Below are 72,089 nucleotides of genomic sequence, written 5' to 3'. Positions count from 1 at the left end.
CAAGGTTCTGTGCTGGGTCCCCAGTTGTTTACATTGTACATTAATGATTTAGACGAGGGGATTAAATGTAGTATCTCCAAATTTGCGGATGACACTAAGTTGGGTGGCAGTGTGAGCTGCGAGGAGGATGCTATGAGGCTGCAGAGTGACTTGGATAGGTTAGGTGAGTGGTCAAATGCATGGCAGATGAAGTGTAATGTGGATAAATGTGAGGTTATCCACTTTGGTGGTAAAAACAGAGAGACAGACTATTATCTGAATGGTGACAGATTAGGAAAAGGGGAGGTGCAACGAGACCTGGGTGTCATGGTACATCAGTCATTGAAGGTTGGCATGCAGGTACAGCAGGCAGTTAAGAAAGCAAATGGCATGTTGGCTTTTTTAGCGAGGGGATTTGAGTACAGGGGCAGGGAGGTGTTACTAAGTTGTACAGGGCCTTGGTGAGGCCACACCTGGAGTATTGTGTCCAGTTTTGGTCTCCTAACTTGAGGAAGGACATTCTTGCTATTGAGGGAGTGCAGCGAAGGTTCACCAGACTGATTCCCGGGATGGCGGGACTGACCTATCAAGAAAGACTGGATCAACTGGGCTTGTATTCACTGGAGTTCAGAAGAATGAGAGGGGACCTCATAGAAACGTTTAAAATTCTGACGGGTTTAGACAGGTTAGATGCAGGAACAATGTTCCCAATGTTGGGGAAGTCCAGAAGCAGGGGTCACAGTCTAAGGATAAGGGGTAAGCCATTTAGGACCGAGATTAGGAGAAACTTCTTCACCCAGAGAGTGGTGAACCTGTGGAATTCTCTACCACAGGAAGTTGTTGAGGCCAATTCACTAAATATATTCAAAAGGGAGTTAGATGAAGTCCTTACGACTCGGGGGATCAAGGGGTATGGCGAGAAAGCAGGAATGGGGTACTGAAGTTTCATGTTCAGCCATGAACTCATTGAATGGCGGTGCAGGTTAGAAGGGCCGAATGGCCTACTCCTGCACCTATTTTCTATGTTTCTCTGACTCCAGGGGGTAAGCCCTCTGGTGGTTAGAACTGGTATTTACAGGTTTACATACATAACAATTCAGATATTAATTTGACTTCGTGTTTTTGCCACCAAAGTGGACAACCTCACATTTATCCACATTATACTGCATCTGCCATGCATTTGCCCACTCACCTAACTTTTCCAAGTCATCCTGCAGCCTCTTGGCATCCTCCTCACAGCTCACACTGCCACCCAGCTTAGTGTCATCTGCAAACTTGGAGATATTACTTTCAATTCCTTCGTCTAAATCATTGATGTATATTGTAAATAGCTGGGGTCCCAGCACTGAACCCTGCGGTACCCCACTAGTCACTGCCTGCCATTCTGAAAATGACCCGTTTATTACCACTCTCTGCTTCCTGTCTGCCAACCAGTTCTCTATCCACGTCAATACATTACCCCCAATACAATGTGCCTTAATTTTGCACGCTAATCTCTTGTGTGGGACCTTGTCAAAAGCCTTTTGAAATCCAAATACATCACATCCACCAGTTCTCCCTTGTCCACTCTACTAGTTACATCCTCAAAAAACTCTAGAAGATTTGTCAAGCATGATTTCCCTTTCATAAATCCATGCTGACTTGGACCAATCCTGTCACTGCTTTCCAGATGCGCTGCTATTATATGTTTAATAATTGATTCCAGCGTTTTCCCCACCACTGATGTCAGGCTAACCGGTCTATAAATTCCTGTTTTCTCTCTCCCTCCTTTTAAAAAAGTGATGTTACATTAGCTACCCTCCAAACCACAGGAACTGATCCAAAATCCATGGAATGTCGGAAGATGACCACCAATGCATTTACTATTTCTAGGACCACTTCCTTAAGTACTCTGGGATGCAGACTATCAGGTTATGGGGAGCGGGCAGGGAAGTGGAGCTGATTCCACGATTAGATCAGATCTTATTGAATGGTGGAGCAGGCTCGAGGGGCCAAACGGCCTACTCCTGCTGCTATTTCTTGTGTTCTTATGTTCTATCTATTCTGTCTCGGCCACTCATAATTTTATACATCTCAATAATGTCTCCCCTCTGCCTCCTCTGTTCCAAAGCAACATAACCCCAGCCTATCCAATCTTTTATCATAGCTAAATTTCTCCAGTCCAAATATCATCCTGATAAATCTCCACTGTACACTCTCCAGTTCTATTCAGTCCAAGTACAACCTCCCTGCTCCTGTATTCTATGCCTCGGCTAATAAAGGCACGTATTCCATATGCCTTCTTAACCACCTTATCTATCTGGTCTGCTACCTTCAGGGATCTGTGGACCTGCACTCCCAGGTCCCTCTGTTCCTCGACACTTCTCAGTGTCCTACCATTTAATGTGTATTCTCTTACATTGTTAAACCTTCCAAAATGCATTACCTCACACTTCTCTGGATTGAATTCCATTTGCCAGTCTTCTGCCTAACTGACCAGCTCATTGATATCTTCCTGCAGCCTACAGCTTTCTTCTTCATTATCAACCACACTGCCTTTGTGTCCGTCATGTAAACCATTGTAATGTTTCAGTGATGTTCAAGGCGGCAGAATTTGCAGAGCAAAGAAATCTCGGGGTGGCGCTGGGCGAGGTTGTGGGGCTGGAGGACGTTAGAGATAAGTGGGGTGAAGCCATAGAGGGATTTGTAGACAAGGCTGAGAATTTTCAAATCGCGGCATTGCTTAACTGGTAGCCAATGTAGGTCAGTGAACACAGAGGGTGATGGGTGAGCGGGACTCGGTGCGAGTTGGGACACAGGGCAGCCGAGTTTTGGATGTTGTAGTTAGACCAGCAAGAATGGTGTGGAAGGGACAGAAGCAAGTCCAATGCTAAGAAATGTTGAAGTGATGCACTTTGGGAGGGGTAGTATGGAAATTCAGTGGGTGAGAAATTCGTCGGTGCCCCAGTTGGGGCGGTAAGAGCCGGACTATATCCTATAGTTTGTGTTTGCAGTCACAAAATTCACCTACTGCGCCCCGAATATGGGGCAAAGTGCGCAGGGAGGCATTCCACTCTTCTGTTAGGGCGCTAGGCTGAGCAACTGAGAAGCACTGGCATGGCCTGGGTGTGCAGAATGGCCTGTTCCTTTGCTGTATATCCTAATAACCCTCTGTAATGTTTCTTCAAAGTGACATCAGAGAATGTGAGACTGGTGAATTCAGTCGACCGTTGCTCTGGAAGAGTGGAGATTAATTACAATCGACAATGGGGCACCGTGTGCGATGACCATTGGGACATGTTGGATGCCAGAGTTGTCTGCAATGAGCTGCGCTGTGGGGCTGCCCTCGCAGTGAGAAGCAGCGCTCATTTCGGTGCAGGGATCGGCAAAATTTGGATGGATGATGTGAGGTGCGTGGGAACAGAGTCTTCACTGAGGTCCTGTTCGTTCAGAGGATGGGGGATGACCGACTGTGGTCACCAGGAAGATGCAGGTGTAATCTGCAACCCAGGTAAGGTAACATGCAGCTACACCAATCACTAATGAGAGCAAATGGTATGTTGGCCTTTATCACACGAGGATTTGAGTATCAGAGTGAAGACGTTTACTGCAGTTATATTGGGCCCTAGTGAGACAGCACCTGGAGCATTGCATTCAGTTGTTATCCCCTTACCTAAGGAAGGATATATTTTCCATTGAGGGAGTGCAATGAAAGTTCACCAGACTGATTCATGGGATGGGGGAATTGTCCTATGAGGAGAGATTGAGTAGACTAGGCTTGTATTCTCTAGAGTTTAGAAGAATGAGAGGTGATAATATAAGAACATAAGAAATATGAGCAGGAGTAGACCATTCGGCCCCTCAAGCCTGCTCTGCCATTCAATAAGATCACGGCTGATCTTCTACCCCAACTCCACTTTCCCGCCCAATCCCCATATCCCATCATTCCCCTAGACTCAAAATCTGTGTCTCTCAGCTGTGAATATATTCAAAGATTCAGCATCCACAGCCCGCTGGGGCAGAGAATTCCAAAGGTCCACCACCCTCAGAGTGAAGAAGTTGCTCCTCATCGCTGTCTTAAGTGGCCTACCATTTATCCTGAGACTGTATCCATCAGTTCTAGGCAATCTATTCAGGGGAAACAACTTCTCAGTATCCATCCTGTCAATCCCCTTCAGAATCTCATTGAAACAGACAACATTCTGACAGGGCTTGACAGGGTAGATGCAGGGAGGGTTTTCTCCCCGGGCTGGGGAGTCCAGAACCAGGGCTCACAGTCTCAGGATAAGGGGTTGGCCATTTAGGACTGAGATGTGGAGTGATGTCTTCACTCTGAGGGTGGAGATTTTAGTATTCTCTCCCCCAGAGAGCTGTGGAGGCTAAGTCGTTGAACATATTCACAACCGAGATCGCTAGATTTTTAGATATACAGCGAATCAAGCGTTATGTGGATTGGGCAGGAAAGTAGAGTTGGGGTAGAAGATCAGCCATGATCTTCTGGAATGGTGGAGCAGGCTCGAGAGGCCGAATGGCAAAGTCCTGCTCATATTTCTTATGTTCTTAGCAACATGGAAACATAGACATTTATAGCGCAGAAGGAGGCCATTTAGGCCCATCGTATCCACGCTGGCCGACAAAGAGACACATGTCCCTCGGCCAGCAGTCCTAAAGGTTACATATAAACTTTTGAACAATGTACAATGGTGGACAGGTAAAGAGCATCCGGCCCAACCAGTCCGCCCCACACAACTGTGACACCCCATGCACCGTAACATTTTACACTCCACCCCACCTGGAGCCATGCGATCTTCGGGGAGATGCAAAAAAACAAATAAAATGCTCGGCCAATAGGGGAAAAAAATCTGGGAAAATCCTCTCTGACCCATCCAGGCGATCGAAACGAGTCCAGGAGATCACGCTGTCCGTATTAGATTTACTGAAGTACTGAACATTGTATCTGTGCCAGCCAACAAGAGGTTATGCTATCTAATCCCACTTACCAGCTCTAATCCTGCTCCAGGAAGCACCTTTAAAATGTGGTGAGGGTTTCTGCATCTACCACCTTTCCAGACCCCCACAACCCTCTGCATGAAGAAGCTTCCCCTCAAATCCCCTCTAAACCTTCCTATACCCCCTCGCAATTGACCCCTCCACCAAGGGAAATAGGCCCTTGCTAGCCACTATATCCAGGGCCCTCAACTTTTTATACACCTCAATGAGGTCTCCCCTCAACCTCCTCTGTTCCAATGAGAACAAACCCAGCCTATCCAATCTGTCCTCATAACTAAGATTCTCTATTCCAGGCAGCATCCTAGTAAATCTCCTCTGCACCCTCTCTAGTGCAATCACGTCCTTCCTATAATATGGCGACCAGAACTGCACGCAGTACTCCAGCTGTGGCCTAACCAATGTATTATACAATTTAAGCATAACCTCCCTGCTCTTGTATTCTATGCCTCAGCCAATAAAGGCAAGCATTCCGTATGTCTTCTTAACCACCTTATCCACCCAGCCTGCTACTTTCAGGGATCTGTGTTCAAGCACACCAAGGTCAGTTTATTCACCTACACTGCTAATTGGCCTACCGTTTAATGTGTATACCCTTTCTTTTATTAGACCTGAAATTGCAGAACAATTAAATAAATACTTTGGTTCTGTCTTCACGAAAGGGAAAAAAATAACATCCCAGAAATGCTAAGGAACCAAAGGTCGAGTTAGCAAAAGAAATTAAAGGAAATGATTAATAAGAAGCTAGTGCTGTAGAAACCAATGGGACTGAAGGCCGATAAATCCCCAGGGCCTGGTAATCTGCATCCCAGAGTACTAAAGGAGGTAGCCATGGAAATAGTGGATGCATTGGTTGTCATCTTCCAAAATTCTATAGATTATGGAACAGTTCCTGCAGATTGGGGGATGGAAAATGTAACCCCATTATTTAAAAAAGGAGGGCGAGAGAAAACAGGGAACGACAGAGCGGTTAGCCTGACATCAGTAGTAGGGAAAATGCTGGAGTCTATTATAAAGGATGTGATAACGGCACAATTAGATAATATCAATGGGATTAAACAAAGTCAACATGGACTTTTTTGAGGATGTAACTTATAGAATAGATAAGGGAGAACCAGTGGATGTAGTCTATTTGGATTTTCAGAAGGCCTTTGATAAAGTCCCACATAAGAGGTCAGTGTGCAAAATTAAAACACATAGGATTGGGGGTTATGTATTGGCATGGATTGAAAATTACTTAACTGACAGGAAACAGAGAGTGGGAATAAACAGGTCTGTTTCGGGGTGGCAGGCAGTGACTAGTGGGGTACCACAGGGATCAGTGCTGGGGCTCCAGCTATTCACAATATATATACAAATGATTTGGATGAGGGAACCAAATGTAATATTTCCAAGTTTGCTGATGACAGAAAACTAGGTTGGATTGTGAGTTGTGAGGAGGATGCAAAGACACTGCAAGGTGATTTAGATCGGTTGAGTGAGTGGGCAAACACATGGCAGATGTAGTATAACATGGATAAATGTGAAGTTATCCACTTTGGTAGGAAAAACATAAGAACAATGTATTATTTAAATGGTGATAGTTTGGGAAGTGTGGATGTACAGAGGGACCTGGGTGTCCTTGTACACCAGTCATTGGAAGCAACCATGGTGCAGCAAGCAGTTAGGGGCAAATGGTATGTTGGCCTTCATTGCAAGAGGGTTTGAGTACAGGAGCAAGGATGTCTTACTCCAGTTATACAGGGCCTTGGTGAGACCGCACCTCGAGTACTGTGTGCAGTGTCGGTCTCCTTACCTAAGGAAGGATATACTGACCATAGAAGGAGTGCAGCGAAAGTTCACCAGACTGATTCCTGGGATGGAAAGACTGTCGTACGAGGAGAGATTGGGTCGACTGGGCCTGTATTCACTGGAGTTTAGAAGAATGAGAGGGGATCTCATTGAAACGTATAAAATTATGACGGGGTTGGACAGACTGGATGTGGGGAGGATGTTTTCCCGGGGCTGGGAAGTCCAGAACAAGGGGTCACAGTCTCAGGATACGGGGTAGGAAATTTGCATAAGAACATAAGAATTAGGAACAGGAGTAGGCCATCTAGCCCCTCGAGCCTGCTCCGCCATTCAACAAGATCATGGCAGATCTGGCCGTCGATTCAACTCCACTTACCCGCCCGCTCTCCATAACCCTTAATTCCTTATTGGTTAAAATTCTATCTATCTGTGACTTGAATACATTCAATGAGCTAGCCTCAACTGCTTCCTTGGGCAGAGAATTCCACAGATTCACAACCCTCTGGGAGAAGAAATTCCTTCTCAACTCAGTTTTAAATTGGCTCCCCTGTATTTTGAGTCTGTGCCCCCTAGTTCTAGTCTCCCCGACCAGTGGAAACAACCTCTCTGCCTCTATCTTGAATATCCCTTTCATTATTTTAAATGTTTCACCCCTCATCCTTCTGAACTCCAACGAGTAAAGACCCAGTCTACTCACTATATCATCATAAGGTAACCCCCTCATCTCCGGAATCAGCCTCGTGAATCGTCTCTGTACCCCCTCCAAAGCTAGTATATCCTTCCTTAAGTAAGGTGACCAAAACTGCACGCAGTACTCCAGGTGCGGCCTCACCAATACCCTGTACAGTTGCAGCAGGACCTCCCTGCTTTTGTACTCCATTCCTCTCGCAATGAAGGCCAACATTCCATTCACCTTCCTGATTACCTGCTGCACCTGCAAACTAACTTTTTGGGATTCATGCACAAGGACCCCCCAGGTCCCTCTGCACCTCAGCATGTTGTAATTTCTCCCCATTCAAATAATATTCCCTTTTACTGTTTTTTTTTCCCCAAGGTGGATGACCTCACACTTTCCGACATTGTGTTCCATCTGCCAAACCTTAGCCCATTCGTTTAACCTATCTAAATCTCTTTGCAGCCTCTCTGTGTCCTCTACCCCACCCTTTCCCACTAATCTTTGTGTCATCTGCAAATTTTGTTACACTACACTCTGTCCCCTCTTCCAGGTCATCTACGTATATTGTAAACAGTTGTGGTCCCAGCACCGATCCCTGTGGCACACCACTAACCACCGATTTCCAACCGGAAAAGGAGCCATTTATCCCGACTCTCTGCTTTCTGTTAGCCAGCCAATTCTCTATCCATGCTAATACATTTCCTCTGACTCCGCATATCTCTATCTTCTGCAGTAACCTTTTGTGTGGCACCTTATCGAATGCCTTTTCAAAATCTAAATACACCACATCCATCGGTACACCTCTATCCACCATGCTCGTTATATCCTCAAAGAATTCCAGTAAATTAGTTAAACATGATTTCCCCTTCATGAATCCATGCTGCGTCTGCTTGATTGCACTATTCCTCTCTAGATGTCTTCCTTAATGATAGCTTCAAGCATTTTCCCCACTGCAGATGTTAAACTAACCGGCCTATAGTTACCTGCCTTTTGTCTGCCCCCTTTTTTAAACAGAGGCATTACATTAGCTGCTTTCCAATCAGTTGGTACCTCCGCAGAGTCCAGAGAATTTTGGTAGATTATAACGAATGCATCTGCTATAACTTCCGTCGTCTCTTTTAATACCCTGGGATGCATTTCATCAGGACCAGGGGACTTGTCTACCTTGAGTCCCATTAGCCTGTCCAGCACTACCCCCATAGTGATAGTGATTGTCTCAAGGTCCTCCCTTCCCACATTCCTGTGACCAGCAATTTTTGGCATGGTTTTTGTGGCTTCCACTGTGAAGACCGAAGCAAAATAATTGTTTAAGTTCTCGGCCATTTCCACATTTCCCATTATTAAATCCCCCTTCTCATCATCTAAGGGACCAACATTTACTTTAGTCACTCTTTTCCATTTTATATATCTGTAAAAGCTCTTACTATCTGTTTTTATGTTTTGCGCAAGTTTACCTTCGTAATCTATCTTTCCTTTCTTTACTGCTTTCTTAGTCATTCTTTGCTGTCGTTTAAAATCTTCCCAATCTTCTAGTTTCCCACTAACCTTGGCCACCTTATACGCATTGGTCTTTGATTTGATACTCTCCTTTATTTCCTTGGTTATCCACGGCTGGTTATCCCTTCTCTTACCGCCCTTCTTTTTCACTGGAATATATTTTTGTTGAGCACTATGAAAGAGCTCCTTAAAAGTCCTCCACTGTTCCTCAATTGTGCCACCGTTTAGTCTGTGTTTCCAGTCTACTTTAGCCAACTCTGCCCTCATCCCACTGTAGTCCCCTTTGTTTAAGCATAGTACGCTCGTTTGAGACACTACTTCCTCACCCTCAATCTGTATTACAAATTTAACCATACTGTGATCACTCATTCCGAGAGGATCTTTTACGAGGACATCGTTTATTATTCCTGCCTCATTACACAGGACCAGATCTAAGATAGCTTGCTGTTCTAAGAAACAATCCCGTAATCATTCTATGAATTCTTCCTCCAGGCTACCCCGTGCGATTTGATTTGACCAATCGATATGTAGGTTACAATCCCCCATGATTACTGCCGTTCCTTTTTCACATGCCTCCATTATTCCCTTGATTATAGCCCGCCCCACCGTGAAGTTATTATTTGGGGGCCTATAAACTACGTCCACCAGTGACTTTTTCCCCTTACTATCTCTAATCTCTACCCACAATGATTCAACATTTTGTTCATTAGAGCCAATATCATCTCTCACAACTGCCCTGATATCATCCTTTGTTAACAGAGCAACCCCACCTCCTTTCCCTTCTTATGTATCCTTCCGAATTTAGGACTGAGATGAGGAGAAATGTTCTCACTCAGAGGGTGGTGAACCTGTGGAATTCTCTACCACAGAAGGCTGTGGAGGCCAAGTCACTGAATATATTTAAGAGGGACATAGATAGGTTTCTGGACACAAAAGGCATCAAGGGGTATGGGGAGAAAGCGGGAATATGGTTTGAAGATAGAGGATCAGCCATGACCATATTGAATTATGGTGCAGGCTCGAAGGGCCGATGGCCCAATACTGCTCCTAATTTCTATGTTTCTATGGTCTCCTCAAGTCCATTGCCTCAAACTTCTTCGAATTAAATTCAATTTTCAAAGTTCTTCCCACCAGACCATTAGATTGATATCCTCCTGCAGTCTATGTCTTTCCTTTTCATTATTAACCACACGTCCAATTTTAGTCTCATCTGCAAACTTCTTAATCATACCCCCTATATTCAAGTCTAGATCATTGATGTATACCACAAAGAGCAAGGGACCCAGAACTGAGCCCTCCGGAACCACACTATAATCAGCCATCCAGTCACAAAAACACCCAATAACCATTACCCTTTGCTTCCGACCACTAAGCCAATTTTGGATCCAACTTGCCACTTTGCCCTGGATCCCATGGACTTTTACCTTCATGCCCAGTCTGGCATATGGGAACTTTATCAAAAGCTTTGCTAAAGTCCATATACACTACATCGTAAGCACTGCCCTCATCGACCCTCTTGGTTACCTCCTCAAAAATTCAATCAAGTTAATCAAACACGATCTTCCATTAACAAGTGCATGCTGACTGTCCCTGATTGATGCTTGCCTTTCTAAATTAAGAGTTATCCTGTCCTTCGGGATTTTTTCCCAATAATTTTCCCACCACTGAGGTTAGGCTGACAGGCCTGTAATTACTCGGCCTATCACTTACTCCCTGAACAAGGGTACTACATTAGCAGTCCTCTAGTCCTCCCTGCTTCAATCCAAAGTGGACTGGAAAATGATGGTCAAGGCCTCTGCTGTTTCCTCTTTTGCTTCGCTCAACAGTCTGGGGATTTATCCACTTTCAACGCTGCTAAACCCCTTAATACTTCCTCTCTCACTATGTTTATTTCAAGCAGAATATCACACTCGTCCTCTTTAGCAGTGTTTGCATTGCCCCTTACCTCTGTGAAAACAGACAAAATGTATTCATTAAGAACACTACCCACCTCTTCTGCCTCCTCACACAGACCCTCATGGTCACTAATAGGCCCAACCCTTTCTTTAGTTATCCTCTTGCCCTTAATATATTTATAGAACATCTTTGGCTTTTCCTTGATTTTACTGGCCAGGAATTTTTCATGCTCTCTCTTAGCATTCCGAATATCAATTTAATTCCACCTCTGAAATGTCTAAATTGCTCCACAGATTCTACAATATTTAGCCAACATGGCAGGGGACGGATCTCGATGTGGTTTTGGGGAATGAAGCTGGGCAGGTGGAATGGGGATCAGTGGGAGAGCACTTAGGTGCCAGTGACAATAATTCAGTCAGATTCAAGTTAGTTATGGATAAGGAAAAGGATAAACCAGCAATAAAAGTCCCAAATTGGGGAAAGACTAACTTTGTCAAGTTAAAAACTGATTTGGCCACAGTGGACAGGAAACAGCTACTTGAAAGTAAATCCGTGTCGGAGGAGGAGATCCGGAAGGCTCAGGCCAAATATGTGCCCTTAAAGAAAAAGGGTGGGAATAACAATTCTAAAGCCCTCTGGATGTCTAGGAACTTATAGGAGGGAAGCTTACAGGAGGGAAGTATGTTGTCCCTCTGTAGAACTGTAATATTTAAACATATGATATAAGAACATTAGAATATAAGAATTAGGAACAGGAGTAGGCCATCTAGCCCCTCGAGCCTGCTCCGCCATTCAACAAGATCATGGCTGATCTGGCCGTGGACTCGGCTCCACTTACCCGCCCGCTCCCCGTAACCCTTAATTCCCTTATTGGTTAAAAATCTATCTATCTGTGATTTGAATACATTCAATGAGCTCGCCTCAACTGCTTCCTTGGGCAGAGAATTCCACAGATTCACAACCCTCTGGGAGAAGAAATTCCTTCTCAACTCGGTTTTAAATTGGCTCCCCCGTATTTTGAGGCTGTGCCCCCTAGTTCTAGTCACCCCGACCAGTGGAAACAACCTCTCTGCCTCTACCTTGTCTATCCCTTTCATTATTTTAAATGTTTCGATAAGATCACGCCTCATCCTTCTGAACTCCAACGAGTAAAGACCCAGTCTACTCAATCTATCATGATAAGTCAATGTTCCTTGAATTTTGGAGATTGTATTCTTACATGTAAATATTGTATAAGGTGCAGGCATAGCGGCTGCGAATTTTTCCTGAAATACATTCAAGAGAACTTTTTTATTCAATATGTAACAAGCCCGCAGCCGCTATACCGCACCTTATATAACCTATCCATGTAAGAACACAATCTCCAAAATTCAAGGAACATTGACTTATCATATGTTTAAATATTACAGTTCTACAGAGGGACGACATACTTGAATTTATTTGGTTGAGTTAAGGAGCAGAAATGAAATGTTGCATTGCTGGGTGTGTGTATATATCGCCACAAATAGAGAGAAGGAGTTACAGCAACAAAAACTTCTATTTATATAACGCTATTAACGGAGTTAAACGTCCGAAGGTGCTTCACAGCAGTGTAATATGACAAAAAAATGGACAGCAAGCCACATCAGAAACCAGTGCAGAGGAACAAATGCATCTGGAAAGAGTAGGGAGAGGTGGAGAGGTGGAGAGGTGGAGAGGTGGAGAGGTGGAGAGGTGGAGAGGTGGAGAGGTGGAGAGATGGAGAGGTGGAGAGGTGGAGAGGTGGAGAGGTGGAGAGGTGGAGAGGTGGAGAGGTGGAGAGCAAGGGCCCAGGCAGCTGAAGGCATGGTCACCAAAGTTTAAATGATTACATGATGCTCAAGAGTGCAGAATAAGAGGAGCGCAGATATCTAATAAGAACATAACAACATAAGAAAAATGAGCAGGAGTCAGCCATACGGCCCCAAGAGCCTGCTCCGCCATTTAATAAGATCATGGCTGATCCGATCATGGACTCGCGTCCACTTCCCCGCCCGCTCCCCATAACACCCTTATCCACTTATCGCTCAAGAAACTGTCTATTTCTGACTTAAATATATTCAATGTCCCAGCCTCCACAGCTCTCTGAGCAGCAAATTCCACAGATTTACAACCCTCAGAGAGAAGAAATTCCTCCTCATCTCAGTTTTAAATGGGCGGCCCATTATTCTAAGACCATGCCCCCTAGTTCTAGTCTCCCCGATCAGTGGAAACATCCTCTCTGCAACCACCTTGTCAAGCCCCCTCATAATCTTATACGTTTCGATAAGATCACCTCTCATTCTTCTGAACCCCAATGAGTAGAGGCCCAACCTTCTCAACCTTTCCTCATAAGTCAACCCCCTCATCCCCAGAATCAACCGAGTGAACCTTCTCTGAACAGCCTCCAAGCAAGTCTATACTTCCTTAAATATGGAAACCAAAACTGCATGCAGTATTCCAGGTGTGGCCTCACCAATACCCTGTATAACTGTAGCAAGAGTTCCCTGCTTTAATACTCCATCCCCTTTTGCAATAAAGGCCAAGTTAACATTGGCCTTCCTGATCACTTACTGTACCTGCATACTATCCTTTCAGAAAAAACATAGAAAGATAGAAAATAGGTGCAGGAGTAGGACATTCGGCCCTTCGAGCCTGCACCACCATTCAATAAGATCATGGCTGATCATTCACCTCAGTACCCCTTTCCTGCTTTCTCTCCATACCCCTTGATTCCTTTAGCCGTAAGGGCCATATCTAACTCCCTCTTGAACATATCCAATGAACTGGCATCAACAACTCTCTGCAGGGAATTCCACAGGTTAACAACTCTCTGAGTGAAGAAGTTTCTCCTCATCTCAGTCCTAAATGGCCTACCCCTTATCCTTAGACTATGTCCCCTGGTTCTGGACTTCCCCAACAAACATCGGGAACATTCTTCCTGCATCTAACCTGTTCCGTCCCATTAGAATCTGAAATGTTTCTATGAGATCCTCTCTCATCTTTCTAAACTCCAGTGTATAAAGGCCCAGTTGATCCAGTCTCTCCTCATATGTCAGTCCAGCCATCCCTGGAATCAATCTGGTGAACCTTCGCTGCACTCCCTCAATAGCAAGAAAGTCCTTCCTCAGATTTGGAGACTAAAACTGAACACAATATTCCAGGTGAGGCCTCACCAATGCCCTGTACAACTGCAGTAAGGCCTCCCTGCTCCTATATTCAAAACCCCTAGCTATGAAGACCAACACGTCATTTGCCTTCACCACCAACTGTACATGCATGCCAACTTTCAGTGACTGATGAACCCTGACACCCAGGTCCCGTTGCACCTCCCCTTTTCCTAATCTGCTGCCATTCAGATAATATTCTGCCTTTGTGTTTTTGCCCCAAAGTGGATAACCTCACATTTATCCACATTATACTGCACCTGCCATGTATTTGTCCACTCACCTAACCTGTCCAAGTCACCCTGCAGCCTCTTAGCATCCTCCTCACAGCTCACACCACCACCCAGTTTAGTGTCATCTTGTGTTTCATGTACAAGTACCCTCAGGTCCTGCTGTACTGCGGCACTTTGCAATTTTTCTCCATTTAAATAACAACTTGCTCTTTAATTTTTTGTGCCAAAGTGTATGACCTCAAACCTTTCAACATTATACTCCATCTGCCAAATTTTTGCCCACTCACTTCGCCTGTCTATGTACTTTTGCAGATTTTTTGTGTCCTCCTCACACATTTTTCCTCCCATCTTTGTATCGTCAGCAAACTTGGCTACGTTACACTCAGTCCCTTCTTCCAAGTCATTAATGTAGATTGTAGAGTGTTGGTGTCCCAGCACTGATCCCTGGGGCACCCCACTAGTTACTGATTTCCAAACCAAGAATGACCCATTTATCCCGACTCCCTGTTTTCTGTTAGTTCGCCAATCCTCTGTCCATGCTAATATATTACCCCCAACCCCGTGAACTTTTATCTTGTGCAGTAACCTTTTGTGTGGCACCTTGTCAAATGCCTTCTGGAAATCCAAATACACCACATCCACTGGTTCCCCTTTATCCACCCTGTTCATTACATCCTCAAAGAATTCCAGCAAATTTGTCAAACACGACGTCCCCTTCATAAATCCATGCTGACTCTGCCTGACCGAATTTTGCTTTTCCAAATATCCTGCTACTGCTTTTTAATAATTTACTCAAACATTTTTCCAATGACAGATGTTAGGCTAACTGGTCTATAGTTTCCTGCTTTTTATCTGCCTCCTTTTTTAAATAGTGGCGTTACATTTGCAGTTTTCCAATCTGCTGGGACAATCCCCAGAATCCAGGGAATTTTGGTAAATTACAACCAATGCACCCACAATCCCTGCAGCCACTTCTCATAAGACCCGAGGATGCAAGCCATCAGGTCCAGGGGATTTATCTGCCTTTAGTGCCATTATCTTACTGAGTAGCACCTCCTTAGTGATAGTAATTGTGTTAAGTTCCTCCCACCCATAGCCACTTTACTATCCACTGTCGGAATATTGTTAGTGTCCTCGACCGTAAAGACTGATACAAAATATTTGCTCAGAGTTTCTGCCATCTTCATGTTCCTCATCACTAGTTCCCCGGTCTCGTCCTCTAAGGGAACAACATTTACTTTAGCCACTCTTTTCCTTTTTATATACCTATAGAAACTCTTGCTAACAGTTTTTATTTTGTGCTAGTTTACTTTCATAGTCTATCTTCCCTTTCTTAATCATTTTTTTAATCGTTCTTTGTTGGCTTTTAAAAGCTTCCCAATTTAGACTTCATCTTCCCATGGCAGATGAAGTATAATGTGGATAAATGTGAGGTTATCCACTTTGGTGGTAAAAACAGAGAGATAGACTATTATCTGAATGGTGACAGATTAGGAAAAGGGGAGGTGCAACGAGACCTGGGTGTCATGGTACATCAGTCATTGAAGGTTGGCATGCAGGTACAGCAGGCGGTTAAGAAGGTAAATGGCATGTTGGCCTTCATAGCGAGGGGATTTGAGTACAGGGGCAGGGAGGTGTTGCTACAGTTGTACAGGGCCTTGGTGAGGCCACACCTGGAGTATTGTGTACAGTTTTGGTCTCCAAACTTGAGGAAGGACGTTCTTGCTATTGAGGGAGTGCAGACTGAGTCCCGGAATGGCGGGACTGACATATCAAGAAAGACTGGATCAACTGGGCTTGTATTGACTGGAGTTCAGAAGAATGAGAGAGGATCTCATAGAAACATATAAAATTCTGACGGGTTTAGACAGGTTAGATGCAGGAAGAATGATCCCAATGTTGGGGAAGTCCAGAACCAGGGGTCACAGTCTAAGGATAAGGGGTAAGCCATTTAGGACCAAGATGAGGAGAAACTTCTTCACCCAGAGAGTGGTGAACCTGTGGAATTCTCTACCACATAAAGCTGTAGAGGCCAATTCACTAAATATATTCAAAAAGGAGTTAGATGTAGTCCTTACTACTAGGGGGATCAAGGGGTATGGCGAGAAAGCAGGAATGGGGTACTGAAGTTGCATGTTCAGCCATGAACTCATTGAATGGTGGTGCAGGCTAGAAGGGCCGAATGGTCTACTCCTGCACCTATTTTCTATGTTTCTATGTTTCTGTCCACCCAATAGTTTTGGCCACTTTGTATGCCCTTGTTTTTAATTGGATACCATCCTTTATTTCTTTAGTTAGCCACGGATGGCTATTTTATTCTCTGCACCCTTTCCTCCTCACTGGAATATATTTTTCTTGAGAATTGTGAACTATCTCCTTAATAGTACACCACTGTTCATCAACAGTCCTTTTATCTATTTTCCCAGTCCATGTTACCTAACTCTGCCCTCATACCTTCATAGTCTCCTTTATTTAAGCTTAGTACGCTGGTTAGAGATCCATCTTTCTCACCCTCCATCTGAATTTGAAGTTCAGTCATGCTATGATGACTCACTCCTCGGGATCCTTCACTAGGAGATTGTTTATTAATCCTGTCTCATTGCACAGGACCAGATCTAAGATAACCTTCCCCTTGGTTGATTCCGTTACATACTGCTGAAGAAACCCGTCCCGTATGCACTCTATGAACTTCTCCTCAATCAATATGGAGGTTAAATTCAACCATAATTATTGCCGTTCCCTTTAATAAGCACACACCATTTCCTGAGTTATACTCTGACCAACAGAGTTGTTATTGTTAGGAGACTGGTGGGCTTACTATAGACTACGCCCACCAGTGACTTTTCCCCCTATTGTTCCTTATCTCCACCCGAACTGTTTCAACACCCTCATCATTTTAGCCAATATCATTTCTTACTATTGGGGCAGGGGGGGCGTGGGGGAAGAGGTTGTGGGGTTGGAGGAGATTACAGTGATAGGATGGGCGAGAGCCATGGAGGGATTTGAAAAGAAGGATTAGAATTTTGAAATCGAGGCATTACTTCACTGGGAGCCCAAGTATGTCAGCGAGCAGAAAATTGATGAGTGAGTGGGAGTTGGTGTGAATTAGTTCATGGGCAGCTGAGTTTTGGATCACCTCTAGTTTGCGTAGTGTAGAAAAAAGGTCAGCCAGGATTACATTGGAATAGTCGAGTCTAGAGGTAACAAAGGCTTCGATGCGGACTTCGATAGTCAAAGGCTCAGAGACTGCAAAGGAATAGAGATGGTGTAAGTGAGTGGGAAAACAAATCGCTGTTGGAGTAAAATGTGGGAAAATATGAGGATATCCACTTTTATAGATGAGGTGAAGGCGGCAAATGGTATGTTGGCCTTCATAGCGAGTGGATTTGAGTATAGGAGCAGGGAGGTCTTACTGCAGTTGTACAGGGCCTTGGTGAGGCCACACCTGGAGTATTGTGTTCAGTTTGGTCTCCTAATCTGAGGAAGGACATTCTTGCTATTGAGGGAGTGCAGCGAAGGTTCACCAGACTGATTCCCGGGATGGCAGGACTGACAAATGAAGAAAGATTGGATCAACTGGGCCTTTATACACTGGAATTTAGAAGAATGAGAGGGGATCGCATCGAAACATATAAAATTCTGACGGGATTGGACAGGTTAGATGCAGGAAAAATGTTCCCAATGTTGGGGAAGTCCAGAACCAGGGGTCACAGTCTAAGGATAAGGGGTAAGCCATTTAGGACCGAGATGAGGAGAAACTTCTTCACTCAGAGAATTGTGAACCTGTGGAATTCTCTACCACAGAAATTTATTGAGGCCAGTTCATTAGATATATTCAAAAGGGAGTTAGATGTGGCCCTTACGATTAAAGAGATCCAGGGGTATGGAAAGAAAGCAGGAATGGGGTACTAAAGTTACATGATCAGCCATGATCTTATTGAATGGTGGTGCAGGCTCGAAGGGCCGAATGACCTACTCCTGCACCTATTTTCGATGTGTCTATGTTTCTATGTCTATAGAAAAAATAGAAAATCAAAATATTATTAAAATGGAGAGTGACTACAGAATGCTGAGCACAGAGGGATCTGGGGTTCCCTATACATGAAACACTGCAAGTGGTCTGTTTCCTTTATTGTTAGGGGGATAGAGTATAAAAGTAGGGCAGTCCTGCTACAACTGTACAGGGCATTGGTGGCACCCACACCTAGAGTACTGCGTACCATATTGGTCCACTATTTAAGGGGGATATACTTGCATTGGAGGAGGTTCAGAGAAGGTTCACTAGGTTTTGAGATGAATGGGTTATCTTATGAGAAAAGGTTGAGAAGGTTGGGCCTGTATTCATTGGAATTTCGAAGAAAGAGGTGATCTTATTGAAACAGCTGTGGAGGCTGGGAAAATGTTATATATTCAAGGCTGAGATAGCGAGATTATTGAACTCTAGGGTAATTGAGGGATATGGGGAGTGGGCGGGGAAGTGGATTGAGGCCGAGATCAGATCAGCCACAATCCTATTGAATGGCGGAGCAGGCTCGAGGGGTCAAATGGCCGACTCCTGCTCCTATTTCTTGTGTTCTTCTAGACTAGAGTATCATTACTATGTCGTCTCATTTCAGACACTTTGTTTCGACCCACAATCGACTCAGAATCCAGATTATCCTGTACACGTGACGGAAATACATTCCGCATCACCTGCACAGCACCGAACGGTTACACAGGGGGTCAAATTGAACTAGCAAAAGGTTCCACCTCCATAAAAGCCAATACGCTCTCAACAAACCAGCATTCAGTCACTTATCTGATGAGAGACATAACATCCAGCACCGAAGGAAGGTACACTTGTCGGTACAAGATTCAACTGTCTGGATTGTCACGTCTGTTCACATCCAGTGACATGCTGCCGATACGTGTAACAAGTGCGTGAGAGTTACTGGGTTTCTATTCATTGCTGTATTGTTGCTAGTATTGCTGGATCTTGGAAAAAGGCCAGGGTTTAGGGATATAGGGAGGAGATGGGTGCGAGGTGTTGAGGGACATGGGGAGAAGATGGGTAGGTGGGGTTGGGGGATATGGGGAGAAGGTGGGTAGGTGGGGTTGGGGATATAGGGAGAAGGTGGGTAGGTGGGGTTGGGGGATATGGGGAGAAGGTGGGTAGGTGGGGTTGGGGGATATGGGGAGAAGGTGGTTGGTGGGGTTGGGGGATATGGGGAGAAGGTGGGTAGGTGGGTTGGGGATATGGGGAGAAGGTGGGTAGGTGGGGATGGGGGATATGGGGAGAAGGTGGGTAGGTGGGGTTGGGGGATATGGGGAGGGGTTGGGGATATGGGGAGAAGGTGGGTAGGTGGGTTGGGGATATGGGGAGAAGGTGGGTAGGTGGGGATATGGGGAGAAGGTGGGTAGGTGGGGTTGGGGAATATGGGGAGAAGGTGGGTAGGGTTGGGGGATATAGGGAGAAGGTGGGTAGGTGGGGTTGGGGGATACGGGGAGAAGGTGGGTAGGTGGGGTTGGGGGATATAGGGAGAAGGTGGGTAGGTGGGGTTGAGGATATGGGGAGAAGGTGGGTAGGTGGGGTTTGAGGATATGGGGAGAAGGTGGGTAGGTGGGGTTGGGAAATATGGGGAGAAGGTGGGTGGGTAGGGTTGGGGCATATGGGGAGAAGGTGGGTAGGTGGGGTTGAGGATATGGGGAGAAGGTGGGTAGGTGGGGTTGGGGGATATGGGGAGAAGGTGGGTAGGTGGGGTTGGGGGATATGGGGAGAAGGTGGGTAGGTGGGGTTGGGGCATATGGGGAGAAGGTGGGTAGGTGGGGTTGAGGATATGGGGAGAAGGTGGGTAGGTGGGGTTGGGGATATGGGGAGAAGGTGGGTAGGTGGGGTTGGGGGATATGGGGAGGAGGTGGGTAGGTGGCGTTGGGAGATATGGGGAGAAGGTGGGTAGGTGGGGTTGGGGGATATGGGGAGAAGGTGGGGTTGGGGGATATGGGGAGAAGGTGGGTAGGTGGGGTTGGGGGATATGGGGAGAAGGTGGGTAGGTGGGGTTGGGGGATATGGGGAGAAGGTGGGTAGGTGGGGTTGGGGGATATGGGGAGAAGGTGGGTCGGTGGGGTTGGGGGATATGGGGAGAAGGTGTGTAGGTGGGGTTGGGGGATACGGGGAGAAGGTGGGTAGGTGGGGTTGGGGGATACGGGGAGAAGGTGGGTAGGTGGGGTTGGGGGATATGGGGAGAAGGTGGGTAGGTGGGGTTGGGGATATGGGGAGTAGGTGGGGTTGGGGGATATGGGGAGAAGGTGGGTAGGGTTGGGGGTTATGGGGAGAAGGTGGGTCGGTGGGGTTGGGGGATATGGGGAGAAGGTGGGTAGGTGGGGTTGAATGATAAGACTGAGATGAGGAGGAATTTATTCAGAGTGTTGTGGATCTTGAATTCTCTGCCCAGAGTGCTGAAAATGCTGAGTCTTTGAATGTTTTCATGGCTGAGATGGTTGATCTTTGGACGCTAACCGAATCGAGAGATCTGGACATTGTGCTGGGAGATGGCGATAAGGTCCATGGTCAGCCATGATCTTCTTGAATGATGGAGTGGGCTCGAGGGGCCGCATGGCCTATACCTACCCATAAGAAATAGGATCTTAAAAGGGTGAATTGATGCATTTTGGGAAGGAGAATGAGGAGATTTAATAGAAACTAATGGCACATATTTACACGGGGGTGCAGGAACTGAAAGATCTTGGGGTTCAAATACTGAAGTCTGTCAAGGGACGGTAATATTAATGATAAATAAACAAGATTCGCTGGCTTTAGAAAACGAGATATTTTGCAGAGTACAAAAGCAAGGAATTCATACTGAATCTTTCGACATCACTGGTTAGACCCAGCTGAAACTTCACGACCAATTCATGGCTCTGCTCCTTAGGTAGGATAATAAGGAGGGGCTAAAGTAATTCAGTTACAAGGACAGCTTCATAGAATCATAGAATGGTTGCAGGAGAGAAGGAGGCCATTGGGACCATCGAGCCGGCGCTGGCTCTCTGCTAGATCACCTCAGCTTGTCGCATACCCCTGCACTTTAACTATAGTCCTTCAATTTTATTTCCCTTCAGGTAATTATCCAATTCCCTGATGAAAGCCATGATTGAGTCTCCTGCCACCGTCCTTTCAGGCAGTGCATTTCAGATCCTATTCACTCACTGCGTAAACACGTTTGCCCTTGTATCGTCTTTGGTTCTTCTCCCAGATAAATGACGGACCAGGCTCGAGGGGACTTCTCCTACTTCTGTTTCTAAAACATTTTAAATGAGGTACAGAATCCAGTACAACAGGATTTCGAGTCTTTCTCAGCACATCATTCTGGGGTTGCTGTTGGAAACAGTGCATGCACACAGTTGCACAGTGGAGTAGACTGGGATCTCAGGAATGCACAGTTACGTTGCAACATCACAAGGCCCTTCACCGGAGTGCTATAAGACAAAATCAAATACATTTGATACCGATCCACGAAAAAAAAAATTAGGACAAGTGGAAAAAAAGCTGGGTCAGAGAAGTAGGTTCTAAGGAGCGTCTTGAAGGAAGAAAGACAGATAAAGAGGTGGAGATGTTTACAAAGAGAGTTTGAGAGCATGGGACCCAGGCAGCCGATGGAACGGTCACCAATGGTTGAGTGATTATAATCAGGGATGCTCACAACGACCGGATTATCTCGGGGGCCGTGGGGATGGAGGAGAGTACAGAGATCAGGGCGAGGCCATGGAGGGATCGGAAAACAAGGATAATGGTATTGAAATCAAGGCGTTGCTTAACCAGGAGCCAATGTAGGTCAGCGCGCACAGGGGGCGATGGGTAATCAGGACATGATGTGAGTTAGGACACTGGGCAGCCGAGTTCTGGATGACCTCAATTTTACATCCAGTAGAATGTCGGAGGCCAGCCAGGAGTGCGTGGATATGGTTGAGCCTGGAAATAAAACATGCACGGAAGAGGGTTTCAGCAACGGATGGGATGAGGCAAGGGGCAGAGACGGGCGATGTTCTGGAGATGGAAATAGATGGTTTAGGTTACCAGGAATTGTCCCATTTTCACATTGTGTAGAATTCTTGGACATTTGGAGCTGACATTTTGGATTTAATCGTTTCAGATCCCCCGCCTCAGCCCACGATCTCCAGGAGCCCACACTACCCAGTGTATGTGTCAGGGGAATCAGTCACCATTCAGTGCACCGTTCCACACCGTGTCTCAGTCGGTCGGTTTCAGTTGCTCAAAGACTCGAGCCCCGTCATAGACAGCACCAGAAACCAACCATCCCTCACCTATCCCATTAGCAATGTCACCACCAGCAGTCAGGGGAGCTACACATGTTTCTACCAGACACAGGTGTCCGGTCGTTGGATCAATTCCTCCACAAGTCGTCCCACTGAAATAATTCTCTCAGGTGAGTGAGACACACTGCAGTCCTGTGATACAGAATGCACAATAGGACACGGAAATATTTCCTTCATTAACCCTGGCATTGTATACAAGAACAGGGAGATTATGCTGGAACTGTACAAAACACTAGTTAGGGTACAGCTGGATACTGCATGCTGTTCTGGTGACCTATTGCAGGAAAGATATGATTGCACCCACTCTAATACAGAGGAGATTTACCACAATGTTGCATGGATTGCAGAATTTTAGTTATGAGGAACTATTGGATAGGCTGAGTTTGTTTTCTTTGGAACAGCGGAGACTGAGGGGAGACCTTATTGAGGTGTGGAAAATTATGAGTGGCCCACATAGAATGGATAGGATGGGCCTATTTCACTTAGCAGAGGAGTCAATAACCGGGGGCATAGATTTAAACTAATTGGTAGAAGGCTGAGGGGAATTTGAGGAAACATTTTTTCACCCAGAAGGTACTCACTACCTGAAAAGGTGAGGGATGCAGACAAGCTTCCACATTTAAAGGTTACTCGGATGTCCACTTGAAATGCCGTAACCTACAGGATTTTGGACCAAGAGCTATTATATGGGATTAGGTTGCATGACTCGTTGTCGGCCGGCATGGAATGAACTCCTATAATTTTCCATGATTCTAAACTTACACTTCCGAAAACTGTTGTGAAATGTCTGGAAGGAGATGGAAGGTGGTTATGTGGAGAGGGAATTCACTCTGTGACAGGGAGCAGAGGGTAGGGGTGGAGGGAAGGTTTGCAGACCAGGGGTAGTTTGCAGTGCTGTTCCCCAATGGTCAGGTGCCTACTGTTCCTTAATATTTCCAATCCTCTCTTGCTACAGGTGTGGAACTGGAGGACTGCTAACATTGTACGTTGTTTAAAAAGGGAGAAAGGGATAGACTGAATTACAGGCTAGGCAGCCTAACCTCGGCTGTGGGAAAATTATTGTAAAACATCTGAGAGACAGGATAAATCTTCATTCAGAAAGACAAGGATTAATCAAGGACAGTCAGCATGGATTTGTCAAGGGAAGGTCGTGTCTGACTAACTTGATTGAGTTTATCGAAGAGGTAACCAGGAGGGTCAATGAGGGCAGAGTGTATGATGCAGTGTATATGGATTTTAGCAAAGCTTTTCATAAGGTCCCACATGGCAGACTGGTCATTAAAGTGATAGCCCATGGGATCCAGGGCAAAGTGGCAAGTTGGATCCAAAATTGGCTCGAAGGCAGGAAGCAAAGTGTAATGGTTGATGGGTGTTTTTGTGACTTGAAGGATGTATCCAGTGGGGTTCCGCAGGGCTCAGTACTGGGTCCCTTGCTTTTCATGGTTTACATCAATAACTTGGACTTAAAAGTTGAGGGTATGAATAAGAGGTTTGCAGATGAAACTAAGATAGGCTGTGTGGTTGATAATGAAGAAGAAAGCTGTGGACTGCAGGAAGATATCGATGAACTGGTCAGGTGGGCAGAACAGTGGCAAATGGAATTCAATCTGGAGAAGTGTGAGGTAATGCATCTGGGGAGGGCCAACAAGGAAAGGGAATACACATTAAATGGTAGGACACTGAGAAGTGTCGAGGAACAGAGGGACCTGGGAGTGCAGGTCCACAGATCCCTGAAGGTAGCTGGCCAGGTAGATAAGGTGGTTAAGAAGGCATATGTAAAATTTGCCTTTGTTAGTCGAGGCATAGAATACAAGAGCAAGGACGTTATGCTTCACCTGTATAAAACACTGGTTGGGCCACAGCTGGAGTACTGCGTGCACGTCTAGTCACCACATTACAGGAAATCTGTGGTTGCACTGGAAAGAATGCAGAGGAGATTTACAAGAATGTTGCCTGGATGGGAACATTTTGGCTATGACGGAAATTTGGAGATGCTGCATCTGTTTTAGTTGGAACAGAGGAGGCTCAGGAAAGACCTGATTGAGCTGCATAAAATGATGAGGGACCTGGATAGAGTGGATAGGAAGGACAGGTTATCCTTGGCAGAGGGGTCAAGAACCAGGGGGTATATATTTAAAGTAATTCGGGGGAGGTTTATAGGAAATATGAGGCAAATTTCTTAAGCAAGAGAGTGGTGGCGGTTTGGAACTCGCTGCCTGAAAGGGTGGTAGATGCACTAACCCACACGACATATAAAAATACTTCCATGTGCACTTAAAATGTTGTGACTTACAGGGCTACGGATCCAGAGCTGGAAAGTGGGATTACGTTGGGTAGCTCTTGGTCGGCCGGCACAGACACAATGGGCCAAAATGGCCGCCTTCCGTGCTGTAAATTTCTCTGATTCTATGTATCGTCATAAAAAGAAATTGGGGCAGACTAACAAAAGCTTGATCTAAGATATATGTTTTAACGAGCGTCTTCAAGCAGAAAAGATGGCAGAGAGGAGGAGAGGTTTAGGCAAGGTGCTCCAGAGTTTGGGGCCCAGGCAATTGGCCTCCAACGGTTGAGCATATAATCAGGGATGCTCAGTAGGGAAAAATTAGAGGAGCGCAGACATAGAAACATAGAAAATAGGTGCAGGAGTAGGCTATTCGGCCCTTCGAGCATGCACCACCATTCAATAAGATCATGGCTGATCATTCCCTCAGTATCCCTTTCCTGCTTTCTCTCCATACCCCTTGATCCCTTTAGCCGTAAGGGCCACATCTAACTCCCTCTTGAATATATTTAGTGAACTGGCCTCAACATCTTTCTGTGGTAGAGAATTCCACAGGTTAACCATTCTCTGGGTGAAGAAGTTTCTCCTTATCTCGGTCCTAGATGACTTACCTTTATCCTAAGACTGTGAGCCCTGGTTCTGGACTTCCCCAACATCGGGAACATTCTTGCTGCATCTAACCTGTCGAGTCCCGTCAGAATTTTATACGTTTCTATGAGATCCCCTCTCATTCATCTAAATTCCAGTGAGTATAAGCCTAGTCGATCCAGTCTTTCTTCATATGTCAGTCCTGCCATCCCGGGAATCAGTCTGGTGAACCTTCGCTGCCCTCCCTCAATAGCAAGAACATCCTTCCTCAGATTAGGAGACCAAAACTGAACACAATATTCCAGGTGTGGCCTCACCAAGACCCTGTAGAACTGCAGTAAGACCTCCCTGCTCCTATACTCAAATCCTCTCGCTATGAAGGCCAACATGCCATTTGCCGCCTTCACCGCCTGCTGTACCTGCATGCCAACCTTCAATGACTGATGTACCATGACACCCAGGTCTCGCTGCTCCTCCCCTTTTCCTAATCTGTCACCATTCAGTTAATAATCTACCTTCCTGTTTTTGCCACCAAAGTGGATAATCTCATATTTATCTACATTATACTGCTGCCATGCATTTGCCCACTCACCTCACCTGTCCAAGTCACCCTGCAGCCTTTTAGCATCCTCCTCACAGCTCACACTGCCACCCAGTTTAGTGTCACCTGCAAACCTGGGGATATTACACTCCATTCCTTCATCTAAATCATGAATATATATTGTAAATAGCTGGAGGCCCAGCACTGAATATTGCGGTACCCCACTAGTCACTGCCTGCCGTTTTGAAAAGGACCCGTTTATCCCGACTCTCTGCTTCCTGTCTGCCAACCAGTTCTCTATCCACATCAATACATTACCCCCAATACCATGTGCCTTCATTTTGCACACCAATCTCTTGTGTGGGACCTTGACAAAAGCCTTTGGAAAGTCCAAATACACCACATCCACTGGTTCTCCCTTGTCCACTCTACTAGTTACAACCTCTCAAAATCTAGAAGATTGGTGAAGCATAATTTCCCTTTCATAAATCCATGCTGACTTGGACCGATCCTTTCACTGCTTTTCAAATGCGCTGCTATTCATCTTTAATAATTGATTCCAACATTTTCCCCACAACTGATGTCAGGCAAACCGGTCTATAATTACCCGTTTTCTCTCTCCCTCCTTTTTACAAAGTGGTGTTACATTAGCTACCCTCCAGTCCATAGGAACTAATCCAGAGTCCATGGAATCTTGGAAAATGATCACCAATACATCTACTATTTCTAGTGCCACTTCCGTAAGTACTCTGGGATACAAACTATCAGGCTCTGGGGATTTATTGACATTCAATCCCATCAATTCCCCTGGGACTATTTCCTGGCAAATAAGGATTTCCCTCAGTTCCCTCAGTTTCTCCTTCTTACTAGACCCTCGGTCCCCTAATATTTCCGGAAGGTTATTTGTGTCTTCCTTCTTGAAGACAGAACCAAAGTATTTGTTCTGCCATTTCCTTGTTTCTCATTATAAATTTGCCTGATTCTGACTGAAAGGGACCTATGTTTGTCTTCACTCATCTTTTTCTCTTCACATATATGAAGAAGCTTTTGCAGTCAGTTTCTACGTTCATGCAAGCTTATTTTCTCATATTCTATTTTCCCCCTCCTAATTAAACCCTTTTTCCTCCTCAGCTGAATTCTAAATTTCTCCCAGTCCTCAGGTTTGTTGCTTTTTTGGCCACTTTATATGCCTTTTCCTTGGATTTAACACTATTCTTAATTTCCCTTGTAAACCACAGTTGAGCCACCTTCCCTGTTTTATTTTTGTGCCAGACATGGATGTACAATTGTTGAAGTTCATCCCATGTGATATTTAAATGTTTACCATTGTCTATCCACAGTGTGCCCTTTAAATATCATTCGCCAGTGTATCCTAGCCAATTCATGTCTCATACCGTCGAAGTTACTTTTCTTTAAGTTCAGGACTCTAGTTTCTGAATTAACTGTGTCACTCACCATCTTAAAGAAGAATTCTACCATATTATGGTCACTCTTTCCCAAGGGGCCTCGCACAACAAGATTGCTAATTAGTCCCTTTTCATTACACAACACCCAGTCTAGGATGGCCAGCTCTCTAGTTGGTTCCTCGACTTATTGGTCTACCAAACCATCCCTTATACACACCAGGAAATCCTCCTCCACTGTATTGCTACCTGTTTATTTAGCCCAATCTTATTGTTGATTAACGTCACCCATGATAACTGCTGTACCTTTATTGCACACATCCCTAATTTCCTGTTTGATGCTGTCCCCAACCTCACTACTGCTGTTTGGTGGTCTGTACACAACTACCACTAATGTTTTCTGCCCTTTGGTATTCCACAGCTCCACCCATACAGAATCCACCTCATCCAAGCTAATGTCCTTCCTTACTATTGTGTTAATCTCCTTGGTCATCCTGGATCCATGTCTCCTTAATCCCAATAACATTATATCCATTAACAGCTATCTGCGCAGTTAATTCATCCACCTTATTATGACTGCTCCTTGCATTGAGACTCAGAGCCTTCAGGTTTTTTTTCACACTCTTCATCCTTTTAGAATGACGTTGTACTCTGGCCCTTTTTGATTTTTGCCTTTTGATTCCTCTGCCCTCCACTTTTACTTATCACCTTTCTATCTTTTGCTTCTGCCCCCATTCTATTTCCCTCTTTCTCCCGACATAGGTTCCCATCCCCCTGCTGTATTAGTTTAACTCCTCCCCAACAGCACTGGCAAACACTCCCCCTAGGACATTGATTCTGGTCCTGCCCAGGTGCAGACCGTCCGGTTTGTACTGGTTCCACCTCCCCCAGAACCGGTTCCAATGCCCCAGGAATTTGAATCCCTCCCTGCTGCACCACTGCTCTAGCCACATATTCATCTGAGCTATCCTGCGATTCCTACTCTGACTAGCACATGACACTGGTAGCAATCCTGGGATTACTACTTTTGAGGTCCTACTTTTTAATTTAACTCCTAGCTCCCTAAATTCAGCTTGTAGGACCTCATCCCATTTTTTACCTATATCGTTGGTACTTATATGCACCAAGACAACTGGCTGTTCATCCTCCCCCTCCAGAATGCCCTCCAGCCACTCCGAGACATCCTTGACCCTTGCTCCAGCGAGGCAACATACCATCCTGGAGTCTCGGTTGTGACCGTAGAAACGCCTATCTGTTCCCCTTACAATAGAATCCCCTATCACTATCGCTCTCCCACTCTTTCTCCTGCCCTCCTGTGCAGCAGAGCCAGCCACGGTGCCATGATCTTGGCTGCTGCTGCCTTCCCCTGGTGTACCTGTTTTGGAGGGAGATGATCGCAGGCGACCACTGCACTTCCTTCCTTCCCCTGCTCTTCCTGATGGTCACCTATTCCCTATCTGCCTGTGTAAATTTTACCAGTGGTGTGACCAACTCACTAAACGTGTTATTCATGATATCCTCAGCATCGCGGCTGCTCCAGAGTGAGTCCATGCGCAGATCCAGTGCAGCAATGTGGTCTGACAGGAGCTGCAGCTGGGCACACTTCCCGCACACATAATAATCAGGGACACTGAAGTCTCCATGACTTCCCATATAGCACAGGAGGAGCATGATATGGGTCTGGGCTCTCCTGCCATGACTTAACCCTTAGATTAACTTAATTTGTCAACAATGCCAAAAGTTTCCAACTGATAAGAAAAAGAAAAAGAAATACTGCTCACCAATCACTTACCCACTTGGCTGTGACGTCACACTTCGATTTTGATTTTAATTTTTAGTCCCTGCACCAGCTAACTCCTCCGACTGCTGCTCCTCCCAATCTGCTGCTGGCATTTTATAGGCCTCGATTCTCCCGCTCCTGCTGGCTCCTCCGATCGCGAGAGGTGGCGGAGTGTGGGAGGGAGGGAGGGGGGTGGGGTTATGGGCCTGGAGGAGAATGGAGAGATCGAGGGATGAGCGGCCATGGAGGAATTTGTAAACCAGGATGAGAATTTAAAATCGAGGCATTGCTTACCCGTGAGTCAAAGTAGGTCAGGGAGCACAGGGGCGCTGGGTGAATAGGACTTGGTGCGAGTTGGGACACGGGGCAGCCGAGTTTTGGATCACCTCCTGTTAGACCAGCCAGAATGGTGTGAAAGGGACAGAAGCAAGTTCAATGCCAAGATTTTCAAGTGTTGTACTGTGGCAGGGGTAGGATGGAAAGACAGGGGGCGGGAAATTCGGTGGTGTCCCAGTTGGGGCGGTAAGTGCTGGACGGGACGTGAAATTTTGTGCCAGAAAATAGTTTGCGATAGCAGTTGCAAAATTCACCTACTGTGCCCTGAGTGTGGGGCAGAGCACTAATGGAGGCATTTCACACCTCTTTTAGGGCACTTGGCCGGCTGAGCAACTGAGGATTGCCAGCATGGCCTGTTTCTGTGCCACATATCCTATGTAACCTTCTGTATCGTTTCCTCCAAGTGAGACTGGTGAATTCAGTCGACCTTTGCTCTGGAAGAGTGGAGATTAATTACAATCGACAATGGGGCACCGTGTGCGATGACCATTGGGACATGTTGGATGCCAGAGTTGTCTGCAATGAGCTGCGCTGTGGGTCTGCCCTCACAGTGAGAAGCAGCGCTCATTTTGGTGCAGGGATTGGTAAAATTTGGATGGATGATGTGAGGTGCGTGGGAACAGAGTCTTCACTGAGGTCCTGTTCGTTCAGAGGATGGGGGATGACCGACTGTGGTCACCTGGAAGATGCAGGTGTAATCTGCAACCCATAAGGTAACATGCAGCTACACCAATCACTAATGAGAACAAATGGTATGTTGGTCTTTATCACACGAGGATTTGAGTATCAGAGTAAAGACGTTTACTGCAGTTATATTGGGCCCTATTGAGACAGCACCTGGAGCATTGCATTCAGTTTTGGTCTCCTCACTGAAGGAAGGATATATTTGCTATTGAGGGAGTGCGACATTGATTCGTGGACTGGGGGGATTGTCCTATGAGGAGGGATTGAGTAGACTGGACCTACATTCTCTCGAGTTTAGAAGAATGAGAGGTGATCTCCTTGAAACACGACTTGATAGGTAAGAAGCAAGGAGGATGTTTGCCCCTGGCTGGCAGACTAGAACCAGTGGTGACAGTCTCAGGATAAGACCATTTCAGACTAAGATGAGGAGAAATGTCTTCACTGCTGGTGATTTTTGAATTCCCATTCCCCGGGGTTGTGGACATCAGTCGCTACGTATATTGAAACAGATATTGTAACATTTTTAGATATTGAGGAGATCAGGGAAGTGGGGAGATGAATCTTTGTAATTCTGGACCCCAGAGAGCTGTGGTGGCTGAGGCATTGAATATATTCAAGGCGGAGATAGATCGATTTTTGAATGATAAGTGAGTCAAGGGTTATGGGAAGCGGGTGGGGAAATGGTGTTGAGCCAAGATCAGATCAGCCATGATCTCACTGAATGGAAGAGCAGGCTCGAGGGGCCAAATTCTCTACTCCTGCTCCTATTTCTTATGTTATTTTAATTACTATGTCGCCTTATTTCAGACCCTTTGTTTCGACCCACGATTGCTCAGAATCCAGATTATCCTGTACACATGACAGGAAATACATTCAGCATCACCTGCACTGCACCGAACGGTTACACAGGGGGTCGATTTCAACTAGTAAAAGGGTCCACCTCCATCCAAATCAAAGCGCTCTCGACAAACCAACGTTCAGCCACATATCAGTTGAGCGACATAACATCCAGCACCGAAGGAAGGTACACTTGTCGGTACGAGACTCAGCTGTCTGGATTGTCACATCCGTTCACATCCAGTGACACTCTGCAAATACGTGCAACAAGTGCGTGAGATTTATTGGTTTTCTATTCATTGTTTAGAGATGTTGGTGGTATTGCTGGAACCTGGAAAGGGGTAGGGTTTCAGGGATAATGGGAGAAGGTGGGTAGGTGGGGTTGGGGGATATAGGGAGAAGGTGGGTAGGTGGGGTTGGGGAATATGGGGAGAAGGTGGGTTGGGGGATATGGGGAGAAGGTGGGATTGGGGGATATGGGGAGAAGGTGGGTAGGTGGGGTTGGGGGATATGGGGAGAAGGTGGGTAGGTGGGGTTGGGGGATATGGGGGGTAGGTGGGGTTGGGGGATATGGGGAGAAGGTGGGTTGGGGGATATGGGGAGAAGGTGGGTTGGGGGATATGGGGAGAAGGTGGGGTTGGGGGATATGGGGAGAAGGTGGGTAGGTGGGGTTGGGGGATATGGGGAGAAGGTGGGTAGGTGGGTTTGGGGGATATAGGGAGAAGGTGGGTAGGTGGGGTTGGGGATATGGGGAGAAGGTGGGTTGGGGGATATGGGGAGAAAGTGGGGTTGGGGGATATGGGGAGAAGGTGGGTAGGTGGGGTTGGGGGATATAGGGAGGAGGTGGGTAGGTGGGGTTGGGGGATATGGAGAGAAGGTGGGTAGGTGGGGTTGGGGGATATAGGGAGAAGGTGGGTAGGTGTGGTTGGGGGATATGGGGAGAAGGTCGGTTGGGGGATATGCGGAGAAGGTGGGATTGGGGGATATGGGGAGAAGGTGGGTAGGTGGGGTTGGGGGATATGGGGAGAAGGTGGGTAGGTGGGGTTGGGGGATATGGGGAGAAGGTGGGTAGGTGGGGTTTGGGGATATGGGGAGAAGGTGGGTAGGTGGGGTTTGAGGGATATGGGGAGAAGGTCGGTTGGTGGGGTTGGGGGATATGGGGAGAAGGTGGGATTGGGGGATATGGGGAGAAGGTGGGTAGGTGGGGTTGGGGGATATGGGGAGAAGGTGGGTAGGTGGGGTTGGGGGATATGGGGAGAAGGTGGGTAGGTGGGGTTTGAGGGATATGGGGAGAAGGTCGGTTGGTGGGGTTGAGCGATAAGCCCGGATGAGGAGGGTTGTGGATCTTGAATTCACTGCCCAGAGTGCTGAAAATGCCGAGTCTTTGAATGTTTTCATGGCTGAGATGGTTGATCTTTGGACTCTTGCCGAATCGAGAGATCTGGGCATTGTGCTGGGAGGTCCATGATCAGCCATTATCTTCCTGAATGGTGGAAGACACACGAGGGTCCGAATGGCTGACTACTGCTATTTTTTATGTTCTTAAAACGGAGAATTGATGCATTATAGGTGAAGAATGAGGAGATTTATTGCAAAATAAGAGTACATCTTTACGAGGGGGTGCAGGAACAGAAATGTCTTTGTGTTCACAGACTGAAGTCTGTCAGTTGGCAGGAGATGTTGATATCCCTGATAAATATACTCATGGGTTCGCTGGCTTTACAAATATGGATATTTTGCAGAGTACAAAAGCAAGGAAGTTGTGCTTTACCATCATACCTTTATAAATCACAGCTTCGGTGCAGTATTACAACCAATTCATGGCTCCACTCCTGAGGAAGGAGGTTAAGACCTTGGAGAGGGCCAGGGGCAGTTTACTAAATTGATCCTGGGCTGAAGGAGTTGAGTTGCGAGGACAGTTTCATTGAGTCATAGAATGGCTACAGCACAGAGGAAGGACATTGGACCAGTCGAGCCCATACCAGCTCTCTGTAAATCACTTCAGTAGCCCCACTCCCGCTCCCTTTCTCCATAGTCTTTCAGTTTCATTTCCCATCCAGTGCTTCTTCAATTCCCTTTTGAAAGTCATAATTGTATCCACCTCCACCGTCCTTTCAGGCAGTGCATTCCAGATCGTAACCGTCATGTGTCCTACATGGTTACTGCTCGTACTATCACAAGGTGTGCCACCAGAGGACACAGCAGTGGGAGACTTGTAGCTTACCTGTCCAGGTGTGCCAGGCCTACTATAAAAGGCAGGCCACCAGGTATGATCCTCACCCTGGAGTTATCAATAAAGGACTAAGGTCACTACAGTTCAAACACAACACACTGTCTTGTGGTCTCATTATCAGAGCATCTGAAGAAATAACAATTGGCGACGAGATTATGGACCTTCACGTGAAAATGGCTACCCTTGCTACTTTGCAGCATTCGCCGATGGTGATGATTGTGATGCCTTTGTGGACTGGCTCGACCATTTCTTCACAGCAAACGACCTAGCCGGTGACCATCCTCCACATTGGCTGATACACACAGAGCTATCCTCCTAACCAGTTGTGGGCCCACCGTCTATGGCCTCGTCAGGGACTTGCTGGCACCAGCGAAGAGAACGACCAAGATGTACGAGGAGCTGGTAACGCTGATCCAACAACAACTCAAGCCCAAAGAGAGCATTCTCAGAGCCAGACCACCGGTTTTATACACACCGACGGCCTGAAGGCCAGGAAATGGCGAAATACAGCGCAGACCTCAGGAGGCTAATTTCAACAACCTCCTCATCGAAACACTGTGGGATATCTTTGTTATCGGAATCGGCCATGAGGGCCTTCTTCATAAGCTACTGTCTGCGGATACCACAGTCACACAGCAGGAGGCCATCTCCGTGAGCCAGGCATTCATGACCTCGAACTGCGGCTCTAGGCAGATGACTCATCCTCAGGACTCAAACCCGGTAAGTCCTGTGCACAGAGTGGCACCTTTTAGAGGCTGGACTGTAGAACGTGAACCTTCTCGGGGGAGAGAGAACAGGCCCCCGAGTCCCTTAACTGCGAGTCCGCCGAGGGGGGCTAACTGAGTAGCTCCATGCTGGCATTGCGGAGGGAATTACAGGGCTCACCAGTGCCGTTTTAAAGACTATGTGTGTAAAGGCTGCAGCACAAAGGGCCATCTCCAGCAAATGTGTAAGAGAAATATGACTCACTGTGGTGATGAAGAGTCTGCAAATGGCCATGAATCCAGCGTGGGTTATGAAGCGATAGTCAGAGAGGCAGCTCAGTCCCACGATGAGGTACACAGCATGTTTATCTGCACCACCGAGTGTTCCCCATTGAGGATGGAAGTCGCTATAAATAGCGTTCCAGTCTTCATGGAAGTGGACACGGGGACGAGCCAGTCAGTGATGAATCAAGATGCCTTTGTCCCATAGCCTCTCAATCAGGCTGAACGACCCAAGTTGGTCCCGGTTCAGGCAAAGCTGCACACCTACACCAATGAACGTATCCCAGTCATTGGTAGTGCGGATGTAAAGGTAATCCATGATGGCGCGGTACACAAGTTACCCCTGTAGATTGTTGCAGGTGATGGACCAACGCTACTCGGAAGAAGGTGGATGGAGAAGAGGAAGATTTCATCCCTCTAGTGGTCGACGTCCCCGCACTCGGAGGCAAAGCAAGCCCCTGTCTGAGGGTGGACCCGGCACCAATAAGCAGACAGGAAGCAGAGAGTCGGGATAAACGGGTCCTTTTCAGAATGGCAGGCAGTGACTAGCGGTGCCGCAGGGCTCAGTGCTGGGGCCCCAGCTATTTACAATATGTCATGTATTCAAGTAGCATTGTAACCCATGTATAAACTGACCTAAGTGGTACACCGTGAGAACACTGACCACTAGGTGGGAGACACTCCTAACCTGGACCTTCAGGTATAAAAGGGGAAGCTGCACCCACCTTCATCACTTAAGTGCTAAGGAATAAAGGACAGGTCACAGACTGACCTTCTCTCAAGCATGGACCTCGTGTGCATTTATACTGTGTAGTAAGGACGTATCAATGGCAACAAGAAACTGGGATTTAAACCACGCGAGCATGGCCACTAGCAGAACAGACGAGAGGTACTGTGTTAAGGAATGGTTGGGACAGAGATTCAACATTGTTAAAGCAGCACACAGTTCTCCAGGCAGACAAGGGCAGTCAGGCATGCCCCAACATGTAGTCGAACCCAGACGGGGAGTTCGACAGAGACAATGGCAAGCTGAACAGCGATTCACGCCATTGCAAGGGACAATGCGGCCAGTAATGGGGCCATCAACACCTGTTAATGGTGCACTCAAGGACAATAACAGGGGCAGTCAGGGACGATCGACTAGCAAGGGACCTTTTGTTTCAAACCGCAACTCATGCTGGAGGCATGGAGGCATACATTCAGCCGGAGTTTGCAGAGATGAGCAAAATACCTGCAGAAATTGCAGAAATGGACACTGGGGGAAATCGCTGGAAGCTGAAGTTCAGCGAGTTCATGTGGAGCACGTATACAGTTCATACACCAGGACGCCACCGATAATGATGAAAGTGCTCCTCAATGGCATCCCAGTATCAATGGAGCTAGACACAGGGGCCAGCCAGTCCCTGATGGGTATCAAACAGTTCGAAAAGTTGTGGGCATCCAAGGCCAGGAGGCCAAAATTATCGCCGATTGACGCACAGCTATGGACTTACACAAAGCAGATCATTCCGGTGCTAGGCAGCGCCACGGTAGTCGTGACCCACAAAGATTCGGAGAACAGGTTGCCACTCTGGATTGTCCCAGGGGATGGTCCCGCACTACTAGGGAGGAGTTGGCTTGCTGTCATGAACTGGAAATGGGGCGATGTCAATGCAATTTCCTCTGTGGAGCGAGTATCATGCTCACAGGTCCTGGACAAATTTGACTCATTATTTCAACCCGGCATTGGCACTTTCATGGGGGCCAAGGTAGTGATTCACATAAACCCGGACACCAGAGCAGTACACCACAAGGCCAGAGCGGTGCCGTACGTGATGCGGGAAAAGATAGAAGGCGAATTGGACCGCCTGCTGAGGGAAGGCATCATCTCACCAGTCGAATTCAGTGACTGGGCGAGCCCGATTGTGCCGGTGCTCAAGGCGGATGGGTTGGTCAGGATATGCGGTGATTACAAGGCCACCATCAATCGGGTGTCACTCCAAGACCAGTACCCGCTACCGAGAGCGGAGGACCTCTTTGCGACGCTATCCGGTGGCAAACTATTTTCAAAATTGGACCTGACCTCAGCTTACATGACCCAGGAGCTGGCGAGTGAGTCGAAGAAGCTGACCACCATCACGACACACAAGGGGTTGTTTGAGTACAACAGATGCCCGTTTGGGATTCGCTCGGCCGCCGCGATCTTCCAATGAAATATGGAAAGCCTCCTCAAGTCGATTCCAGGGACGGTGGTTTTTCAAGACGACATCCTCATCACGGGTTACGATACTGAAGAACACCTCCACAACCTGGAGGAGGTGCTAGGCAGACTGGACCGGGTAGGACTGCGACTGAAAAAGGCGAAGTGTGTCTTCCTAAATCCAGAGGTAGAATTCCTGGGGATGAGGGTAACAGCAGACGGGATCAGCCCTACTGCATCCAAGACAGAAGCGATCCAGAGAGCACCCAGACCCCGTAACACGACGGAGCTGCGTTCGTTCCTGGGGCTCATGAACTATTTTGGGAACTTTCTTCCCAAATTGAGCACGCTGCTAGAGCCGCTACACGTGCTCCTACGCAAAGGTCGCGAATGGGTCTCGGGGGACAGCCAGGAAAGGGCTTTTAATAGAGCACGCAATTTGTTATGTTCCAACACTCTGTTAACGCTATGTGACCCATGTAAGAAACTTGTGTTAACGTGCGATGCGTCGTCCTATGGGGTCGGGTGTGTGTTGCAGCATGTCAATGTCAAGGGTCAGTTACAGCCGGTAGCTTATGCCTCCAGGAGTCTGTCCCAGGCAGAAAGGGGCTATGGGATGGTAGAAAAGGAGGCGCTCGCATGTGTATATGCGGTAAAGAAAATGCACCAGTATCTGTTTGGCAGGAAATTAGAGCTGGAGACAGATCACAAACCCGTAACGTCCCTTTTGGCCGACAACAAGGCCATAAATGCAAACGCATAGGCTCGCATACAGAGGTGGGCACACACATTAGCCGCCTATGACTACACAATTCGGCACAGACCGGGCACCGAAAACTGCGCCGATGCACTCAGCAGGCTCTCACTAGCCACCACTGAGGGGGCTACCGAGCATGGTGCTGAGATGGTCATGGCTGTTGAAGCTTTCGGAAGCGAAGGCTCATCCGTGACAGCCCGTCAGATTAAAGTCTGGCAAATAGAGACCCGCTATTGTCTCTAGTCAAGAAATGTGTCCTGAATGGGGACTGGGCAGCCACGTACAGGGCATGCCCTGAGAAATTTAAACCATTTCACAGGCGCAAGGATGAACTCTCGATTCAGGCCGATTGCCTACTGTGGGGAAACTGCGTAGTCATGTCCCAGCTGGGCAGAGAGGTGTTCATCAGAGAACTCTACAATGAGCACCCGGGCATTGTCATGATGAAGGCAATTGCCAGGTCACACGTTTGGTGGCCAGGGATAGACGCAGATCTGGAACTTTGTGTTCGCAGGTGCAACACGTGTGCCCAGCTGGGCAATGCGCCCAGGGGAGCCTCCCTTAGCCCCTGGTCCTAGCCCACCAAGCATTGGTCACGCATCCATGTGGACTACGCAGGTCCTTTCATGGGGAAAATGTTTTTGGTTGGAGTAGACGCCTACTCCAAATCGATCGAGTGTGACATTTTAAATTCAAGCACATCCTCTGTCACGGTAGAAAGTCTACGGGCAATGTTCGCCGCCCACGGTCTACCGGACATTTTGGTCAGCGACAATGGCCCGTGCTTCACAAGCACTGAATTCCAGGATTTCATGGCAGGCAATGGAATTAACCATGTTAGAACGGCACCGTTCAAGCCGGCCTCAAACGGCCAGGCAGAACGAGCAGTGCAGATAATCAAACAGGGGATGCTCAGATTCCAAGGGGGTTCCCTACAAACCCGCTTATCACGCCTCCTGTTGGCCTATAGATCCCGACCACACTCGCTCACAGGGGTTCCACCCGCAGAGCTACTAATGAAAAGGACGCTCAAAACCCGATTATCCCTTATACACCCCACCATGAAAGAAATTGTCGAGAGCAGGCGCCAGTCACAATATCACTACCATGACAGGAATGCGAGGGCGCGATGTATTGATGTAAATTATCCTGTTTTTCTCCTCAACTACGCTGCAGGGCCCAAATGGCTCGCAGGCACTGTGGTTGCCAAAGAGGGAAATAGGATTCTGGTAGTTAAACTTACCAATGGACAAATCTGCCGCAAACATGTGGATCAAACAAAAAGGAGGTTCAGCAACCCCATAGAAGAAGCAGAGGAAGAACACGATATAGAGTTCACTCCACCACAGGTGACCGAACACCAGAACCAAGTGGAGGAGAGCCCAGTCACTGTGGGCAGTCCGGACAGGCCTGAGGCACCGCAAACAGCAGACACTCAGGCCAGCGCCCAACAACCGGAGCCCCAACTCAGGCGCTCTACAAGGGAGTGTAAACCACCAGAGAGACTTAACCTGTGATCCCAATAAGACTTTGGGGGGGAGGTGATGTCATGTATTCAACCAGCATTGTAACCCATGTATAAACTGACCTAAGTTGTACACCGTGAGAACACTGACCACTAGGTGGGAGACACTCCTAACCTGGACATTCAGGTATAAAAGGGGAAGCTCCACCCACCTTCATCACTTGAGTGCTAAGGAATAAAGGACAGGTCACAGACTGACCTTCTCTCAAGCATGGGCCTCGTGTGCATTTATACTGTGTAGTAAGGACGTATTAGTTAGGAATCTCAGAGCCAATCCTTTCCGACTGTTACACAAATGTGCCCAACTCTACTGGGGCTGTGCTGCTGGAGGAAGTTGACCAACACTGGGATGGTGTTGGGAGAATCCACAATGTTGACTGCGAGGGATGGATCTCTGAATAAGATTATGATTGTACAAGACTTCAATGTTTCGAGAGCATTTCATGGTGTATTGAGATATTTACAGAGTACTTATCTCAATGGTTAATATTTAAGCAATTTCCTTTGGTTCCTTGGGATCAAACCTTTGCTTCTTTTATTATTCCTCCCCTCGATAAAGGAGATGCTTGACTGGGTAAGGGCATTCTTTACAAATAACCTGTTGTTCCTGTTCGAGTGTCAGATAATATAGACCGTCCCGGGAATGAAATTCCTGGACTGAAGTGGAAGGACTGTAATCTAGAGGGCCTAGGAATTGAATTCCTGGACTGAAGTGGAAGGACTGTAATCTAGAGGGCTAGGAATGGAATTCCTGGACTGAAGTGGAAGGACTGTAATCTAGAGGGCTTGGAATGGAATTCCTGGACTGAAGTGGAAGGACTGTAATCTAGAGGGCTTGGAATGGAATTCCTGGACTGAAGTGGAAGGACTGTAATCTAGAGGGCTTGGAATGGAATTCCTGGACTGAAGTGGAAGGACTGTAATCTAGAGGGCTTGGAATGGAATTCCTGGACTGAAGTGGAAGGACTGTAATCTAGAGGGCTTGGAATGGAATTCCTGGACTGAAGTGGAAGGACTGTAATCTAGAGGGCTTGGAATGGAATTCCTGGACTGAAGTGGAAGGACTGTAATCTAGAGGGCTTGGAATGGAATTCCTGGACTGAAGTGGAAGGACTGTAATCTAGAGGGCTTGGAATGGAATTCCTGGACTGAAGTGGAAGGACTGTAATCTAGAGGGCTAGGAATGGAATTCCTGGACTGAAGTGGAAGGACTGTAATCTAGAGGGCTTGGAATGGAATTCCCGGACTGAAGTGGAAGGACTGTAATCTAGAGGGCTTGGAATGGAATTCCTGGATTGAGGCTGGAGTTGTGTCACGTACGTGAGTCTCATTGATCCATTACAGCGACCATCGCTCAGATACTGCCGTTTGGGAACATTTATTGATTGGGAATGTTTTGACCCTGATGGCCTGGGATCCAATGCATCAGAGAACAAGGTTGGTGCAATGTGTCTTTTCATCTTTTATCCCTCCTTTGTTTCTGTCACTTTCTCATCTTTGGTTCTCAGTTTTAATTCAATACAGGAATATAAACTATGTTATCTTTGTCCTCGGTTTTTTATGGGTGGGTAAAAAATCACACATTATCTCACTTTTAATTTAAAACTGTGTACAATACGGTGAGCTGGATTAAGTTGCAGTGAAATATTGTGGTGACAATGGTTCAATGAGTCTGTTTGTTCAATGTCTGTGATTAAAGTCAGTTACAGTGATGCCTAATGATGTCATCGGGGATTTCCCTCTGCTCTATGTAAGGAGCTCCCTTCAATGTTTCACCTCACACAATCAGCAGGTCCTCTCCATCACAGACACCAGAAGTGAGTCACAGAAGGGAAGTCATGGTTGTGTCTCTCATCCCACCAGCGCCTCCCATGACTGATGAATTTCTAGCCATCATTGATAGATGGGCTCTAGAAGAGAAGATAAAAAAAGTATTGTTCGACATACAATTTATTTACTATCCTCTACTGGCTGCTTTTGGTGTTCCGAGTAAGTATCTATGTTCAGTTATTAAGTATATAAACCCTGTTTCACTGTAATATCATTCTTGCTCTGTACCAGGGGATAATCCACTATTAATGGTGTTCTGGCTTTCAAATTATTGCATTTTGTTTACGCACGTGTTGTAGTTTAATAATACTGGCACATCCTCACTGCTGTTAGTGTCCCTGTTACCTCAGTGTTGGTGTATCTGGTACCTCACTGTTAGTGTATCTGGTACGTAGTGGTTAGTGTATCTGGTACCTCGCTGTTAGTGTATCTGGTACCTCACTGTTAGTGTATCTGGTACCTCACTGTTAGTGTATCTGGTACCTCACTGTTAGTGTATCTGGTACCTCACTGTTAGTGTATCTGGTACCTCACTGTTAGTGTATCTGGTACCTCACTGTTAGTGTATCTGCTACCTCACTGTTAGTGTATCTGGTACCTCGCTGTTAGTGTATCTGGTACCTCGCTGTTAGTGTATCTGGTACCTCGCTGTTAGCGTATCTGGTACCGCGCTGTTAGTGTATCTGGTACCTCGCTGTTAGCGTATCTGGTACCTCGCTGTTAGAGTATCTGGTACCTCGCTGTTAGTGTATCTGGTACCTCGCTGTTAGTGTATCTGGTACCTCGCTGTTAGTGTATATGGTACCTCGCTGTTAGTGTATCTGGTACCTCGCTGTTAGTGTATCTGATACCTCACTGTTAGTGTATCTGGTACCTCACTGTCAGTGTATCTGGTACCTCGCTGTTGGTGTATCTGGTACCTCACTGTTAGTGTCCCTGGTACCTCGCTGTTAGTGTATCTGGTACCTCACTATTAGTGTATCTGGTACCTCGCTGTTAGTGTATCTGGTACCTCACTGTTAGTGTATCTGGTACCTCACTGTTAGTGTATCTGGTACCTCACTGTTAGTGTATCTGGTACCTCGCTGTTAGTGTATCTGGTACCTCTCTGTTAGTGTATCTGGTCCCTCGCTGTTAGTGTATCTGGTACCTCACTGTTAGTGTATCTGGTACCTCACTGTTAGTGTATCTGGTACCTCGCTGTTAGTGTATCTGGGACCTCACTGTTAGTGTATCTGGTACCTCGCTGTTAGTGTATGTGGTACCTCACTGTTAGTGTATCTGGTACCTCACTGTTAGTGTATCTGGTACCTCGCTGTTAGTGTATCTGGTACCTCACAGTTAGTGTATCTGGTACCTCACTGTTAGTGTATCTGGTACCTCACTGCTAGTGTATCTGGTACCTCGCTGTTAGTGTATCTGGTACCTCACTGTTAGTGTATCTGGTACCTCACTGTTAGTGTATCTGGTACCTCGCTGTTAGTGTATCTGGTACCTCGCTGTTAGTGTATCTGGTACCTCACTGTTAGTGTATCTGGTACCTCGCTGTTAGTGTATCTGGTACCTCGCTGTTAGTGTAACTGGTACCTCACTGTTAGTGTATCTGGTACCTCGCTGTTAGTGTATCTGGTACCTCACTGTTAGTGTATGTGGTACCTCACTGTCAGTGTATCTGTTACCTCACTGTTAGTATATCTGGTACCTCGCTATTAGTATATCTGGTACCTCGCTGTTAGTGTATCTGGTACCTCACTGTTAGTGTCCCTGGTACCTCACTGTTAGTGTATCTGGTACCTCACTGTTAGTGTATGTGGTACCTCACTGTCAGTGTATCTGTTACCTCACTGTTAGTGTATCTGGTACCTCGCTGTTAGTGTATCTGGTACCTCGCTGTTAGTGTATCTGGTACCTCACTGTTAGTGTCCCTGGTACCTCACTGTTAGTGTATCTGGTACCTCACTGTTAGTGTCCCTGGTACCTCGCTGTTAGTGTATCTGGTACCTCACTGTTAGTGTATGTGGTACCTCACTGTTAGTGTATCTGGTACCTCACTGTTAGTGTATCTGGTACCTCACTGTTAGTGTATCTGGTACCTCACTGTTAGTGTATCTAGTACCTCACTGTTAGTGTCCCTGGTACCTCACTGTTAGTGTATCTGGTACCTCACTGTTAGTGTATCAGGTACCTCACTGTTAGTGTATCTGGTACCTCACTGTTAGTGTATCTGGTACCTCACTGTTAGTGTATCTGCTACCTCACTGTTAGTGTATCTGGTACCTCACTGTTAGTGTATCTGGTACCTCACTGTTAGTGTATCTGGTACCTCGCTGTTAGTGTATCTGGTACCTCTCTGTTAGTGTATCTGGTACCTCGCTGTTAGTGTATCTGGTACCTCACTGTTAGTGTATCTGGTACCTCACTGTTAGTGTATCTGGTACCTCACTGTTAGTGTATCTGGTACCTCACTGTTAGTGTATCTGGTACCTCACTGTTAGTGTATCTGGTACCTCGCTGTTAGTGTATCTGGTACCTCACTGTTAGTGTATCTGGTACCTCACTGTTAGTGTATCTGGTACCTCACAGTTAGTGTATCTGGTACCTCACTGTTAGTGTATCTGGTACCTCACTGTTAGTGTATCTGGTACCTCACTGTTAGTGTATCTGGTACCTCGCTGTTAGTGTATCTGGTACCTCACTGTTAGTGTATCTGATACCTCACAGTTAGTGTATCTGGTACCTCGCTGTTAGTGTATCTGGTACCTCACTGTTAGTGTATCTGGTATCTCGCTGTTAGTGTATCTGGTACCTCACTGTTAGTGTATCTGGTACCTCACTGTTAGTGTATCTGGTACCTCACTATTAGTGTATCTGGTACCTCGCTGTTAGTGTATCTGGTACCTCACTGTTAGTCTATCTGGTACCTCACTGTTCGTGTATCTGGTACCTCGCTGTTGGTGTATCTGGTACCTCGCTGTTAGTGTATCTGGTACCGCACTGGGAGTGTATCTGGTACCTAGCTGTTAGTGTATCGGATACCTCACTGTTAGTGTATCTGGTACCTCACTGTTCGTGTCCCTGGTACCTCACTGTTAGTGTATCTGGTACCTCACTGTTGGTGTATCTGGTACCTCGCTGTTAGTGTATCTGGTACCGCACTGGGAGTGTATCTGGTACCTAGCTGTTAGTGTATCGGGTACCTCACTGTTAGTGTATCTGGTACCTCACTGTTAGTGTCCCTGCTACCTCGCTGTTAGTGTATCTGGTACCTCACTGTTATTATATCTGGTACCTCACTGTTAGTGTCCCTGGTACCTCACTGTTAGTGTATCTGGTACCTCACTGTTAGTGTATCTGGTACCTCACTGTTAGTGTCCCTGGTACCTCACTGTTAGTGTCCCTGGTACCTCACTGTTAGTGTATCTGGTACCTAGCTGTTAGTGTATCTGGTACCTCATTGTTAGTGTATCTGGTACCTCACTGTTGGTGTATCTGGTACCTCGCTGTTAGTGTATCTGGTACCGCACTGGGAGTGTATCTGGTACCTAGCTGTTAGTGTATCGGGTACCTCACTGTTAGTGTATCTGGTACCTCACTGTTAGTGTCCCTGCTACCTCGCTGTTAGTGTATCTGGTACCTCACTGTTAGTATATCTGGTACCTCACTGTTAATGTATCTGGTACCTCGCTGTTAGTGTATCTGGTACCTAGCTGTTAGTGTATCTGGTACCTCGCTGTTAGTGTATCTGGTATCTCGCTGTTAGTGTATCTGGTACCTCGCTGTTAGTGTATCTGGTACCTCGCTGTTAGTGTATCTGGTACCTCACTGTTCGTGTATCTGGTACCTCGCTGTAAGTGTCCCTGGTACCTCACTGTTAGTGTATCTGTTACCTCACTGTTAGTGTATCTGGTACCTCACTGTTAGTGTATCTGGTACCTCACTGTTAGTGCATCTGGTACCTCACTGTTAGTGTATCTGGTACCTCACTGTTAGTGTATCTGGACCTCACCGATATTGTATCCGTTACCTCACTACTGTCCATCACCGTGCTGTCGGCTATTGATTATGTAAATGATATTGGCCCATCAAGATTCAAATGTTCTGTATTGAACTCAAGCAAAGATATTGGATGAGACACTTTATTTCCTGAATTTCAGAATCCTCACTACACTGCACATTTGGATCAGATCAGAAGCAGGTTTTCTAAGTTTCGGGAACTTGTCACCAAATGACGACAGGTGATTGACCTGAAACAGTCACTGTGTTTCTCTCTCCTCAGATGCTGCCTGACCTGTTGATTATATCTCGGATTTTCTATTTTTATTTCAGTCGTTCATCATCCACAGTATTTTGCTGTTGTGTTCACCGAATGCTCGCCATGTTTACTTACACACAGTGCGAAGAACAAATCCTGACAGATCACACACATCTTCTTGAATCACTGAAATATCTCCTATTTTCTATGTTTCTCCTATTTTCTATATTTCTATAAGGGTTATCCAGGGTTATGAGGGAAAAGCGGGGTATGGTGTTGAGATAGAGGATCAGCCTTGATCATATTGAATGGTGGTGCAGACTCGAAGGGCCGAATGGCCCAATCCTGGTCCTATTTTCTATGTTTCCATGTTTCGAATCATTCAGTTCCAGCCAGTGCCTCATTTTCCACATTCTCCAGTTCTGCATTACTGCCACTGCTTCTGATGGTTGGAACAGATTTATCAGAGTCATTTTCATTCTCACTAAATGCTCATTCAGTCAGATTTCCAGACATTTATTTGCAATCTTTGTTTTGAGTTTACAATTGACTCTCATGTATGTCTGCCACAGCTCAGTGGGTCTCTCAGTGAGAATCGGAGTAATTCTCTATTGTACCCTGCTTTCATTCAGCATAAAGAATGTCAGCTGATTGTAACTGAAGTATTAATGATCAAACAATCCTTTGATATTTTTCCATCCAATATACGATGCACAAGTTGGAAAGCAACATGTGAAAGAAAACAAGAATAACTCTTATCCATTTGTGTTCAGATACTTTACAGAAACATTGGGCAGCACTGTACCTGTGGAATAAGTCGTCCGATTTCGATGCGAAAACAAAGCATTTAGTTGGACATTCCCTGGTCAATGATAACCATTTATTTTATTCAGAGTCCATTCTTTGCCATGTTATTCGGAAATTCTTACTTTCAATGAGCGACAATTTCAACAAAAAGGTGTAAAGCTCATTGTTCAATGCACTTCCTGCAGCCCAGTTATCTTTCTAACTGCTGTACATTTCTATTTAATAACCTAACATCGTCATATTAGCTTCATACATTTTAAGTAGAACCACCTGTAATTATTGCACGCCAAAATTGCAGTCGATGTTTATTTCTGTTACACTCACTTTCAGTTCTAATTAGAATCCTGATCCTCAGCAGGAGCAAGAATACAATGAGGGTCTCTCTCCCTCTCCCCCCATCACCGCCCCCTCCCACCAACACAGCGGCACAGAAGCGAATCCCACTGCTCTCGGTGCTGACTGATCCCGGGACACGAAGGCTTCCTGAGAGGTTCTTGACCCGTGTGTCCCTGTTACCTTGGGCAGTGTTGTTGTCTGCTGAGCTAAAGGTAGATCTATCATTTAATGTCTCATTGATCAAACATCTGTTCATTTCATGTTGTCTTTATCCCCATTTCATTTATTGATTCCTTATTATTTTTGCAATAAACCCTGCATTCATTTCCTCAGGTACGAGAATTAGATTATATCATTTCATGTCACTAATGATTTGCAGATTGCAGACCGAATCCCATCAATCTTCTGCTCTTGCTCCCAGCCTGATGTTTAATTTAACTGGTTATTTCCTTTCCTCACAGTGAACTTAGTGACGATAATGATCCTGTCCCGGGGAAAGTGTGGACTCTCCAAATGTGTCACTCGTTACCTGGTGGCCATGGCAACAGCGGATCTACTGGTGGTGATCCTGGATCTGATACTGAGGCACATTCCGATTCGTTATGAGGAACAGTTTATTTTCGTGTATTCCATCCCCCTGTGTAATATCCACGCCGTCCTGCTCTATGCAGCCACAGACTGTTCTGTCTGGTTCACCGTCACTTTCACCTTCGATCGATTTGTGGCCATTTGTTGCCAGAAGCTGAAAACTAAATATAGCACCGAGAGAACGGCGGCTGTGGTTCTGGGAACAGTGACTGTGCTGAGCTGTTTAAAGAACATACCCTGGTATTTTATGTTCACAGGTTGGTATGTGCTAGGTAACATCCCCTGGTTTTGTGATGTGTATTACACTAATTATGCATCACTGGGCTGGGGAGTATTCGAACTACTTCATTATATTCTAACCCCGTGTGTCCCATTTATTCTGATCCTGCTGCTCAATGCTCTCACTGTCAGACACATTTTACTGGCCAGCAGAGCTCGCAGGAGACTCCGGGGTCACAGCAGTGGAGAGAGTCCCAGAGACCCCGAGATGGAGAGTCGCAGGAAATCCATGATTTTATTGTTTGTTATTTCGGGGAATTTCATCCTGCTATGGGCAATGTATATGGTGGTTCTTGTGGCAAACCGGATTGGTTGGATTTCACATCCTGTTTCTATACCTACGTTAGTAAATAAACTGGGATACATGCTGCAACAGCTGAGTTGCTGTACAAACACTGGGATTTACGCCGTGACACAGACTAAGTTCCGGGAGCAGTGGAAGAATGTGCTGAAATATCCCTTTGTTGTAATTGTAAAATGCATTAAACGATAAGAAGCAGCAGAGACTTTACAGCCTCAGAACTCAATGCCACCAGATAATGGGGGGAAATCCCGGTTGGGGGCTTCCTTCGGACAAATGCCTCCGACCGGAGGATATTTTACGTAAACCTTCGATTCCCATCCGAGACCTTCATTCCATGTGTAGCGTTAGGGAAATGGCCTTCCCCATACGTACAGTAAAGCTGGAGTCACATGGGCCTGAAGCACCAATCACGCTGCAGTATTCTCAGTGATAATAATGGCAACTCGCTTTTTCAGAGTTCCCATTATTATCAATGTGAATAAACACCTCAATATTGAAAAGCAACAGAATAAATTAAAAACACATCACATATTTAAAATTAATTGAAATTAAAGTCAATGTTTTGGAAAAAAAATATATTTTTGGAATTTTTTTAACATGTTTCAATAAGGTTTAAAATAAATGATCCTTGGTGGAAAGGGTTTTTACTGTAAAAATATGTATTTCAGTTTATTTTTGATCTGTTTTAGAACTCTTACACTGGTAAAAGTAATGTATCGACCTGCTTATACTTGGTTTAAGAGTTTGAAGGACATTCTCTGGGCATGATTTGGGTAAATGACCCAATCTCACCCACACAAATGGTCTTCTCCCCGGGATGTGGAGAATCCATATGGAGAAATCTTTGACAGATCGGAAAAGCCGGTTTCCGGGGCATGTACACTTGGGCCTGACCTGGTGAGGCCGGAATTTAAGGCCCATTGTGTCCGAGCCACTCTCCCTCATGGTGAATATTATCACACTCACTCACACACTGTCTACACAGGGCTCCCTGGGCGGGGAGTGACAATCTGTCAGGATCCTCTGCAAGGTCAGCAGTGACCTGCAAAAGGATGGCACCCCCTAAAGTACCACCTAAAGTAGCTGGTCTCCCGCCTGCACTAAGGTGGCGACATCCGTTGCCTAGACAATGGGGTAGTGTTCCTCAGGACCCCTCCCTGCCTCACATATGGATGTCCTCACTCGCGCTCGGCACAGCACATACAGCTCTGGTACCCAGCACAAAGCTGGCGGCAGGATCTATTCCCATTGGCTGGTTGATGTCACTGACCTTCCCCTTCCCAGAAGTGAGGCCAGGTGAGTTACAGCGAGAGTCGAGGTCAGCAGCAGATAGAGGTTTGTTCACCAAAGCAGTGAGTGAGTGGCTAGGGGGAGCCACTCGGCCCGGCCCTGCACCAATCCCCACAACCCAGCATGGTAAGGAGGAGGTCCAACACCAGGTACGATGGCAGCTCCTGTCGGCCAGGCTTTCCATCAGTGCCTGAATCTGACTGCAAGAGACCTACGTCTGTCTTCACTAATCGTTTTCTCTTCTCATATCTGTGGAAGCTTTTGCAGTAAATAGGAGCACGATTAGGCCATTGAGCCCCTCGAGCCTGCTCTGCCATGCAAGATCATGGCAGGTGGAGGCTTGTAATAAATGCACCGAAATAATCCTGGGCGATTTTAACCTACATATTGATTGGACAAAGCAAATTGGCCAGCGTAGCCCCGAGGAAGAGTTCATAGAGTGTATCCTGGATGGTTTCCTTGAACAGCATATTGCGGATCCAACCAGCGAGCAGGCTATCTTAGATCTGGTGCAGTGAAATGAATGACCATAACATGGTTCAATTTGAAATTCTGTTGGGCGGTGAGTAAGTTAGTTCTCAAACCAGTGTCCTAAGCTTAAATTATTGAGAAAACAAAGGTATGAGGGCAGAGTTGGCTAAAGTGGACTGGGAAAATAGATTAAAGTATGGGACGGTTGATGATCAGTGGCAGACATTTAAGGAGATATTTCTTAACTCGCAACTAAAATATATCGCAATGAGATGGAAAGACTGTAAGAGAAGGGACAACCATCCGTGCCTAACTGAGGAAATAAGGGATGGCATCACATTGAAAACAAGGGCCTGCAATGGGCCAAGATCAGTGGGAGACCAGAGGATTGGGAAACTTTTAAAAGCCAGCAAAGAACAAATACAAAATTGACAAAGAGAGGGAAGATAGAGTATGAAAGTAAACAAGCACAAAATATAAAAACACAATAAGAGTTTCTACAGGTACATAACAAGGAAAAGAGTGGCTAAAGTAAATGTTCCTCCCCTGCAGGATGAGACTGGGGAATGGTCGAGACATTGAACAAATATATTGTATCCGTCTTCACTGTAGAAGCCACTGAAACACCCCAATAGTGGATAAGCAAGGGGCTGTAGGGAGGTTGGAACTTCATACAATCACTATCGCTAATGAAGTAGTACTCAGTAAAATAATGGGACTAAAGGCGTACAAGTCCCCTGTGTCATGTATTTAACCATCTTGTAATGATTTGGTCATGTAACTGTAACTCATGCACCCTGTACCTGTACCCTAGAAATGCACACCATGACCACAGGGGGTGAACTTGCGGGAGACACTCCTCACCTGGGTTTCCAGGTATAAAAGGGGAGGTCCCACCCAGGGTCAGTACTCCTTGGTCCTGGGAATAAAGGTGAAGGTCACAGAGTGACCGTGACTGATATATCCATGCCATGTGTGAGTTTGTAGTAAGGTGCAGGGACACTACACCCTGGACCTGACGCCTACATCTTCGGAGAAGTAGCGGCAGCAATAGTGGATGCTTTGGTTGTAATCGACCAAAATTCCCTGGATTCTGAGGCGGTCGCAGTGGATTGCAAAACCGCAAATGTAACGCCCCTATTTAAAAAAGGATGCAGAACAAAAGCTTTAATCAAACTCCCTATATTCAAATCTAAATTGTTGATATATACCGCAAAAAGCAAGGGACCCAGTACTGAGCCCTGCAGAACCCCACTGGAAACATCCTTCCAGTCACAAAAACATCCATCAATCATTACCCTTTGCTTCCGACCTCCAAGCCAATTTTGGAGCCAACTTGCAATTATACATTCACCTGACTCCGACCGCAAGGGACCTACGTTTGTCTTCACTAATATTTTTCTCTTCACATATCTATAGAAGCTTTTGCAGTCAGATTTTATGTTCCCGGCAAGCCTCTTCTCGTACTCTATTTTTATCCCTCTGAATTAAACCTTTTGTCCTCCTCTGCTGAATCCTAAATTTCTCCCAGTCCTCAGGTTTGCTGCTTTTTCTGGCCAATTTCTATGCCTCTTCCTTAGATTTAACACTATCCTTAATTTCCCTTGTTAGCCACGGTTGAGCCACCTTCCCCGTTTTATTTTTACTCCAGACAGTGTTGTACAATTGCAGAAGTTCATCCATGTGACCTTTAAATGTTTGCTATTGTCTATCCACTGTCAACCCTTTAAGTGTCATTTGCCAGTCTATTCTCGCCAATTCACGCCTCAAACCATCGAAGTTACCTTTCCTTAAGTTCAGCACCCTAGTTTCTGAATTAACTGTGTCACTCTCCATCCTAATAAAGAATTCGGCCATATTATGGTCACTATTCCCCAAGGGGCCTCCCACAACAAGACTGCTAATTAGTCCTTTTCATTACACATCACCCAGTCTAGGATGGCCAGCTCTCTAGTTGGTCTAGAAAACCATCCCTAATACACTCCAGGAAATCCTCCTCCACCGCATTGCTACCAGTTTGGTTAGCCCAATCAATATGTAGATTAAAGTCACCCATGATAACTGCTGTACCTTTATTGCATGCATCACTAATTTCTTGCTTGATGCTGTCCCCAACCTTACTACGACTGTTTGGTGGTCTGTACACAACTCCCACTAGCGTTTTCTGCCCCTTGGTATTCCGCAGCTCCACCCATACCGATTCCACATCATCCAAGCTAATGTCCCTCCTTACTATTGCATTAATTTCCTCTTTAACCAGCAATTCCACCCACCTCCTTTTACTTTCTGTCTATCCTTCCCAAAATGTTAAATACCCCTGGATGTTGAGTTCCCAGCCTTGGTCACCCTGGAGCCATGTCTCTGTGATGCCAATGACATCATACCCGTTAACTACTATCTGCGTAGTTAATTCATCCACTTTATTCCGAATACTCTTTGCATTGAGGCACAGAGCCTTCAGGCTCGTCTTTGTAACACACTTTGTCCTTTTAGAGTTTTGCAGCAATGTGGCCCTTTTTGCTTTTTGCCTTGGGTTTCTCTGCGCTCCACTTTTACTTTTCTTCTTTTTATCTTTTGCTTCTTGCCCCATTCTACTTCCCTCTCTCTCCCTGCATAGGTTCCCATCCCCCTGCCATATTAGTCTAACTCCTCCCCAACAGCACGAGCAAACACTCCCCCGAGGATATTGGTTCCGGTCCTGCCCAGGTGCAGACCGTCCGGTGTGTACTGGTCCCACCTTCCCCAGAACCGGTTCCAGTGTCCCAGGAATTTGAATCCCTCCCTGCTGCACCAATGCTCAAGCCATGTATTCATCTGAGCTATCCTGCGATTCCTACTCTGACTAGCATGTGGCACTGGTAGCAATCCAAAGGAAAGATGTAATCTGGATACTGCTATAGAGGAGGAGTGTAATATTCGGAGGAAATAAATATACTGAGAGAGGAAGTATTAAAGGGGTTAGCAGGTTTGAAAGTAGATAAGTCCCCAGGCCCGGATGAAATGCATCCCAACAAATTAATAGAGGAAATAGCCGAGACCTTGACCATCATTTTCCAGTCCTCTTTGGATCTGGGCAAGGTGCCGGAGGATTGGAGAACTGCTAATGTAGTAGCCTTGTTTAATAAGGGACAAAAGTTATAGGCCGAGTAATTACAGGCCTGTCAGCCTAACGTCAGAGGTGGGAAAACTATTGGAAAAATCCTAAAAGACAGGATAAATCTGCATTTGGATAGGCAAGGATTGATTAGGGACAGTCAGCACGGATTTGTTAAGGGAAGATCCTGTTTGACTAACCTGATTGACTTTTTTGAGGCAGTAACCAAGAGGGTCGATGAGGGCAGTGTGTACGATGTAATATATATGGACTTTAGCAAGGCTTTTGATAAGGTCCCACATGGTAGACTGGTCATGAAGGTTAAAGCCCATGGGATACAGGGCAAAGTGGCAAGTTGGATCCAAAATTGGCTTGGAGGCAGGAAGCAAAGGGTAATGGTTGATGGATGTTTTTGTGACTGTAAGGATGTTTCCAGTGGGGTTCCGCAAGGCTCAGTACTGGTTCCCTTGCTTTTTGTGGCATATATCAATGATTTAGATTTGAATATAGGGAGTAGGATTAAGAAGTTTGCAGACAATGCTAAAATTGGCTGTGTGGTTGATAATGAAGAGGAAAGTCATGGGCTGCAGGAGGATATCAATCTACTGGTCAGCTGGGCAGAGCAGTGGCAAATGGAATTTAATTCAGAGAAGTGTGAGAAAGGTGGAAACATCGAAATTAGTTGCAGGAGTAAGCCATTCGGCCCTTCGAGCCTACACCACCATTCAATAAGATCATGGCTGATCATTCCCTCAGTACCCAACCCCTGCTTTCTCTCCATACCCCTTGCTCCCTTTGGCCGTAAGGGCCCCATCCAACTCCCTTTTGAATATATCTAACGAACTGACTTCAACAACTTTCTGCGGTAGAGAATTCCACAGGTTCACCACTCTCTGAGTGAAGAAGTTTCTCCTCATCTCGGTCCTAAATGGCTTACCCCTTATCCTTAGACTGTGACCACTGGTTCTGGAACTCCCCAGCAATGGGAACATTCTTCCCGCATCTAACCTGTCTAATCTCGTCAGAATTTTGTATGCTTCTATGAGATCCCCTCTCATTCTTCTAAACTCCAGTGGATACAAGCCCAATTGATCCAGTCTCTCCACATATGTCAGTCCTGCCATCCCAGGAATCAGTCTGGTGAACCTTTTCTGCACTCCCTCAATAGCAAGAACATCCTTCCTCAGATCAGGAGACCAAAACTGAATACAATATTCCAGGTGTGGCCTCACCATTGTTCTGTACAACTGCAGTCAGACTTCCCTGCTCCTATACACAAATCCTCTAACTATGAAGCCAAAATGCCATTTGCCGCCTTCACCGCCTGCTGTACTGCATGCCAACCTTCAATGACTGATGTACCATGACACCCAGGTCTCGTTGCACCTCCCCTTTTCCTAATCTCTCACCATTCAGATAATATTCTGTCTCACAGTTTTTGCCCCCAAAATAGATAACCTCACATTTATCCACATTATACTGCACCTGCCATGCATTTGCCCACTCACCTAACCTGTCCAAGTCAACCTGCAGCCTCTTAGCGTCCTCCTCACAGCTCACACCACCACCCATCTTAGTGTTATCTGCAATCTTGGAGATATTACACTCAATTCCTCCATCTAAATCATTGATGTATATTGTAAATAGCTGGGGTCCCAGCACTGAGCCCTGCGGCACCCCATTAGTCACTGCCTGCCATTCTGAAAAGGACCTGTTTACCCTGACTCTCTGCTTCCTGTCTGCCAACCAGTTCTCTATCCACGTCAGTACATTGTCCCCAATACCATGTGCTTTAATTTTGCACACTAATCTCTTGTGTGGAACTTGTCAAAAGCCTTTTGAAAGACCAAATACACCACATCCACTGGTTCTCCCTTGTCCACTCTACTAGTTACATTCTCAAAAAATTCTAGAAGATTTGTTGAGCATGATTTCCCTTTCATAAATCCATGCTGACTTGGACCGATCCTATCAGTGCTTTCCAAATGGGCTGCTATTTCATTTTTAATAATTGATTCCAACATTTACCCCACCACCGATGTCAGGCTAACCGGTTTATAATTACCAGTTTTCTCTCTCCCTCCAGTCCATAGGAACTAATCCATAGTTAATAGAATGTTGGGAAATGATCACCAATGCACCTACTAATTCTAGGGCCACTTCCTTAAATACGCTGGGATGCAGCCTGTCAGGCCCTGGGAAATTATCGGCCTTCAATCCCATCAATTTCCCGAACACAATTTCCTGGCTAATAAGGATTTCCTTCAGTTCCTCCTTTTCACTAGACCCTCGAACCCCTAATATTTCCGGAAGGTTATATGTCTTCCTTAGTGAAGACAGGACCAAAGTATTTGTTCAATTGGTCTGCCATTTCTTTGTTTCCCATTATAAATTCACCTGATTCTGACTGCAAAGAACCTACGTTGGTTTTCACTAATCTTTATCTCTTCACATATCTATAGAAGCTTTTGCAGTCAGTTTTTATGTTCCCAGCAAGCTTCCTCTCATACACTATTTTCCCCTCCTAATTAGACAATTTGTCCTCCTCTGCTGAATTCTAAATTTATCCCAGTCCTCAGGTTTGCTGCTTTTTCTGGCCAATTTATAAACCTCTTCCTTGGAGATTAACACTATCCCTAATTTCCCTTGTTAGCCACGGTTGAGCTACCTTCCCTGTTTTATTTTTACTCCAGACAGGGATGTACAATTGTTGAAGTTCATCCATGTAATCTATAAATGTCTGGCATTGCCTGTCCACTGTCAACCCTTTAAGTATAATTTGCCAGTCTATCCAAGCCAATCATCGAAGTTACCTTTCCTTAAGTTCAGGACCCTAGTCTCTGAATTAGCTATGTCACTCTCCATCTTAATAAATAATTCTACCATATTATGGTCACTCTTCCCCAAGAGGCCTCGCACAACAAGATTGCTAATTAATCCTTTTGCATGACACATCACCCAGTCTAGGATGGCCAACTCTCTAGTTGGATCCTCGACATATTGGTCTAGAAAACCATCCCTAATACATTCCAGGAAATCCTCCTCCATTACATAGCTACCAGCTTAGTTAGCTCAATCTATATGTAGATTAAAGTCGCATGATAACTGCTGTACCTTTATTGCACGCATCCCTAATTTCCTGTTTGATGCCATCCCCAAACTCACTACTACTGTTTGGTGGTCTGTACATAACTGCCACGAGCATTTTCTGCCCTTTGGTATTCCGCAGCTCTACCCATACAGATTCCACATTATCCAGGATAATGTCCCTTCTTACTATTGCGTTAATTTCCTCTTTAACCAGCAACGCCACCCCACCTCCTTTTCCTTTCTGTCTAACCTTCCTGAATGATGAATACCCCTGGATGTTGAGTTCCCAGCCTTGGTCACCCTGAAGCCATGTCTCCGTAATCCCAATTATATCATAATCGTTAATAGCTGCCTGTGCAGTTAATTCATCCACCTTATTACGAATACTCCTCACATTGAGGCACAGAGCCTTCAGGCTTGTCTTTTTAACACCCTTTGTCCCTTTAGACTTTTTCTGCAATGTCACTGCTTTAGATTTTTGCCTTGGGTTTCTCTGCCCTCCACTTTTACTATTCTCCTTTCCACCTTTTGCTTCTGCCCCCATTTTATTTCCCTCTGTCTCCCTGCATTGGTTCCCATCCCCCTGCCATATTAGTTTAACTCCTCCCCAACAGCACCAGCCAACACTCCCCCTCGGATATTGGTTCCGGTCCTGCCCAGGTGCAGACCGTCCGGGTTGTACTGGTCCCACCTCCCCCTGAACCGGTTCCAATGCCCCAGGAATTTGAATCCCTCCCTGCTGCACCACTCCTCAAGCCACGTATTCATCTGAGCTATCCTGCGATTCCTACTCTGACTAGCACGTGGCACTGGTAGCAATCCTGAGATTACCACCTTTGAGGTCCTACTTTTTAATTTAACTCCTGGCTCCCTAAATTCAGGTTGTAGGACCTCATCCAGCTTTTTACCTTTATCGTTGGTACCTGTATGTACCACGACAACTGGCTGTTCACACTCCCCCTCCAGTATGCCGACAGCTGCTCCGAGACATCCTTGACCCTTGCACCAGGGAGGCATCATACCATCCTCGAGTCTTGGTTGCGACCGCAGAAACACCTTTCTATCCCCTTTGATGCATTTTGTGAATGCTAATAAGGAAAGGGTATGTATACACATTAAGCGGTAGGCCACTTAATAGTGTAGATGAACAAAGGGACCTTGGAATGCTTGTCCACAGATCCCTGAAAGTAGCAGGCCAGGTGGATAAGGTGGTTAAGAAGGCATACGGAATGCTTGCCTTTATTGGCCGAGACATAGAATATAAGAGCAGGGAGGTTATGCTTAAATTGTATAATACTTTGGTTAGGCCACAGCTGGAGTACTGCGTGCAGTTCTGGTTGCCATATTGCAGGAAGGATTTGATTGTACCTGAGAGGGTGCAGAGGAGATTTACTGGGATGCTACCTGGAATGGAGAATCTTAGTTATGAGGACAGATTAGATAGGCTGGGTTTGTTCTCATTGGAACAGAGGAGGTTGAGAGGAGACCTCATCATTGTCAACAAAATATTTAGAGGCCTGGACATAGTGGATAGTAAGGGTCTATTTCCATTGGTGAAGGGGTCTATTTCAAGGGGCCATAGTATTAAGGTGGTAGGTGGAAGGTTTAGAGGGGATTTGAGGGGGGGCTTCTTTACGCAGAGTGTTGTGGGGATCTGGAATTCGCTGCCTGGAAGAGTGGTGGATGCAGAAACCCTCACCACTTTTAAGAGATGGTTGGATGGTCACTTAAAGTGCAGTAACCTGCAGGGTTACGGACCTAGAGCTGGTAATTGGGATTAGACTGGATGACCTTTTGTTGGACGGTGCAGATATAATGGTAAGTACTGCAGGGAATAGAATACGGCCAGGGTGATCTCCTGGACTAGTGTCGATCGCCTGGATGGGTCGGAGAGGAATTTTCCCAGATTTTTTCTCCCTAAATTGGCCTGGGTTTTTATCTGGTTTTTGCCTCTTCCAGGAGATCACATGGCTCCGGTTGGGGTGGAGTGTAGAACGTTTCAGTATAAGGGGTGTCGCAGTTGTGTGGGGCGGACTGGTTGGGCTGGGTGCTCTTTGCCTTTCCGTCATTGTTCATAGGTTTATATGTAACCTTCAGGGCTGCTGACCGAGGGCCGTGTGGCTCTTTGTCGGCCGGTGAGGACACGATGGGATGGAATGGCCTCCTTCTGTGCTGTAAATTTCTATGTTTCTATGTTGCTATGGAATTTAGGGTGAGAAGGGTGGACCCTGCAAGGGAACAGACTCTCTGGCTCCCAGGACAAATTGATCAAAGTGAGTGTTACCCATGGGAGCCAGCGCCAGATCCAGTCAATAAAGCGAACCATCTTGCCAGCTTCTGACTGGGGATTGTCGTTGGACTCAGCTATTGACTGGGTGAAGTCTCTGAGCCACACACCAGGCAGGTCCCAGAGACAATCCCCAGTCTGCACATACAAATGTACACAAAGACTGTCAGTAGATAAAGTCTGTCAGACAGAATAACCTGGCATGTTCCTGTCCCACCACCCAGTAACACTATCTCTCGGAACATACAAAGAAACGTGGCCAATTCAGGAAAAGCCTCCGGGCAATTGCTCTCCAACTGCCTGAGTCTCCAGGGAGAGCACTGTTGCTCCGGTAACATCACAATCTAAAGTGTCCACTCACTCCCTGTAACTGGCAATGTCCTCTCAGAAACGTTTCAACTTCCCCTTTTAAAGGTCTGTAGTGAGCCCACACTCACCATATGAGCTCACACTCACTCTGAGTTCATGACCCTCCTGTCCTCCATCAATCACTCCCTCCATGTAAATTCCTCAACCCATATTCACAGACACCTCCTTGGCCTTGCAATCTCTCGTTGCCTTGTTACTCCAACAGTGTCAATTACAGATGGGACCATCTCTGATCATTTCCTTGTATCGCTCTAGACCCACATGCCCCTTTCCCCAAGACAAACCTACTCCTTTCTGTATCTGCCCCTGGAATAAAACTCTCCCCAAACTCTCTTACAACTGCACTTATCAACTCAAAACGGTCCAACCTTTCGCCCTCTTTTAACAATGGCATTTCTGCAGTCACCGATCTGCTCAACCAGACCCTCAACACCACCTTTCATTCCCTAGTCCCTATTAAAAATAATACGCTCTCCAATGCTTGCTGTTACCCCTGGTACAACCCTCATCCCACTGCCCCGCTCTCTCCACATAGCCCTGTATCAATCCCCAAACTAATCCCACTGCCCCGCTCTCTCCACATAGTCCTTTATCAATCCCCAAACTAATCCCACTGCCCCGCTCTCTCCACATAGCCCTGTATCAATCCCAAACTAATCCCACTGCCCCGCTCTCTCCACATAGCACTGTTTCAATCCCCAAACTAATCCCACTGCCCCACACTCTCCCCATAGCCCTGTATCAATCCCAAATTAATGCCACTGCCCCGCTCTCTCCACATAGCCCTGTATCAATCCCAAATTAATCCCACTGCCCCGCTCTCTCCACATAGCCCTGTATCAATCCGAAACTAATCCCACTGCCCCGCTCTCTCCAAATAGCCCTGTATCAATCCCAAACTAATCCCACTGCCCCGCTCTCTCCCCATCGACCTGTATGAATCCCAAACTATTCCCATTGCTCCGCTCTCTCCCCATAGGCCTGTTTCAATCCCCAATGAATCGCACTGCCCCACTCTCTCCCCATAACTCTGTTTCAATCCCCAAACTAATCCCACTGCCCTGCTCTCTCCCCATGTCCTTGTATCAATCCCAAACTAATCCCACTGCCCCGCTCTCTCCCCATAGCACTGTCAATCTCAAACTAAACCCACTGCCCTGCTCTCTCCCCATAGCCCTGTATCAATCCCAAACTAATCCCACTGCCCCGCTCTCTCCACATAGCACTGTATCAATCCCAAACTATTCCCATTGCTCCGCTCTCTCCCCATAGCCCTGTATCAATCCCCAACGAATCGCACTGCCCCACTCTCTCCCCATAACTCTGTATCAATCCCCAAACTAATCCCACTGCCTGCTCTCTTCCGTTAGCCTTGTATCAATCCCAAACTATTCCCACTCCCCCACTCTCTCTCCAAAGCCCTGTATTAATCCCAAACTAATCCCACTCCCCTGCTCTCTCCCCATAACCCTGTATCAATCCCAAACTAATCCCACTGCCCCACCCTCTCTCCATAGCCCTGTATCAATCCCAAACTAATCCCACTGCCCCGATCTCTCCCCATAGCCCTGTATCAATCCCAAACTAATCCCACTGCCCTGCTCTCTCCCCATAGCCCTGCATCAATCCCAAACTAATCCCACTGCCCCACCCTCTCTCCATAGCCCTGTATCAATCCCAAACTAATCCCACTGCCCCGCTCTCTCCCCATAGCCCTGTATCAATCCCAAACTAATCCCACTCCCCTGCTCTCTCCCCATAGCCCTGTATCAATCCCAAACTAATCCCACTGCCCCACCCTCTCTCCATAGCCCTGTATCAATCCCAAACTAATCCCACTGCCCCGCTCTCTCCCCATAGCCCTGTATCAATCCCAAACTAATCCCACTGCCCTGCTCTCTCCCCATAGCCCTGCATCAATCCCAAACTAATCCCACTGCCCCACCCTCTCTCCATAGCCCTGTATCAATCACAAACTAATCCCACTGCCCCGCTCTCTCCCCATAGCCCTGTATCAATCCCAAACTAATCCCACTGCCCTGCTCTCTCCCCATAGCCCTGTATCAATCCCAAACTAATCCCACTGCCCCACTCTCTGCCCATAGCCCTGTATCAATCCCAAACTAATCCCACTGCCCCACTCTCTCCCCATAGCCCTGTATAATCCCAAACTAATCCCACTGCCCTGCTCTCTCCCCATAGCCCTGTATCAATCCCAAAATAATCCCACTGCCCTGCTCTCTCCGCATAGCCCTGTATCAATCCCAAACTAATCCCACTGCCCTGCTCTCTCCCCATAGCCCTGCATCAATCCCAAACTAATCCCACTGCCCCACCCCCTCTCCATAGCCCTGTATCAATCCCAAACTAATTTCACTGCCCCGCTCTCTCCCCATAGCCCTGTATCAATCCCAAACTAATCCCACTGCCCCACTCTCTGCCCATAGCCCTGTATCAATCCCAAACTAATCCTACTGCCCCACTCTCTCTCCATAGCCCTGTATCAATCCCAAACTAATCCCACTGCCCTGCTCTCTCCCCATAGTCCTGTATCAATCCCAAACTAATCCCACTGCCCTGCTCTCTCCGCATAGCCCTGTATCAATCCCAAACTAATCCCACTGCCCCGCTCTCTCCCCATAGCCCTGTATCAATCCCAAACTAATCCCACTGCCTCACTCTCTGCCCATAGCCCTGTATCAATCCCAAACTAATCCCACTGCCCTGCTCTCTCCCCATAGCCCTCTGTCGTTTCACAGATACTCTCAGAGTGAGATGGGTCTTCGAGACACCAGTCAGTTTGCAGATGCAGTATATTGTAGATAAATGTGAGGTTATCCACTTTGGTTGTAATTACAGGAAGGCAGAATATTATCTCAAGTAGACAGATTAGGAAAAGGGGAGGTGCAACGAGACCTGGGTGTCATGGTACATCAGTCATTGAAAGTTGGCATGCAGGTACAACAGGCAGTGAAGAAGGCTTATTGGCATATTGGCCTTCATAGCGAGAGGATTTGAGTATAGAATCAGGGCGGTCATACTGCAGTTGTACAGAACCTTGGTGAGGCCTCACCTTGAATACTGTGTACAGCTTTGCTCTCCTAATCTGAGGAAGGACATTCTTGCTATTAGAAACATCGAAACATAGAAAATAGGTGCAGGAGTAGGCCATTCGGCCCTTCGAGCCTGCACCACCATTCAATGAGTTCATGGCTGAACATGCAACTTCAGTACCCCATTCCTGTTTTCTCGCCATATCCCTTGATCCCCCTAGTAGTAAGGACTACATTTAACTACTTTTTGAATATATTTAGTGAATTGGCCTCAACTACTTTCTTTTTAGAGAATTCCACATGTTCACCACTCTCTGGGTGAAGAAGTTTCTCCTCATCTCGGTCCTAAATGGCTTACCCCTTATCCTTAGACTGTGACCCCTGGTTCTGGACTTCCCCAACATTGGGAACATTCTTCCTGCATCTAACCTGTCTAAACCCGTCAGATTTTTAAATATTTCTATGAGATCTCCTCTTATTCTTCTTAACTCCAGTGAATACAAGCCCAGTTGATCCAGTCTTTCTTGATAGGTCAGACCCGCCATCGCGGGAATCAGTCTGGTGAACCTTCGCTGCACTCCCTCAATAGCAAGAATGTCCTTCCTCAAGTTAGGAGACCAAAACTGTACACAATACTCCAGGTGTGGCCTCACCAATGCCCTGTACAACTGTAGCAACACCTCCCTGCCCCTGTACTCAAATCCCCTCACTATGAAGGCCAACATGCCATTTGCTTTCTTAACCGCCTGCTGTACCTGCATGCCAACCTTCAATGACTGATGTACCATGACACCCAGTTCTCGTTGCATCTCCCCTTTTCCTAATCTGTCACCATTCAGATAATAGTCTGTCTCTCTGTTTTTACCACCAAAGTGGATAACCTCACATTTATCCACATTATACTTCATCTGCCATGCATTTGCCCACTCACCTAACCTATCCAAGTCACTCTGCAGCCTCATAGCATCCTCCTCGCAGCTCACACTGCCACCCAATTTAGTGTAATCTGCAAATTTGGAGATACTACATTTAATCCTCTTGTCTAAATCATTAATGTACAATGTAAACAGCTGGGGGCCCAGCACAGAATCTTGAGGTACCCCACTAGTCACTGCCTGCCATTCTGAAAAGTACCCATTTATTCCTACTCTTTGCTTCCTGTCTGACAACCAGTTCTCAATCCATGTCAGCACACTACCCCCAATCCCATGTGCTTTAACTTTGCACATTAATCTCTTGTGTGGGACCTTGTCGAAAGCCTTCTGAAAGTCCAAATACACCACATCAACTGGTTCTCCCTTGTCTACTCTACTGGAAACATCCTCAAAAAATTCCAGAAGATTTGTCAAGCATGATTTCCCTTTCACAAATCCATGCTGACTTGGACCTATCATGTCACCTCTTTCCAAATGTGCTGCTATGACATCCTTAATAATTGATACCATCATTTTACCCACTACTGAGGACAGGCTGACCGGTCGATAATTCACTGCTTTCTCTCTCCCTCCTTTTTTAAAAAGTGGGGTGACATTGGCTTCCCTCCACTCCAAAGGAACTGATCCAGAGTCAGTGGAATGTTGGAAAATGACTGTCAATGAGGGAGTGCAGCGAAGGTTCACCAGACAGATTCCTGGGATGGCAGGACTGACATATGAGTAGAGACTGGATCGACTGGGCCTGTATTCACTGGAGTTTAGAAGGATGAGAGGGGATCTCATACAAACATAAAATTCTGATGGGATTGGACAGGTTAGATGCAGAAAAAATGTTCCTGATTTTGGGGAACCAGGGGTCAGTCTAGAGATAAGGGGTAAGCCATGTAGGACCGAGATGAGGAAACATAGAAACATAGAAATATAGAAAATAGGTGCAGGAGTAGGCCATTCGGCCCTTCGAGCCTGCACCGCCATTCAATGAGTTCATGGCTGAACATGAAACTTCAGTACCCCCTTCCTGCTTTCTCGCCATAACCCTTGATCCCACGAGTAGTAAGGATTTCATCTAACTCCCTTTTGAATATATTTAGTGTATTGGCCTCAACTACTTTCTGTGGTAGAGAATTCCACAGGTTCACCACTCTCTGGGTGAAGAAGTTTCTCCTCATCTCGGTCCTAAATGGCTTACCCCTTATCCTTAGACTATGACCCCTGGTTCTGAACTTCCCCAACATTGGGAACATTCTTCCTGCATCTAACCTGTCTGAACCCGTCAGAATTTTAAACGTTTCCATGAGGTCCCCTCTCATTCTTCTGAACTCCAGTGAATACAAGCCCAGTTGATCCAGTCTTTCTTGATAGGTCAGTCCTGCCATCCCGGGAATCAGTCTGGTGAATCTTCGCTGTACTCCCTCAATAGCAAGAATGTCCTTCCTCAAGTTAGGAGACCAAAACTGTACACAATACTCCAGGTGTGGCCTCACCAAGGCCCTGTACAACTATAGCAACACCTCCCTGCCCCTGTACTCAAATCCCCTCGCTATGAAGGCCAACATGCCATTTGCTTTCTTAACCGCCTGCTGTACCTGCATGCCAACCTTCAATGACTGATGTACCATGACACCCAGGTCTCGTTGCACCTCCCCTTTTCCTAATCTGTCACCATTCAGATAATAGTCTGTCTCTCTGTTTTTACCACCAAAGTGGATAACCTCACATTTATCCACATTATACTTCATCTGCCATGCATTTGCCCACTCACCGAACCTATCCAAGTCACTCTGCAGCCTCATAGCATCCTCCTCACAGCTCACACTGCCAACCAACTTAGTGTCATCCGCAAATTTGGAGATACTACATTTAATCGCCTCGTCTAAATCATTAATGTAAAGTGTAAACAGCTGGGGCCCCAGCACAGAACCTTGCGGCACCCCACTAGTCACTGCCTGCCATTCTGAAAAGTACCCATTTATTCCTACTCTTTGCTTCCTGTCTGACAACCAGTTCTCAATCCATGTCAGCACACTACCCCCAATCCCATGTGCTTTAACTTTGTACATTAATCTCTTGTGTGGGACCTTGTCGAAAGCTTTCTGAAAGTCCAAATATACCACATCAACTGGTTCTCCTTTGTCCACTTTACTGGAAACATCCTCAAAAAATTCCAGAAGATTTGTCAAGCATGATTTCCGTTTCACAAATCCATGCTGAATTGGACCTATCATGTCACCATTTTCCAAATGCGCTGCTATGACATCCTTAATGATTGATTCCATCATTTTACCCACTACCGATGTCAGGCTGACCGGTCTATAATTCCCTGTTTTCTCTCTCCCTCCTTTTTTAAAAAGTGGGGTTACATTGGCTACCCTCCACTCCATAGGAACTGATCCAGATAAATGGAATGTTGGAAAATGACTGTCAATGCATCCGCTATTTCCAAGGCCACCTCCTTAAGTACTCCGGGATGCAGTCCATCAGGCCCTGGTGATTTATCGGCCTTCAATCCCATCAATTTCCCCAACACAATTTCCCGACTAATAAAGATTTCCCTCAGTTCCTCCAGCTTACTAGACTCTCTGACCCCTTTTATATCCGGAAGGTTGTTTGTATCCTCCTTAGTGAATACCGAACCAAAGTACTTGTTCAATTGGTCTGCCATTTCTTTGTTCCCCGTTATGACTTCCCCTGATTCTGACTGCAGGGGACCTACGTTTGTCTTTACTAACCTTTTTCTCTTTACATACCTATAGAAGCTTTTGCAATCCGTCTTAATGTTCCCTGCAAGCTTCTTCTCGTACTCCATTTTCCCTGCCCTAATCAAACCCTTTGTCCTCCTCTGCTGAGTTCTAAATTTCTCCCAGTCCCTGGGTTCACTGCTATTTCTGGCCAATTTGTATGCCACTTCCTTGGCTTTAATACTATGCCTGATTTCCCGAGATAGCCACGGTTGAGCCACCTTTCCTTTTTTATTTTTACGCCAGACAGGAATGTACAATTGTTGTAATTCATCCATGCGGTCTCTAAATGTCTGCCATTGCCCATCCACAGTCAACCCCCTAAATATCATTCGCCAATCTATCCTAGCCAATTCACGCCTCATACCTTCAATGTTACCCTTCTTTAAGTTCTGGACCATGGTCTCTGAATTAACTGTTTCATTCTCCATACTAATGCAGAATTCCACCATATTATGGTCACTCTTCCCCAAGAGGCCTCGCACAATGAGATTGCTAATTAATCCTCTCTCATTACACAACACCCAGTCTAAGATGGCCTCCCCCCTAGTTGGTTCCTCAACATATTGGTCTAGAAAACCATCCCTTATGCACTCCAGGAAATCCTCCTCCACCGTATTGCTTCCAGTTTGGCTAGCCCAATCTATGTGCATATTAAAGTCACCTATTATAACTGCTACACCTTTATTGCATGCACCCCTAATTTCCTGTTTGATGCCCTCCCCAACATCCCTATTACTGTTTGGAGGTCTGTACACAACTCCCACTATCGTTTTTTGCCCTTTGGTATTCTGCAGCTCTACCCATATAGATTCCACATCATCCAAGCTGATGTCTTTCCTAACTATTGCATTAATCTCCTCCTTAACCAGCAATGCTACCCCACCTCCTTTTCCTTTTATTCTATCCTTCCTGAATGTTGAATGTTGAATACCCCTGGATGTTGAGTTCCCAGCCCTGATCATCCTGGAGCCACGTCTCCGTAATCCGAAATCCCTTCTTCACTCAGTTCTCTACCACAGAATGTTGGTGAGGTCAGTTCATTAGATATATTCAAAAGGGAGGTGGATGTGGCCCTAATGGCTAAAGGGATCGAGGGGGATGCTGAGAAAGCAGGAATGGGGTACTGAAGATCAAAGATCAGCCATGATCATATTGAATGGTGGTGCAGGATCGAAGGGCCGAATGTCCGAAACCTGCACCTATTTTCTATGTTTCTATGTTTCTATGTCCCCGAGAGAGAGGGACTGAGAGACAGTAGTCAGTGTACAGGTATCTCCCTGAGAGAGAGGGACTGAGAGACAACAGTCAGTGTACAGATATCTCCCTGAGGGAGAGGGGACTGAGAGATACCAGTCAGTGTACAGATATCTCCCTGAGGGAGAGGGACTGAGAGATACCAGTCAATGTAAAGATATCTCCCCGAAGGAGAGGGACTGAGAGACAGCAGTCAGTGTACAGATATCTCCCTGACTGAGTGGCACTGAGAGATACCAGTCAGTGTACAGATATCTCTCTGAGTGAGAGGGGACTCAGAAACACCAGTCAGTGTACAGATATCTCCCTGAGGGGGAGGGACTGAGAGATACCAGACAGTGTACAGATATCTCCCTGAGGCAGAGGGGACTGAGAGACACCAGTCAGTGTACAGATATCTCCCTGAGTGAGAGGGGACTCAGAAACACCAGTCAGTGTACAGATATCTCCCTGAGGGGGAGGGACTGAGAGATACCAGTCAGTGTACAGATTTCCCTGAGGGAGAGGGACTGAGAGACAGTGTTAATGCACAGATATCTCCCTGAGGGAGAGGGGACTGAGAGACACCAGTCAGTGTACAGATATCTCCCTGAGGGAGAGGGGACTGAGAGACACCAGTCAGTGTACAGATATCTCCCTGAGTGAGAGGTGACTCAGAAAACCCAGTCAGTGTGCAGATATCTCCCTGAGGGGGAGGGACTGAGAGATAACAGTCAGTGTACAGATTTCCCTGAGGGAGAGGGACTGAGAGACAGGGTCACTGCACAGATATCTCCCTGAGGGAGAGGGACTAGGAGACACCAGTCAGTGTACAGATATCTCCCTGAGGGAGAGCGACTGAGAGATATCAGTCAGTGTACAGATATCTCCCTGAGGGAAAGGGACTGGGAAACACCAGTCAATGTACAGATATCTCCCTGAGGAACAGGGGACTGAGAGACACCAGTCAGTGTACAGATATCTCCCTGAGGGAGAGGGACTGAGAGACACCAGTGTACAGATATCTCCCTGAGGAAGAGGGGACTGAGAGACACCAGTCAGTGTACAGATATCTCCCTGAGGGAGACGGACTGAGAGACATCAGTCAGTGTATAGATATTTCCCTGAGGGAGAAGGGACTGAGAGACACCAGTCAGTGTACAGATATCTCCCTGAGGGAGAGGGACTGAGAGACACCAGTCAGTGTATAGATATTTCCCTGAGGGAGAAGGGACTGAGAGACACCAGTCAGTGTACAGATATTTCCCTGAGGGAGAGGGGACTGAGAGACACCAGTCAGTGTACAGATATTTCCCTGAGGGAGAGGGGACTGAGAGACACCAGTCAGTGTACAGATATTTCCCTGAGGAAGATGGACTGAGAGACACCAGTCAGTGTGCAGATATCTCCCTGAGGGAGAGGGACTGAGAGACACCAGTCAGTGTACAGATATCTCCCTGAGGGAGAGGGACTGAGAGACACAAGTCAGTGTACAGATATCTCCCTGAGGGAGAGGGACTGAGTGACACCAGTCAGTGTACAGATATTTCCCTGAGGGAGAAGGGACTGAGAGACACCAGTCAGTGTGCAGATATTTCCCTGAGGGAGAGGGGACTGAGAGACACCAGTCAGTGTACAGATATCTCCCTGAGGGAGAGGGACTGAGAGACACCAGTCAGTGTACAGATATTTCCCTGAGGGAGAGGGGACTGAGAGACACCAGTCAGTGTACAGATATTTCCCTGAGGGAGAGGGATTGAGAGACACCAATCAGTGTACATATATTTCCCTGAGGAAGAGGGACTGAGAGACACCAGTCAGTGTACAGCTATCTCCCTGAGGGAGAGGAGACTGAGAGACACCAGTCAGTGTACAGATATCTCCCTGAGGGAGAGGGGACTGAGAGACACCAGTCAGTATACAGATATCTTCCTGAGGGAGAGGGATTGAGAGACACCAGTCAGTGTACAGATATTTCCCTGAGGGAGAGAGACTGAGAGACACCAGTCAGTGTACAGATATCTCCCCGAGGGAGAGGGGACTGAGATACACCAGTCAGTGTACAGATATTTCCCTGAGGAAGATGGACTGAGAGACACCAGTCAGTGTTCAGATATCTCCCTGAGGGAGTGGGACTGAGAGACACCAGTTAGTGTACAGATATCTCCCTGAGGGAGAGGGGACTGAGAGACACCAGTCAGTGTACAGATATCTCCCTGAGGGAGAGGGGACTGAGAGACACCAGTCAGTGTACAGATATCTCCCTGAGGGAGAGGGACTGAGAGACACCAATCAGTGTACAGATATCTCTCTGAGGGAGAGGGACTGAGAGACACCAGTCAGTGTACAGATATCTATCTGAGGGAGAGGGACTGAGAGACACCAGTCAGTGTACAGATATCTCCCTGAGGGAGAGAGGGACTGAGAGACACCAGTCAGTTGTAAGGGAGGATAAAAACCCCCTCATTTTACCCAGAAGGAAAAGGGCTGTGGGATCAGTCTGTGCTGTTAATTGAAACCGATACAGTTTGACCTTGGCAGAGCAGTGATTGGACGGGGGAGGACACCGGAGGGCCAATGGTGAGACAGAGTCAGCCCGAAGCATGGGCCTCTCAAGCCAATGGGAGAGCACTTGCTCAAACTGTGGGACTGACCCACAGCCATTATCGGACTATTGTCTTCCCCATGTTTACACTATGGAGAGAAATTATGCAGACCTTCAGAAAACCAGGGAACCCAAAACAACCCAAGGGCCTATACAATGGCTACAGGAGGCCAAGGCAATCAACACCTACTCAAACCTTGAGTAGGATAACATCAGTGGAAAAAACCCACAGTTATCTAAAACTGCTGCATTTTTCAAAATCACAAAGCCCACCAGTGGGAAGAATCGATTTCAGCAGGAGAGGCGGACTGGATAATCTGGCTATAAAAAGGGGTTTCTGACGTAGATTGTGTGGTTCCCTGCCCTCGTCATCCAACAACCACAAGCCTCTCAACACTGAAGGAAAACCAGTGTCCGAAGACACTGAAGATAGAAGAAACAAACCACCAGACTGCAGAAGGCACAGTAGTGAGTATAAACTCTGGTCCCCGGAACTCCCAACTCAGTTCGGCCAGGAAAGGTGGGAGGTTGGGCATTGTACTGCTAAACTGGTGCAAAGATTTTCGTTGGGTCCGTTTAGTGGGATTTAGGGGGATTGTTTTGTTGGGGTATTGCTGTTTGTTAAGTTACACCTTGTCAAATAAATTGGAAGCTAAAGTTCCTCTTGGAATCACCTTGTCTCAGTTCTATTGTATTACATCTCCTGATAGTGAGTCTTATGTCAGAACTGTGTAAGGGAAGCTAGGAGCGCCTTGGAAACGCTCAACTGTGTGTCACAGGCTAGGGAAGAAGGGGTTAGGAGTGTTTGACACTCACAGGTGCCTCACAGGCTAGGCATAAGCTGTGGGGACGCACGAGTCTCAAAACTCCCTTCATAAGCTGTGGACACAGTCTCTCCAGGGGTGCTCTTGCAGCACTCAGGGTACTTCACAGGCCAGGCATAAGCTGTGGACACATCTCTCCAGGGGTGCTCTTGCAGCACTCAGGGTACCTCACAGGCCAGGCATAAGCTGTGAGGGCAGAAGGCCAGAGAGAGACACCCAAGGCACAACAACAACCCTGTCAAAACCCCTTACAGACCATGGCGACCACGAAGGGACATAAGCAAACAGGAGATGTTAATATAACAGATGAGGTGATAAGAGAGGAAACTAAAATGGAGGAGAGAATTTCCTCATACATTTGTGGCAAGGTGAACCTCACCAAACCTTGGGTACAAGCCCTCACTCGGGCAGAGCGCCCAGTGGATGCTGCTGCTCAGTGGACAGCAGGGAAGGACCACAACCACAGGGTGGAAAAGGCCATCTGGCTTATCTGCCTCACCCGCCAAGTCCGAAAGCTCGACCAGTAGGTGAAGGACTTGGAACAGAGTCTTCAGAAATCAGAGGAGCTCTCTGCTGTCCGGGCTGTGGTTGGGGACAACCTGCTGACCGAATTAGCTGGGGAGCAGCAAAGGAACCGGCAGTTGGAGGAGACCTTCCGAAATAGCCGGGACTATCTTCAGTGTCAGGTCACTGAGGCCAAGGGTAGTGAGGGGTCCCTCCGGGAACAGAACTCTCGGTACACCCAGAAAATGTGGGAACTGGAGAATAAATTAAAAGACGTACAGGCAGCCTATAAAGTGGCCAGTCGCAGTGAGTTTGCAGATCACGGTCCCTGCCAGGAGAGGATTAAAACTCTCAGCCACACTCTATCCCAGGCAAAGGGGATGGTCGCCCTGATAGGACCCGGAGGGTCCACAGGGGACAAAGGAGAGTATTGGGGGGTAGAGGAGAACCCAAAGGCAAGAGGCGCCCGACCACCTCCTGAGGCACCGGTGGTTTGTCCGGTGGGGTACCAGGAGGAGTGGGGCACGCAGGTAGTAGCATACCCAGGGCTGGGGGCAGGACCAATGTGTCCCGCTCGGCAGCAGGGATGTGAGGCTCCAGCCGAGGGTCAGTTAAGGGCTGGATCAGGAGACCAGGCACTGTCTGCTGCACCGGGTATGGTGGGACAGCCGGAGGTAGAGGGACCAGCGCATAAAGATCCTGAACCAGGGCAATGTGCCCGGTCAGGCAGCGCAAGTACGGTCCTCCACAGGGAGGTGGCCAAGGTCAGGGAGCGCTGGAGAGCGACTTTATTATTCCCCATGGAGTTCAATCACTCAGGGCCATGGTGGCCCATTTGGCCAAACTCACTCGCAGCGGGGACCCGTCTATCCACTTCATGGAGGTGATGCAGGCCGGGGAAATTAATGGGTGTGACGAGGAAGAGACACCAAGCTACTGCTCTTCTCTCTGGACACCAAATTGTACCAGGCCCTACGGGCAGAATGCCGGAGGGGACAGCGTACATTTACTGAGGGCCAGAGGGCCGTCCTTGAGGCTATGGGCTTCGATGACGGCAGTCCTTTCGAACGGGTCGAAAGGACAAGGCAGCTCGCAGGGGAAACCCCGCAGGCGTTTGTGGACAGGCTGTGGGTGGTATACCACGCAGCCTGTGGGGAGCTCCTCGACCGGGCGAATCTTTCCGCGGTACAGACTGGCCGCTGGCTGAGGATGCTGGGGGCAAACTGCTTGCCCCGGCTCAAGGCCAGGGCAGAACTGTGGTTCGATTCCCGGGACCCCAACCTCACCGAGGAAGCAGTGGTCAGGCAACTGGCACTGGTCCAACGGAATGGAGGAGGGGAGGAGGAGAAAACCTCCAAAGGTCGGGTAAATGAGGTAAAACCCAACTCGATTCCCAAAAGGGAATGGCACCAGGAGGGTGGCCGCTCGCCTGATGAGGAGGGAGTGTGCTACGGGTGCGGGAAAGCTGGGCATTTTAAAAGGGTTTGCAGGAGCCCAGTAAAGAGATATGGGGGAGAAGTCCTTCAGGAGCTGCCCAGAGTGGGGGAAGTGGAGCGAGCTCCTCACCATCCCTTGACCAGATAGCAGCTGCAGTGAGGACAGTGCTGGAGGGGACTGGGAAGGTAGCCACGGCAACAGGCAGGGAAGCACCAGCAACCCTGCCAGTACAGAGGCCGTGACTAGCCCAGACCCAGCCTGTATACCTGCGTCCACTAGAATACGACCCCTGGGGACGACTCTGGGTCAAGATGGAGGTTGAGGGTGTATTGGGTACTTACCTTTTGGACACTGGTGCTTCCAGCACGATAGTCCATTCGGAGGACCCCACAACCTCACCTCTATCAAACGGGGTGCCGTATCAACTAGTTGGGTTCACAGGTAATGAGAAGGCTGGGTTTTTCTCAGTCCCGCTCGCAGTTCGTTTAGGAGCACTCCAAACACAATGGAAGTGCGTCCTGATGAACTGGGAGCAGGTGGGAAAAGGGATTTTGGGGGCTGATTTTATCATCGCTCGCCAGATCCTAGTAGACTTGAGGAATCACTGTCTATGGGGCACAGTGGGCACGGGAGCAGAGGGAGAAGTCATGGTTATTGATCAGAAACAGGGAAAAGGGACTCTGTGTACAATGAAGCCAAAAGGGGGTTACGACCTGGAGGTTCTGGTCGGTAACACCCCGGCTGAGTACCGGGCCTATGTACAAGCAAATCTTGCAGCATTTGCCACCCATAAACACGACTGTGGGAGAGTCACAGGAGTGGAGGTTAGAATAGATGGGGATCCCATGTCCCGCCCGCAAAAGCAGTATGGCTTTCCCCGAGAGGCAGAAGCAGACTTGGAGACAGCTTTGAGCTCGCTTGTCGAGCAGGTTGTTTTGAGACCCATAGCCACCCATGTCAACTCCCCGCTTTGGCCGGTTAGGAAACCGGACAATTCTTGGAGGGCTACGGTGGATTATAGGGTGCTCAATAAAAACATCCCAGCTTGTGCCCCCACAGTAGCGACGGTTGTGGATCTGATCGGGGAAATCCCTGCAT

The 72,089-nt window shown here is 46.9% G+C and overlaps 1 protein-coding gene across 1 annotated transcript; it reads left to right on the top strand.

The window, feature by feature from the left end:
* The first annotated feature begins 40,500 nt into the window (after window positions 1-40,500).
* On the top strand, window positions 40,501-47,798 carry LOC139242646 (probable G-protein coupled receptor 139). The gene is made up of 3 exons (XM_070870449.1): window positions 40,501-40,651; window positions 46,349-47,220; window positions 47,748-47,798. The coding sequence occupies exons 1-3, from the start codon at window positions 40,501-40,503 to the stop codon at window positions 47,796-47,798; spliced, it is 1,074 nt and encodes a 357-aa protein (XP_070726550.1).
* The last annotated feature ends 24,291 nt before the right edge of the window (window positions 47,799-72,089 follow it).

This window comes from Pristiophorus japonicus, unplaced genomic scaffold (assembly GCF_044704955.1).
Source record: "Pristiophorus japonicus isolate sPriJap1 unplaced genomic scaffold, sPriJap1.hap1 HAP1_SCAFFOLD_141, whole genome shotgun sequence".
Classification (NCBI taxonomy): Eukaryota; Metazoa; Chordata; class Chondrichthyes; family Pristiophoridae; genus Pristiophorus; species Pristiophorus japonicus.
This window is presented reverse-complemented; position numbering and strand designations above follow the sequence as displayed.

Coding starts and splice junctions, on each gene's coding strand:
- LOC139242646 (XM_070870449.1), top strand. CDS start 40,501: ATGGTTGTGTCTCTCATCCCACCAGCGCCTCCCATGACTGATGAATTT. Junction 40,652..46,348: donor GGCTGCTTTTGGTGTTCCGA/GTAAGTATCTAT, acceptor CTTTCCTCACAG/TGAACTTAGTGACGATAATG. Junction 47,221..47,747: donor TGCTGAAATATCCCTTTGTT/GTAATTGTAAAA, acceptor GATCTGTTTTAG/AACTCTTACACTGGTAAAAG.